We start from the raw sequence: 72,089 nt of genomic DNA, 5'->3' as shown, positions 1-72,089 counted from the left end.
ACCAGTTCCTTGAATGGCCAGTTTGCTGAGTGAGTTTGATAAAAGTCAGCACATGAATGTCAGTCCACTGAATGCCAAGTCACCAAATGATTAATTTCTGAGTTTCCCAGATCATGAAAAACTTGCACCAGTTTTAACTACTTGTTGGGTTTACATCAATTCATACTGGACCCATGAGCAGGGCCGTGGGGAGCCTGAACTTCTTAGTTAGGAACCTGCTCATCTTGGCCTGACCCCCAGGGCTCTTCTCACCGCCGGCTAATTCCCACGGTCTCAGCCATCAGTCTGCCCCTTCCCCCAGTCTCTTCGTCACTGCCCCTCAACACTCTGGGTTTCTCCACCCTTACCCTCTGCCCTCAGTTTACCCTGCCCCAGCTCTTGCCCCCGGTCTTGGTCCTCTGCTCCTTAGGAACTCCCCTGTGGGGTCCACAGCCCAGGCTGTGTTCTCAACTGACCCTTCTCTTGGCCTTCCTCCGGCCGAGGGGCTCCCCTCTGATCCTGCTACCTGAGCTCCAGCCATGGGGAGCTTGGGGCAGAGACAGGATGAATAGGTCTTAAAATTGGAAGGAAAGGGGCCAGCCCAGTGGTGTAGTGATTAAGTTCTTGTGCTCCCCTTTGGCAGCCCAGAATTTTCGGGTTAGGATCCTGGGCATGAACCTACACACCGCTCATCAAGCCATGCTGTGGCGGCATCCCACATACAAAATAGAGGAAGACTGGCATGGATGTCAGCTCAGGGCCAATCTTCCTCGCCAAAAAAAATATATGTATTGGAAGGCAAAATGAAAGCTGATCACCTAAAACTTCACCCAAATCTTCTAAACCTGTTTTTAAAAAAATTCATCCAACAGTTTAAAATACACACATTTTTAGTAAATTTAACAAATTTCTTGAATTTGTTATTTGGCAGATTGACCGTATAATAAATTGTCTGTCAGCAGATTGGTTTTTACAAAAAAAAACCCAGATTGCCAGTGCAAGCACTTTCTTCTAAATAATATTTCTCAATACTTGGTTGTAAACCCAATCAGTGTGTCTTTATCAGTATGGTTAAATTTGGTTTCTTTTCTCTACTTTCGGCAACTTTGCTTTTGCAAACACCTTTCCTGGATTTTTTTCAAACTTTCTTTCTTTTAAAAAATGCAGTGTATTTAAGATGTTAATGGCCTCAGTTTAATTTGCACATATTCTTGTAATGATGAAATCTACTTAATGTGAGTTAAAACTAAAAGCCTGTCAGGGTAATTCACAAACATTTAAAAACTCTGTAGCAATTCTAGGAGGATTCCCTGTTAATGTTCTTAAGGACTTTCAATGGATATACTAAGTAGGCCTTGGTATTAACAGGAATAGCAAACAAATTAAAATTGGGCTCTCGATAACAATTCGGAAAAATGAATACTCACACCCTTCAGCACGCAATTGAATTTAGTTGTACGGGTGCCTCCTACACGTGGGAGGAGAAAATATTTATTGAATAACCATCTTGCTAAGTATCACTTAAGATTGGTATCAAGTCACCTGACTTCACTATATTTCTTTAAGAAATGCACAAGAGCACAACATCAATCAAATTTAAAATAATACAATCCTTGTTTGGCATTGATGTTAGCAGCAATCTCTATTTGCAGCGGATAGCAGATTTTCATGTGAGCAATGTAATTTACAAGGAATGTACACTTTATTAAAATTCCAGCCTAGGAGACATCTTAAAATCTATTCTTAGGCCTTGGAGTATATCTCGATGATCCATGAGAAATGTCAAAATGATCCCCCATTTCCGCAGTGGATTACAACTTTCAGAACAGTGCCCATCACTGTAAGTATACATCTCTCTTCAGGTTTAATCTCTTTGAGAATTCAGTTTATATTAAAAGAAAAACACTTTGCTATGTATTTGTACATAAAAAATAAGATTTGTGTGTATGTATGAGGAAGATTGGCCCTGAGCTAACATCTGTGCCAGTCTTCCTCTATTTTATATGTGGGATGCCACCACAGCATGGCTGATGAGCGGTGTGTATGTAGGTGCCCGGGATCCGAACCTGCAAACCCCAGACCACCAAAGCGGAGCACACAAACTTAACCACTACCCCACCAGGCCAGGATTTAAAGTGGAGCTTTAATATGTAATCCTGTGTAATGTTCACAACAATCTTTAGTAGTGGGTATTATAATCAACACTCAGAAGATGAGGCACCTGAAGCTCAGAGAGGCTAAAAGACATTTCCAAACTCACACAGCTAATGAGAAGTAATAGACAGGCATTGAATGCAAGTCTCCAGCTCTGACTCAACAGTCAATAAGTTACAGCGACAAACACACATCATTTATTGTATGTGCAGACTCTTTTTTTCCAGCTTTATTGAGATAGAATTGACATATAGCATTGTGTAAGTTTAAGGTTTACAACACAGTGATTTTATATATGTATATATTGCAAAATGATTTCCACAATAACACACCCATCACCTCAAATAGTTACAATTGTGTGTGTGTGAGATGAGAACTTTTAAAACCTACTCTCTTAGCAACTTTCAAGTATGTAATACCGTATTATTAGCTATAATCACCACACTGTACATCACCTATCAGAACTTACTCATATCATAACCGGAAGGTTGCACCCTTTGACCACCTTCACTCGTTTCCTCCTCCCCCATGCTCACCCCTGGCAACCACCAATCTGGTTTCTCTGTTTCTGTGAGTTTGTTTTCTCTAGATTCCACATATAAGTGAGATCATACAGTATTTGTCTTTCTCTGTCTGACATCTCACTTAGCATAATGCCTTCAAGGTCCATCCATGTTGTTGCAAATGGCAGGATTTCCTTCTTTCTCATGGCTGAATAGTATTCCATTGTGTATACACCATATTTCCTTTATCCATTTATCTGTCAATGGACACTTTGTCTCCATATCTTCATTATTGTGAATAATAGTGTAATGAACATGGGAGTGCAGATATCTCTTCAAGATAGTGATTTCACTTCCTTCAGTTATATACCCAGAAGTAAGATTGCTGAATCATATGATAGATCTTTTTTCTTTTGAAGATTGGCCCTGAGCCAATATCTGTTGCCCATCTTCTTGGTTTTTTTCCCTTCTTCTCCTTCTCCCCAAAGGCCCCCAGTACATAGTCATATATTCCAGCTGTAAGTCCTTCTAGTTCTGCTCTGTGGGACGCCACCTTAGCATGGCTTGATGAGCAGTGCTAGGTCCATGCCCAGGGTCTGAACCAGCGAAACCCTGGGCCGCTGAAGCAGAGCATGAGAACTTAACCACTCGACCACAGGGCCGGCCCCTATTTTTATTTTTTGAAGAAACTCCATACTGTTTTCCAGAATGACTATACCAATTTACATGCCCACTGACAGTGCACAAGAGTTCCCTTTTCTTCATCCTCACCAACACTTGCTATCTCTTGTCTTTTTGATAATAACCATCCCAACAGGTATGAGGTGATATCTCACTGTGGTTTTGATTTACGTTTCTCTGATGATTAGTGACGTTGAGCATCTTTTCATGTGTCTGTCAGCCTTTTGAATATCTTCTTTGGAAAAATGTCCATTTAGTCACACAGACCCTTCTTGACTGGAATGTCTGTGGGGAAGTAGGAACTGTGCAGATTGTACCAACTTTGACCCATCAGCCCTCACCTGCGCGATTTCAACAACTCACTCCTGCTTATCCTTTTGTATATTGTCTATCACGGCTTTACACTACAAGGACAGAATCAGGGAGCTGCAACAGAGACTGTATAGCCCATAAAACTGAAAATATTTATGACCTAACCCTTCACAGAAAGTTTACTGATGCCTGCACTGCAATTAAACTCAACTTGTAGCCCTTTTGAGTGGGGGAAAAAAGACCCTATGGAATGTCACATTGAGTTCTAGTCTAAGTTCTGGGACAGGCTTACCCTTTTATGTTGGACAAATCTATTCCTCTGCCTGGATCTCAGTTTCCCTATCTTTAAGTTAGACCAGATTAGTGGTTTTTAAACCAAAACTCTTTCCCAAAAAGTAGTCTATATATGAAGTTTTGTGTGTAAAGCAGATAAGGACAGAGCTATTCTGATAAGGGCTGGGGCGGGAGGCCAGATTCCTGACCCATTGTCTCTCATCCTTGTCCTACCACACTGGGGCTCTTGAAGGGTCTCACAGAGTGTCACCCACAGCCCCAAGTATAAAGGCTACGGATTGAACCACTCTCTGAGCCCCTTCCACAGTCACCATCCGTCATTCGGAGTCAAGGTCACCATGCAGACCTCCCAGATTTAGAACCCTCCAAAATCAAATTCTATCTTTGAAGATTTTCTTCATAACCAAACCACAGCTGAGATAGATTGAAAAGGAAAAAAATGAATATATATGATCAGACATTTCCCCCACATAGCCATAGGACAGCCTAAGTATACCTTCTGCTGTCTGGAATGAGCTGGCACCTTCTGTGATCTGTCTTGGGCATTTTAAAACACAAAAGCAGAGTGTCAGCTTTGGGGAGATGTACAGCATGAGGGATTGTCACTCCAGTGACAGAGCACTCCTGGGAATGGTGCTGCTTCAAAAGGCATCAGGCGGGTAATGACATTGTGAGTTATTTGTTGCCTGAGCAGGGACTATTCTGAGCGGCTCACAAGCGCACAGGGACTGCATCAAAGAGTATTCTGGTCTCTACCAGGGGATTCCCAAGAAAGATAGCTGGTCAGAGGTCCTCAGAGTTCAGAGCTCTGGACCAGAAGTCAGGGCGTTCACACAGTCTTCCCTCTGACACCGTCTATGTCCCCGTGACAAGTCCTCTGCCCTCTCTGGGGCCTGGTTTCCTTATCCGCAAAATGAATGGGTTGTACCAGATAATAGCTCCGTGTCAGGCTCTGTGCTAAGGCTCTGCATACAATAACTCAATTAATGCTCACAAACCCTCTATGCACATAAGATCCCCATTTTATGAAATATGTAGGAAACCAAGTCTCAGAGAAGTTAAGTAACTTACCCAAACTTACACAGCTAGTCTGCAAGACAGCAAGACTTTCAACTAGCCATAGGAATAGTTTATCAACATGATTAAGGTATGGCTCTGAAGACAAACGGCTTCTGTTTGAATCCCGGTTTTGCCACTGATGGGATGTGAAACTAGTCAGTTTGTTTAAATACTTCAACTCCAATTTATCTATAAATGGGGATGATGGCAATACCTGTCTCATAGAGTTGTTTAGAGGATTAGACAAGATAATTTTTGTGAAACACCTGGTACAAACTGAGTCATAACTAATGGTAGCTATTATTGTCATCTGGCTAACTCAAAAACCCATGTTATTAACCTCTCTGTAAACATCAGGCTTTCCTCCCTCTCTCCTCTCTGACAGGATTCTTGTCAATGTTGCTGAGGCCCTACGCCAGGCCAAAGCCAATGAGCAGTCAAGTCTTTGTCCTCGCTCCCTCCCCAGTCTCTCGACAGCATTCGACATTGCTGAACTCTCCTCCTTGGAATATTTTCTCTGCTAGGCTCTGGGACACCACATTTTCCTGGTTTTCCTCTTGCCTCGGAGGTCCTCTTTCTCAGCCTCCTTTGCCAGGACCTCTTTCCCCAGACACCTGAAAGTAGGGGATCCCCAATGTCCTATTCTCATGGACTTCTCTTCTCCATCAACATTCTTTTCCTAGGTTAACATTTAGTCCCACAGGTTCAAAAGAGATGACAACTCTCAAATTTCTCTCCCCACCTGGATCTAGCCTCTGAGCTCCAGATGTCCTAATGTTTCTACTTGGATGTCTCAAAGGCATCTCAGACTTACGTGTCCTAAACAGAAATACCGGCTTTCTCTCCACTCAAACTGCTGTCGTCCCTCCAACCCATGTCAGTAAATGGCACCACCATTTATCCAGTTGCTCAGGCCACAAACATAGGTGTCATCTTAGTTCCTCTCTTTTTCTCACACCCTATATCAAGTTCATCAGTAAGTTCTTTCTGCTGTTTTTCTAAAATATATGTTGAATCTGGCATTTTTCACCATGCTTACTACTACAAGCCTCATCCAAACCACTATCACCTACTTCCTGGGCATCTCTTACAGCCTTTTCCCAACCCTGATACACTTCCTTTTGAGCATTGAATACAATTCAGTGTGTTTCCAAAAACTTTACTGGATTTTTTTTTCCTGAAGAAGATGAGCCCAGAGCTAACATCTGTCCCAATCTTCCTCCACTTTATATGTGGGTAGCCATCACCACATGGCTGATGCGTGGTGTAGGTCCACACCCAGGATCTGAACCTGAGAACACAGGCGCAGACCTACCCAGGCTGCCAAAGCAGAGCACATGAACTTAACCACTATGCCACAAGGTTGGCCCCAAACTTTACTGGATTTTGACCTTAGGTTTCTCTGCGTACCGTAGGCTCAAGAGCTCTCAACTCAATAGAGTCAAGCTGTGTCACTTTATTTTGATAACGGAACAAGTCATGAATGAAGTTTGGTCATTTTTGCAAACTGAGAAGAATTTGAGGCCAGCTGCTGTTCCATCCATCTCCTCCTCACTCTGCCTCCACGATCTGACCCTAATCAACCGAGTTACATGCCGAACATTCCTGGATTTGTCAGCATTTGTCTGTTCATAAATGATGTGATCATAATGATAGGCCATGCTGGAAGCTCTGGCCTGGGAAAAATGAGTAAGTTGGAATCAATCAAAGACTCTGCCAGGACAGAGAACTGGACCCCATGGAACAAGCTGGGCTAACAACACATTTCCGGGAAGTATGGCAAACTCACTTCTGGGCCAGGTAAAAGTGAAGGCTAAGGGGTCCAATCAGAAAGCCTTGGGAGAGGGGTGACCCTGGGCTTCGAGAGGACAGTGATTCTCAGTGTTAACTTTCATTCAACAGATATTTTTAGGATCCGCTACAGTTCATTTGAAATGGAACCATTTCAAATCTCTACGTCAAACAGCAGTTTGGATATAGAGAATCAAACCACATCAGGCCAGAAGACTAAGCCTCAGACCTTATCTAGGGATGTCATTTTGAGGCCCAAAACTTCTGGATGGTTCATGAAGGTAGTCCATGAATGATTTTTTAATTATTGTTTCAAAAAAAACTCATCCAAACTCATACAAGAGCTGCTGCAAAAGCTAATTGCTTTAGGGACTGGCCCAGTGGCACAGCGGTTAAGTTCACATGTTCTGCTTCAGTGGCCTGGGGTTTGCCGGTTCAGATCCCGGGTGCAGACATGACATCACTTGGCAAACCATGCTGTGGTGGGTGTCCTACATAAAAAGTGGAGGAAGATGGGCACGGATGTTAGCTCAGGGCCAGGCTTCCTCCACAAAAAGAGGAGGATTGGTGACAGATGTTAACTCAGGGCTAATCTTCTTCCAAAAGACAAAAAAAAAAGCTAATTGCTTTAAATTTCTTTCCTTTTTTTCTGAAATTACATCAACTCAGTTACACACCACTCACAGTGGGATCCCCTACTCTTTTTCTGACATTAGCAAAAATGAAAAAACAAATCTTTAAAGTATAATTTTCAGAATGTTTTATGTTATTACTCACACAAATATAAATGAACGCTTGTCAAAGATTTTATTCTGCTCATTAATAACTGAGGGAACCAGTGAGATGTTAAAACTGGTTCAAACAGCATTTAAGGAACCAGGTCTTTATAGGCAACTAAGTAAAGCACTATTAGGCTAAAATTTCTGGACTAGACACAAACCTTTTAATAGCCACTAGGGCAAGAAACTATAGACTATGGAGTTATCTACTTCATTGGACAGAAATCACTTGCATCTTTACTGGACAAAACTCTATAAAAGTTAAGATGTAACTTCACTAAATCTGCAAACTTTAATCAATACTAAATGATGAAGGGTTGCACCAGTGATGCAGCAGTTAAGTTCACACGTTCCGCTTTGGTGGCCTGGGGTTCGCTGGTTTGGATCCCGGGTACGGACATGGCACCGCCAGCAAGCCATGCTATGGCAGGTTTCCTACACATAAAGTAGAGGAAGATGGGCACGGATGTTAGCTCAGGGCCAGTCTTCCTCAGCAAAAAGAGGAGGATTGGCAGCAGATGTTAGCTCAGGGCTAATCTTCCTCAAAAAAAAAAAAAAAATACTAAATGATGAGTTGAATAAGACCTCTAAATTTTGGTGCACCTTTGCTCCTGTAGGACATTGAAAGGACATGTCACCCGCTTTTGTGCTCCAAAAAGGCTTGCATCAGTATATTTGGCCTGATTACTCACATATGTGCAAAACAGGGTGTTTATTAAGCGTGCATGCCTCCTCAAATTTGCTCTCCAAATCTAGAGCCCTTCACTATGGAGCAACCTCTGTATGGAAATTTTCATGAGGAATCTCAGATTGGACTTTTACAAACCTCTATTATTTGCCAGCGAAACAAGCACAAGACACTCCACCAGATTTGATCTGGTGGTGCATGTACTTATATTTGGGAGTGAATTCCTCTGTTCTTGAGGTCCCCCAAATTTGTCAAAGTCCCTGGCCTAGCAGGAAATGGGCTTCTTACCAACTGCGACACTGGGACTCTGTAAGCCAGATACCAAGCTGGCTTCCTTGGGAGTGATTTGTAGGTATTAGCTCCACATAGCAGGTCAGTAATTATATTAGTCAGGGTTCTCTAGAGACACAAAACCAAGCGGATATACACATTTTGGAAGAGATTTGCTATAGGAATTGGCTGACACAATTATAGAGACTGTGAAGTCCCATGATCTATCTGCAAGCTGGAGATCCAAGAAAGCCAGTGGTGTAATTCTCGTCTGAGTCTGAAGCCCTGAAAACCAGGGCAGTCGATGGCATAAATCCAGGTCCAAGGACAGGAGGAAACCAAGGTCCTAGCTCAGGCAGTCGGGCTGGAAGCCAAAGGGAGTGAATTCCTCCTTTCTTGGCCTCTTTGTTCTATTCAGGCCCCCAACAGATTAGGTGATGCCCACTTGTATTAGGAAGGGCCGTCAAATCTCATCCACACCTCTAGAAATAACATTTAATCTGGGCGCCCCATGAGGCAGCCATAAAATGACCATCACAGTGATTTTCCTTAAGAGTGGGCTTGTCATACGTAATTAAATGAGAATCCTCCTCAAATATGACATCCAGTCGTGGCCTTGGTTTGCACAATTGATTTTCCAATTATATCCTGGTAAAAAAAGAGGACAGATTCTTATGAACCCATGCAAAAACTAAATCACCATAAAAAATAAGGAGATTCAGTAAAAGTATTTCTTTCTGAGCTCTGGGGAATCGGGTAAGGATCCGACACCCTAGAAGTTTCACTTTGATTTAAAAGCAAAGTCTACTAAATTGAGGGTTAGTGATGAAGAAGAAAAATGGCTTTCTCCCATTTTCTTATATGTCCATAAAATATAGAACATTCAAACAACATCAACAATATTGCAAACAAACAGCCCAAATTAAACTTCCCTCATCAGTCTATTCATTCCCATACAATTAATTCTCATTCTGCTGGGTCTGGGTAAGCAGTCTTCTTTCATGCAGTAGACTAAAAAGAGTGCCTGAAATTCTGACTCTGTCTACTGATGCAATCTTAAAGTTGTTTCAGCTATGTCAGCTCAGAAGCTAGTACCCAAGACTCTATTCTTAGACATGTCAATAGTTTAGAGTATTTGGTCCAATCCTATTCCAGGAGGCTCTGAGGCTGACCTTTCTTGTTGAAGACAGAACTTGTTGTAGAACCTTCAGGCAAGCATCAGAAGAAAGCAGAAATCTCTTTGATTATGAAACAGAATGACCATGGTTAATTTGTTACCGTAATCAATAATATCAGAACGGAGAAGAAAATACTATATGGGGGTAGAGTGCATAACATTTCATCAGAGTTTGCTGTTTCCTCTGAGGGTAAGAACATGTTATGGATAGCGAGAGTATTGACCAGTCTCCAGGGCGTTATTGTAAAGTGTACAACCTCTAAAATATTTGAATTGATAATATTTTAACTCTGGAAACTTGACCTAGGCTGAACATCTCTTTTAACTTTTCCCGTGCAGCTCCCATGGTAATGTTGAATTGATTTAGAAGTATGCGGCAAACCAAAAGAAATACGTCATTATTTCTAGTATCTGTTTTTCTAAGGTGAAATAACAAATCTTTATGATTTCCAGGGGACTTCTTGAAAATCTAAAATGTTTTTTTAGATGCAAAAAATAGCATGGCAATGACATTTTACTTTTCTCAATTTAGGATCCAAACTTGGGCAAAATCAAGAGTTATCAAAGGAGATTTAGTAAATTGACTATGAAAGGATCATGGGTGCCCGAGGGAAACTATTTGACTACCTATTTAATCAAAGTGATGATAGAATATTTTTAAATGTATTAAAGTCAACATGATTATAAGGAACCTGAGCTTGTTTATAGTGAAGAAACTTTGCTCTTTGCTGTTGTTTTTAAACAATGGAGGATGTGATAAAGTCAATGCAAAGGCCAGAAAATTATTCTAGTGAGACACAGAATCTCTACTACTAGGTGGATAAGAGCTATAAAACCAGTTTATCATTTTAACAGAGAGAAAACCAAATTCACGTTATAAGTTAATATAATGGTAGCAGAAAAGAGTTCATGAGTTTTCGTCTTTTCTTTTGTTTTCTTTTTTTTTTTTTGCACATTCTCGTGAATAAGCCATCAAAATTGATCAAACTTCACCAAAATTTTGACACATTTTGTATCCTCTTTTCAGACTCTGATATCATAAACTCAGACAAATAAAATTCACTTCTTTCATCTCCTCTGTATCTTGCTGTACATATCCACTAAGTTCTTCTGTTCTAGAACAAACTGACACTTTAGGACAAATCAACTCTATTTTTCTTGAAAAACGAAACCTAATCCGATCACCTTACATACATAATTGTATTCCTCTCTCACTATTGCTCCTAGTACAGGTTTTAGCCCCAAAATTACTTTATTAAAGTATAATTTACTTAGTCAAATTCACCCTTTCTTTGTGTACGGTCCTGGAGTTATGACACTTGACAGGCACAGCAGTCAAGGCATAAAATAGTTCTTTACATGTACCCCGAAATCCCCTCATGCCCCTTTTCAATCACCCCACTCCCAGCCCTTGGCGACCACTAATCTGTTTTCTATCCCCATAGTTTTGCCTTTCCAGAATGTCCTATAAATGGATTCTTGCAGTGTGTAGCCTTTTGAGTTTGGCATAATGCATTTGAGGTTCTTCCATGTAGTTGGGAGTTGCAGTAATTTGCTCCTTTGTGTTGCCGAGTACTACTCCACTGTATTGAAGCACAACACAAGATGTAAATTCACATGTTGAAGGACACTTGGGTTGTTTCCATTTTTGAGCAGTTATGAATGAAGACTCTGTAAACATTTGTGTACAGGTTTTGATGTAAACTAAGTTTTCATTTCACACTGGCACATCCAGGAGCGAGGTTACTGAATCTTACAATAAGTGAATAGTTAACTGTCAAACTACTTCCAATGTGACTATACTATTTTGCATTCTCACAGCGGCATCTGAGAGTTCCAGTTGCTTCACATCTGCAAAAGCACTTGGCGTTGTCAGGTTTTTGATTTGGGGTTGGGTTTTTTGGGTGTTTCCGCTGTTCTAATAAGTATACAGTGGTATCTTCTATAGTTTTAATTTGTATATCCCTAAAGACTACTGATGGTGAGTGTCTCTTCAGATGCTTATTTGCCCTTCATATATCTTCTTTAGTAAAATATCAGTTCAAATCTTTTGGCTATTTTTTAGTTGGGCTGTTTGTTTTCATTTTGTTGAGTTGATAGAGTTCTTCATATTCAGTCATGAGCCGCATAATGATGTTTCGGTCAGGAATGGATGGCACAGACGACGGTGGTCCCGTAAGATAGTACCATATCTTCTAGGTGTGTAGTAGGCTGTACCATCTAGGTTTCTGTAAGTACACTCTATGATGTTCACACAATCAAATCGGCTAGCAACACAATTCTCAGACCATATCCCTGTCGTTAAGTGATGCATGACTGCATTCCAGACGCAAGCCCTTTATCAGATACATGTTTTACAAACATTTTCTGCTAATATGTGGCTTGTATGTTTATTCTTCTGAAGGCAAAAGTTTTTAATTCTGGTAAAGTACAACTTATAATTTTTCTTCTTTTAGGGATCATGGTTTTAGTATCATATCTAAGAAATTTTTGCTTCACCCAAGGCCACAAAGATTTTCTCCTGTGTTTTTCTTCTAGAAGTTTTATAGTCTGGGCTTTGCACAAATCACGAGAGTCATTCTTTCACATATGGATGTCCAATGTGGTAGCATTTTTTGAAAAGTCTATAATTTCTCTAGTAGTGCCTTTGCACCCTTGTCAAAATCAATGGACCATATATACAAGGGGCTATGTCTGGACTCTCTATTCTGTTCCCTTGATCAATGTGTCCCTCCTTCTGCCAACACCTCACTGTTTTGATCAGTGCAGTTCATAATAAGTGTTGAAATCAGGTAATGTGAGTCCTCCAACTTTGCTCTTTTTAAAAAATGTTTGACTCTTCTATATTCTTTGCCTTTTTATATTAATTCTAGAATCAATTTGACAATTTCTACAAAAGTTCTTCTGGGTTTGAGTGGAGTTGCTATTGAGTTTATAGATGAATTTGAGAAGAATTGACATCTTGACCATATTGAGTTATTTCATCCATGAACATGTCTCCATTAATTTGGACCTTCTTTATTTTATCGATCATTGTACTACAATTTTCAGCATATAGATGTTTAACATAAATTTTTTAGTTTTATACCTATATATTGCATGGCTTTTTGGTGCTTTTGTTAACGGCAACGTTTTTTTTTATTTCAATTTCAAATTTTTCATTGCTAATGCATATAACTGGGCCAGCCCCAGTGGCCTAGTGGTTAAGTTTGATGCGTTCCACTTTGGTGGCCTGGGTCAGTTCCTGGGCGCAGACCTACACCACTCGTCTCAGTGGCCATGCTGTGATGGCAGCCCACATATAAAATAGAGGAAGATTGGCAACAGGTGTTAGCTCAGGGCAAATCTTCCTCAGGAAAAAAAAAAGTTGGTTATTATATATTGACCTTCTATTCTGCATCCTTACTAAACTCATTTATTAGTTCTGGGAGCATCTGTGTAGATTCTTTGGGATTTCCTATGTAGACAACCATGCCATCTAAGAGGAGAGACCTTTATTTCTTCCTTTTAATCTCTGTGCCTTTTACTTCTTTTTCTTGCTTTTTTCTTGCCTTATTGTGTTGCCTAACACCTCCAGAATGCTGCTGAATGGGAATGGTTAGAGTAGGCCCCCCAACACAAATCACAAATTTTAACCAAAATAACTGACTTTAACCAAAACAATTTCACAGAGAAACTGAGAGGAAGGTAACTGAAAAGTCACTGTCATTCACAAACATTTTAGTAAGCTATCAAAGTTCGTGAACACATGTAACGGAACTATCTATACCTGCACAACTCTTTGCTCTTTCTTATTGTGGTGAAAATGAACAAGATTGCTTAATATGACCCAAAAATATAGCCACTCTTTAGCATATAAAATAATAAATTGTCTATAAATTTAAAATTATGTTTAGCAATCAATGTTTCATTATTCAATCTTACTCAAAAATTATCTAGATAAACAAAATTATCAATTAACTCAATTTAATATCATTCAAGGTTTCAGGTTACCTGAGGATGCTGGAAATTATGTCCAAGCTGACATATTACAAAGCATAAATATTGCTATGAAAACATTTTTCAGAATTATCATTCAATTTAGTTAAGTGAAATTTATATTTTTCATAATCTTAAATGACACTTAGGAGTAATGTTAGTTTATTTGATCAGTAAACCAATATGGAAAGGTTAGGAAAAGTTCACGAGAAAAAAAATACCAACATCTCCATCCTGATAAAATCAAGAGAAAATCATATAGTTATCACTTATTTTTCAAGCCAAAATTACTGAACCAGTCTAATTTTTCCAAACATTTATCTTAACTATGTAAACTTGGATCCTTCTATTAAAATGTTTATGAGCTAACATTTTCACTCAGAAGCATTTTTTTAATCTAGTACTTTAAAGTGTAGTTTCCTTATTTTCTGTAAATGTGGAGAATATAAGATTTGTCAATCTCTGAAAACTAGTCAGATCAGAGTTCCTTTATTTTAAGCTGTAATAATCTGACTTGGAGGTAAGAAAACATTTAATACTAGTGCAATGAGATATCGCGGCCTTTTCTGAATCACAGGCGCACAGACCTCCAGACGCACACAGAGCTCGTAGCTTCAGTTCTCTAGTTTCAGCCTCAACAAGTCACAAATAATCCCAGAAACACAAACATTCACTGGTTCAGATATCAAAGAAGTATCCTTTCTAGTGAGCGTGAAATTCTTAACTGATTTGTGCTCACAAATAGACAAACACACAAGCAATAAAAAAAACAAAGACTGTAAAACCAGAACGTCTGTCTCACCTGGCCAAGAATAGATCTCCGTCATCCATTGACAAGAGATCAGCAAACAGTCAGACCATAAAGTCAAATTCCCAACTATTGCTAACACCACAGAGAATTACAAACCAGAAACTAAACAACAATATAAAAATCTGTAGACATGAAAAAAAGAAGAAATCTAGAGAAATAGGGAGCAAAGTTAGAGTTCTATTGCCACTTGGAATTCACTCTGGAAGCAAGAAAAGACGTGCCTGGGCTCATGCGGCCCTGAGATGCAGTTTTCAAGCAACACGGTTTAATCGGCTCTGTCAGTTAGTCTACTTGGGCATCTCTGTAGAGCAACCTGCAGAAAGCATAATTTTCAAAAAGATAAAGTTTGACTCTCCTGTAAATACAGAATGAACACAAGCCAAAGATTTTATTCAATTCATTCATTAATGAAGGAACCAGTAATATGTTAAGACTTGCTCAAAGAACATTGAAGGACTATGTATTTAGAGATAATTTACTAAAGAAATGTCAGGATATCATTTCTGTGTTGGATACAAAACCATTAAAGCTCAACAGGGTAGTAAACTATAACATTTGGTCCTATCAATTCAATCAGACAGAAATTACTTGTATCTCTACTGGACAAAAATCTGCAAGTTAACGTGTAACTTCACATAGTCTGAACCTTTAACCAACAGTAAACTGAAAGTTAAACAAAATACATTCCCCACCCTGGGCGGGTCTGGGGCCATGCACGACATTCAAAGGACACAACATTCACTTATTTGCCTTCTTTCCTCGTTCTGAATAATTTTCCTTAGCACTAAATAAAAGCCGTACTACTTGGAAGATAAAAGCTTCATGCCATTGTGTCCTCGGAGATGAAATATAGTAAAATCGATTGCTCTTGATTGATGAAAGGACATCCACTTCCCTTTGCCCAAGACCACAAAGCTACAGCAGGTCAGGACCCAGGCTAGAGCTCAAGATTTCAACTCCCACCATTCTGTATACATTGTTTGAAATACTGCTCTGTAAAGAAGGTCGATTGGTTCTTTAAGACAGCTTTGAGAGAGTCAGATCAATAAAACAAGGGAAATAGATACTCAGTGTTAACTCACAGGCACCCGTTAGAGGAAGCTGATTGAGGTAGAGAAGATTAAAGAGAGTGTACCTCTTTCTACACCCTTGTATTCCCAGTCACTATGTGCAGGTGCGAAAGCTGGACAGTGAGGAAGGCGGACAGGAAAAAAAAAAATGGACTCATTTGCTATATGGTGTTGGAGAAGAGCTCTACAGGTACCCTGGGCTGCCAGAAAGACGAACAGTGGGTCTTAGAGCAAATTAAGCCGGAACTATTGCTGGAGGTGAAAATGATAAAACTGAGGCTGTCCTACTTTGGGCACATGACGAGAAGGTAGGAGTCTTTGGAAAAGGCAATAATGCTGGGAAAAGTAGAAGGCAGCAGGAAAAGAGGAAGACCAAATGTGTAATGGATTGGCTCTATAAAGGAGGCCATAGGTATGAGTCGACAGGAGCTGAGCAGGGCTGTTGAGGACAGACATTGTGGACAGCACTCGTTCAGAGGGTCCCAGGAGTCAGAGTTGACTTGACGGTACGTTACAACAACAACTACTTTCTGAAAGGGTGGAAAGACACTCAAAGTTTGAAGTTCATGACAGTAAAACACCTTGTGTAGTTCTCTCTCCGTCTCTGTGTGTGTGTGTGTGTGTGAACGCTTCCTTCCAAAGAAATTGTAGATGCCATCCTGAGGGAGTCCCATATATTCCTGGCTTGTCCAGTGACTCAGGAAAGCCACCAGTGGAGGAGAGACTTGGATCTGAAAGGAGACTTGGATTTGGTTCTCGAGTCCTGCCCCCCGCCCTCTGCAGCACGGTCAGAAGGCTGACTTTGCTGCTCTGCTCTGTTTCCTATCATCCCTTAAATCACCTTTGGATTTGTTAGTTTAACCTTCTCTCTCTGCTTTAAAAACAAAATAAAGATGGGCAGGAAGCTGAGACACAATTCATTCAGGTTTCCACACCCCTTGGACAACGTTTTTCAACCTATCGGAACATATATTATTAAACTTTATATAGCAAAATAAAGCCAGGTACAGTTAACCATGTGAAATGCTTGTACTATCTAGGGAATCATTACAAGGTAAACAGCCCTATAACCACTACCCAAGTCAAGAAACAGGCCTTAACCATGCACCCCAGAAACCCACTTCCTTCCTCCAAAGGTTACCATGATGGACAGTGCTATAAGTGGAGTGGGGTGGGAAATATCAGTGGGAATGAAAGGGAGCTGAACATTGTAATCTAAAACTTCCATTCCATATGACTTTGATGTTAATGTGTCTGTGTGTTTGTACTGGGCCACACTTTCTGACTACGGGTCACAGTCAGAAAAGTTTGATCACCACTGCCCTAGATAATGTCCTGCCTGCTGGATGACCGGGAGGAAAGAAAATTCAATGATCTTGTTAGCTCCCAAAAGCTGGGGCGGGCACGGGCTCGGCAGCCATGTGCTTCCCATCTTACAAGGACTGCACAGCTTCTTTTCTCACCTATCAGAGGACTTTAGAACACAGAAAATATTTTTAAAGAAGATAAAATATCTGTCCATACTATGCAAAAAATGAATATGGAATATTATAAAGTAAGCAATTAATCCACACTTAAAACTAATTGCCTAACCCAGTGGGTCTTTAAATTATTCATTAGTGCTATTTAAAAATAATTGCAGTTTATGAGGAAAACCCATTATGGATTTCTCTTATGAACTAAAAAGAAAAGGTTTCCTTTTTTATTTACCAACTGGTTACAGCTCTTGAAACCAACCCATTTTTAAACCAGTTTAATATTCTCATTATCCCTTCCTCAATTGAATCAACTTTAACATTTATCATATCAACCCTTCATGAGGTTCCCTCTAATAGATTCTGAACTCACAGAGAGTACAATGATATTGTTCTAAAAGAATACGAAAGGTGTATCCAAAAAGGAAAAAAGGAAAAGACTTTCAGAGAACAAAGCAGGAAACCACTACCAAGATGTGTTTGTGAAGGTAAAGTTCATGCTGGTGGCTCCATCTCCACCCACATGACCTGGGCTTTCCCACCATGTCCGCTCCCGTGAGCCAGGGCTTCTGAGTCTTCCCTCTTCTCTCCTCATTTACTTCATGCCTCAAGCTCCTTAACTTCTCTGTTTCTCTGCTTCCTTCAAAGAGCACTCAGAACCACAGCCATGAAATGGTACAACTGGAAAGGAATTTTGTCTCGTTTAGCGGCATTTAAACTGTGTTCACCAGCACGTCAGGAGGTCCTTGGGTGTCCCAGAGCTCCCTAGTGGGAAAGGTCTCTGTGATTCCCAACAACACCCTGACTCCCCACTCCGCACTCCCCCATCTCCTCAAAAGAGTCCACTTTCAGTGGTTTAAGATTTCACTTGATGGAAGTGCTCTTCTGCTAAAAATAAAATTTAAAAATGACTCTCGTGAGGCAGACAGGAACCAGAAAGGAGAAGCAAGTGACCTGCCCAAGGTGGGACAGCCAGTTACAGAATTGGGAGCAGATCTGGACTCCTGGCTCCAGATCTAGGATCAAACGCCTCTATGGGGGCAAGTACACCAAATAGAGCATAAGCCATGGGGCTAGAACGGTCTGGATATAAATCTGACCTCAGCCATTTTCTAGTTATTTGTCCTTAGCGTTATATTTTTCCACAAGATATCTGAGCCTCGGTCTTTTCATCTGTTAAAAGAGGAAGTAAAAATACCAGCCTTGCATAACTAGCTAAGCCATTGTACATGAAAACACCTTATATATAATACACACATACTGAGTGCTCAGATGTGAACAGCATCTTTATCATCAGAGATGTTCAATAAGTACCCCACTGAGAAGTGCTGGTGACAGTTACCACTGTGCCAAAGGTGACAGTGTTGCCCAGGCCAGACAGTTTGGACTGGTCAGTTGAGGAAAATCTTCACTTCCTGTCCCTAACACAACCACTGCCCGCCACCTTTCCTGGCATGTGTCGACTAGCGTGTAGCTGTGCACACGCACACACACACACACGCACACTCCTACTGTTATTATGACTGCACACAGACACAAAGACCCTGTGGGGCAATTTCGCTGACACTCCCCCAACTCTAACAGCGTAGATCCATGGGTACCCAAACCTCTTAGAGCCCTCCTATGCACATCAACACCTCTCCCTTCTTGCCCCCATTTAAAGCAAATAAACAAACTGGGGGTGGGGGGGCAACATGGGCAGAATATGGGATTTTAACAGTCGTGATAAATGTCAATCTGCAATAGCTGGCAAATAAACAGATTATTTTCGGGGACCCGGAGGAAAGATGGAATCTAGTTATTTAAATTAATGACTACAGTGAAACCTACCTTATTGACATGGCAGATGAATGCTCTCTCTCTAGAGCAACAGTACTCTGATTTTTACGGTCTTGCTTTCTGGAGCCAGTTTTCCCATTCACAGTCATTTGGTTGGAATGGGACCGATCCCATCCCCAGCTCCAGAAGTGGGCCCTTATTAGCTGAAGCCAATGGATGTTTCCCATTCCTCTGGCCACAGTAATTGCTTCCAAGATGGGACTTAACTCAGTCAGGGCCTGGAAAAGAAAAGAGATTTTCACCGGAACTACTGGGAGAAACCATCTCTCTTCAGTTGGTTCCTATTCTTCCTTTATTTAAATCTTCAATATTTTGTTCATCATGGGCTTTAGTATTAATGTTTTTTTACATATAGCATGAAAATATTACGTATCTTGATAACCAACTTTTTTAGTGCCCACTTAAGTTTTGCATCTGAGGCACATGCTTCAATCCCCTCAGCCTAGTCCTGGCCCTGGGGGGAGGTGGGGCTCACAACTGCCGCAGTCATTTTTTCCCTTGAGGAGAGACTTGGGAGCTGAGGTGGGGCCACCACAGGGAGCTTTAGGATGAAGCCATCATTACACGGGACCAAGAGAAACCGAGTCCTAGGCATTTGAGTTAGTGGATCAAGCTTTGCCTAAAGCTAGTCCTACTGCATGACATCTTACAAAAACCCAGTAGATTTTCTTTACACTTTAAGCCAACTTGAGTTGTTTTCTGTGACTTATGACCAGAATAATGCGAACTGACGCAATGGCTAATTTACAAGGAGTTAGCCTCCGAATGTCTCGTAGAGAGTGCTTTTAAATATCTGGGTAATGGTGGCCCATCAGACAGAGCCAAAGTGTCCTTGCTGGCTGTGGTCGACTTTCTGAACGGCAGTTTTCACTGCAGAGTAATATTTCATTCTGTAATTTATTAGGTCCCTTTTACATACCACGTGATGCTAAACACTCCATATACATTATTTCTTTTAATTCTTGCCCCCCAGAAATGATATCAGATTGTACTATTATTATCCATATTTTACAGGAAAGGAAGCCACAACTGAAAGAAGAGAAGCAGCATTTACGAGGTCACATGAGGAGGGGCAGAGGAGGGGCTCACAGGCACATCAGTCAGCACCAAAACCTGTGTTCTTAACGATTAACCGATACGGTCTCGAGATCTTAGCTGTGGATAGAAGGAAATACTTTCTACATAATAGATGCTCAATATGTATTTAAGAAATGAACGAATGAATTATTTAATTAGTTGAAAGGTGAAATGTTACCCATTTTGATAACCATTCATTTCCTTTTAACTTACCTCCCTCTATAAATAGGGTGCAAAATCCAGCCTCTTTAGGTTAAGTTTGGGTTAGAAGTTTTATTAAGAAACATGATTCCCAGGCACTGCATATCATCAACAAATTTGAATACAAATTGGAGAAAAAACACACAAATGGAATAATGGCTATATATCTAAAGACATTCCACGGCAAATTTGGTCTCCTTATTTCAAAGTTTTGGGAGGAAGTCAAAACAGGTCAAGGACTTCAAAATGTTTTGTAAGCCATAAGGCAAATTATTATTACAGTCATGTGTTGCTCATGGGGATATATTTTGAGAAATGTGCCATTAGGTGACTTCCTTGCTGTGTGAACATCATAGTGTACTTACACAAACCTATGTGGTACAGCCTAGTAAAAACCCAGGCTATGCGGTACTAATCTTATGGGACCATCGTCATATATGTGGTCTGTCATTGACTGAAACATTGTTACAAGGCACATGACTGTATGGTTTTATGTTATTTTCTGCATACAAAGACTTACCATCCAAAAAGCCTAAATTTAAGCGCTAAAGTTCTCTCAGTCTAAGACCTAGAGTGATCACTTGTTAAGTATGATTGTAAGACAAAATCAATACAATCTTAAGCAATAAATTTATCTGATGAAGGTAAATATCACAGAAGAGAGTTCCAGGTCTTTAGCATTCTTAACCAAAGCAATATATAACAGACTCCTCCCAAAGTAAAGATGGAAATATAATTATTCAGTCTCTCTATGTTAGATTTGCCCAGAAATTGAAATATTGTTAGCAAACATGGATTTAAATTTTGTGCTCCAATGAATTGGTAGATCTCTTAGTTTATTGTTTTGATTTCTCTGCATTCTACCACAGGGAAATTATGCAGACTCTTACAGTACATGAAAAGAATACTGATAATTATGGAATTTGCTGCTTAGCTTGAAGATAATTTCATGAATCTCTTCTGATCTATTGGCATGGTAGCCTGTGTATGTTTGTGTTGCTGCCATTAAGACCTTCGATCTGATGCATGTGCTAAGTGTATATGAAAATGCACAACACCAAGCCAACTAACCAATTTAGCAAATAAAAATCAGCTCAGGTAGTTTCTCTGAAGGCTATTTGCTTAACAGGCTTAAGTCATCCTAGATTCCAACGTTGGAAGTCCAAAGTCTGGTTCCAACTCCATCAGCAGGTCAGAAGCCCTTGGAAAGCTTTGTAAAATGGAACCCCAACTCCAAACTTGTTGGATGAGCATCAGAGCCCAGAGAACCTGTCTTTAAATACACCCTTCAGGTGATTCCCCTGCACTGCCAGATGGAGAACACTTCTACGTCCATGATCCACAGAGGCCAGAAGAGACAAACATAATTCAATCCTTTTTTTGTCTGCATGACATTTAACTGCTTTCATTTTGCTGTATTTACTTATTTTTTACAGAACCTGTTGGCCCCCCTGGCTGCTATAATGTCATGGAGATACAAGCTCACAGGTTTTGCTTCCTTCTGAAAAGTCTACACTGCCTAGAAGCTGAGAGAATTGTATTTATCACGGAATCTTAGAAGGTGTCTGTTTCAATGTCCCATCTGCATTCTCCACGGTCATTCTCCCCATTGAGGTTCAAAGTTCTCTCTGTTAGAAATAATAATCCTTCAACTCTCTGAAAGCAGAAAGTCTCTCACTTATAGGCTAAACATCTCTTTCACCTGACCATCCAAAACATGAAAAGGTAATAGAGTGTAGCGGAAAGTATACAGGCTTTTAATCCTGCACTTACTACCTGGAAAGCTATTGAGTCCCATTGAGCCTCAGTTTCCTCATCTGCAAAATGGAATTTAATCGTATTATTATGTTATACCGACCTCATGGGATTATGAGAATTAAACAAGATAACTCGCATAAAATGCACTAAATAAATAGCAGCTATTCCAATCATCATTATGACTAAATGATGTTTTCCAGACCTCTGAACACTGGAGTTTTGTATTAGATATAGTCTAATGTATCGTTTTCTTACTGAAAGTGTAAATATAATTCCAGCTATGGTTTGCCCCAAGCAATGTTAAATAAACAGACTATTTTATTTAGGATTGGGGAGGTCATACTCCCACAATGCTTTTCTCTAGTCAGACAACACCTGAAATAGAGCAATGATTTCTGGACACGCCACTTTAAGAAGGATGCTGGCAAACCAAAGTGTTGGGGAAAAGTGTCCAGGGACGTGTTGGAAACCAAGACTGTGTCATACGGGAAATCATTTTAGAAACTGGCATTCTCAGCTAGGAAAAGAAAAGTCATAGGGGAAAGTATGACCGTTGTCTTCAAGTATCTGAATGGCTGTTCCAAAGAGGGAGCATGAGGCTTACTGAGTTGGCCACAAACAGTAAGATTAGGATGAGGGCACTGGAGATGAGCCAGAAGGTCTCCCCAGCCCTGAGAATCTAAGGTGACTTGGATCCAGGATTTTCCTTGACCTGAGCACTCCGCTTCTATTTCGGCTAACCAGAAACGTGCGTTAATTTTCAAACAGTCATATTACAGTGCTGCCTTTTCTGAATATTCAAATGTGGCAGGGGTTCTTGCTGAGAACAGGAGCCTGCAAATTAGAAAGGAACCACTGTAATTCACATGAGCAAAACAACCCCAAAGACACAGCGATCTGAGAAGCCAAGGCCAGCTGCCCTGGTGAAGGGTTTCAGAGTCCCAAAGCCCCATTCCAGGTGGCGGGCTCTCCACAGTCTGTTGACAGCTCTCACCCTGAAGAGCAGGATTCCTGGCACAGTGGGAGCAGGTTCACGTACTGACAGCCTGGCTGCTCCGCCAACCCCTGGCCACAGACTGACAACCAGTCCAGGGCCAAGCGGGGACTTCCTTTAATCTGGAAAATAGACCATTGTTTAACAGGACCCAAAGACCCTAAATTCAGAAGAGAATAGGAAAGCTACGTTTTATTAAACTTTATTCTCGTGATACAAAGCATGGTAGTGTCGATTGGGAACCCTGAAATCTTTAAGTTTATTCCATAAAAATAATACTACTTTTGTTTTATTTGATAACGCTACTGCATTGAAACACATCTTTCCTGGGAAAATCAAAGTCTACTGAAATTTTTTTATGCATAGACTACAAAAGTAAAGAAGTTAGCCAATCTAGATGATATACAAGGACGCTTCTTGCAAGTGAAAGTCATGGCTCTGTAACTCTCTATCATTTTATTCCCCAAACATCAACTAGTTCTGGGTGCTATGGTCTGAATGTGTCCCCCCAAGATTCATATGTTGAAACCTAACCCAAGGTGATGACATTAGGAGGTGGGGCCTCTGGGAGATGATTAGAACAGAGCCCTCATGAATGAGATTGGTGCCCTTGTGAAAGAGGCTCCAGAGAGCCCCCTAACCCCTTCTCCAGGGGATGATAAGAAGTCTGCTGCCAGGAAGAGAGCACTCACTTGACCATGCTGGCACCCTGATCTCCAACCTCCCTGCCTCCAGAATTGTGAGAAATAGATTTCTGCTGTTTATAAACTACCTGTCTATGGTATTTTGTTATAGCAGCCTGGACAGACTAAGCCAATGGGAGTGCCATCTAAGGAGAAAGACAGCAGGGGCACAAGGGCTTGTTGCCCTTGCTCTGGATCATGCTGTGGAAGTGACAGAGTTGGCACCAAAACTCAAACCCACTTCTCTTCCTGGTGTGTTATAGACTGAAGCAGCCAAAAGTGTAAGGAGGGTAGTGCACAGTGGTGGCTGAAATGCCAACCGGAACTGTGCTAACCCTGGCAACAGAATAAACTGGAGAGGGTGCTGTGTTAAAAGCCAAAGCTAGAAAGGGTGGAGCCAATGCCGGAAATGCCAAAATTAAAGTGCACACTGGAAAAGAGGCTTTTGGGAAAATCACTGATGTCCCAATACTTTGAGAGTCCTATCCAGCAGAGCCTTGGCTTTGGCAAAATTAACCCAACTTTCCAAATCTTAGCTATGAAATCTTGCAGGCAACCTGGAAGGTCTACAAGACGGTCACAAGTGAGACCTCCACGCAGAGAGACAGAACCAGTATTTTGCATAACTCCCAGAGACGTGATTTACAATATGGAAGGCACCTTCTAGAGCTGTGCACTGTGGCAGTCCTGCAGGGGGGTGGTACATTAGCAGATTTGAGCTGGCAAATGAACCCAGCTCACTGCCGAGCATCTATACTTTGATGTGGGCTTGTTGCTTTCTCTATTCAATATCAAATATGCCATAGCACTTGTGATATGTAAAATATTTGTGTCTTTACGGGAAATAAAAAGACCCCTTTTACAAGCCAGTAGCAAATATGAATAATGGAAATAAAGAGAAAGTGAAAAGAAGTGTTGGATAAATTCAAGGGTAAAATATCAAATTTGGTAGTTGCTTGGAGCCATCAAATGCTCCAAAAAGAACGAAGAGAAAGCAATTTCTGAAACTGTTCAGTGAGTGTTCCAGCAAGAATTTATTTTAATTGCTTTATAAATTGCTCTAATCCTACATTTAGGGAATCATTAGGGGACTGAAAGGGTCACTTAAAATTTTCACTTATGCTTAACTAAATTTTATGGAGAAAATTACATGTTTTAATAGTATTCATAGAATTGGGGACTTGCAAAGGCCTCTAGATGTGTCCTTCTAAAATATCAAAGGTCCGTGACTCAGTATCGCTTAATTCTCACAATGGCCCTGTGAGACAAGGATAATTATTCTCTTTTTACAGATGAGACATCTGACCCTCAGAGAGTTTGAATTATTTGCCAAGTCAGCAATTTGTAGGAAGGATCCTGCCTGTTCATCTTCCCATCTCAAGGGCTGGCACACGGCAGACACTCAGCATATTCTTTCAATGGTTCTCAGAGTGTGGTCCCCAGACTAGCAGCAGCAGAATCACCTGAGAACATATCAGAAATGCAAGTTCCCAGGCCCCTCCCCAGACCTCCCGACTCTGACACAGCGAGCACAGGGCTCAGCAACCTATGCTTAACAAGGCCCCCAGGACATTCTGATGCACACGGAAGTGTGTGAGAAGCCTTGTGTCAAACGAATGGTGAATGGAGCTCACGCAGCTGAGCAGTGGATCCAGGCTGCTCAGAGCCCCGAGCCCAAGTCAAAGGGAAGAGCTGTGGTGAGAGACACACCAGTACCAGCTTCCAAAGAGCTAAGAAAGGAACAGCAGGGCTGTGCTTGACCTTTGACGGAGTCTCTCCTTGTCCTAATTCTTAAAGGAGCTGTGTGCCCTCAAACCACATCTGCCAGGACTTGTTCACAGCTGCAGTGCCCACAACTCACATCTCCACCAGGAATGTGCACAGAACCCACATCCCTTCTCTGCAATGCATACAGTTAGCCAAGTTTCCATTTTTCTTTCTTCCTCCAAAATCCCCCACAGTGAGGGCCACCTGAGGAAAGGAAATTTCATCTTGCACAAAACCAGATTTATCTTCGTTCTTTGCACTATAATACAATGAAAGCCCAAATGCTTTTCCCACATTTGGTAGCATTTAGAAGCTTTTCATCAGCGCAAGAATAAAGAAAAGAACTATTTTCCTCATTTGTGTTTAGGGCAGCAATGCAGCTGAAAGAAAATTTAAATCTATAAACTACCGAGATGTTTTTGACTTCAGACAAGCACCAAAGTTTTAGTCATTTATCTAGAATCACAATTTGTCTGAGATGAAATGGGCCTAAGAGATCATCTAGTAAGTGTAAGATAATTTGCAGTGGTACCCAGATACACTTTCTTTTAAAGAGCTGCATATCTATTTTAATACGTACCAGGAAAAAAATACATAAATTTTCATATCAAACCCACGATTTCATGGATATTATTTCTTAGGGTAAAGCTAAAGTAATAATCAAGTAAGAAACAAAAGTGAGGTGATTTAAAAAAGAGTTAGTAAACAGGCAATAGCCCGGGAGTCATACTGATACGGCAAAATCATGAAAGTGATACATGAAGTTTGGTGATCAGCTCGTCACCCCTAAGAGGGTCCTGGCAGGAAAGACAATTCATCCCATCCCTGATGGTTCAAATGGAGAGACTTCAATGAAGGAAATTCTTAGGGACTTGTGGGCAGGGTTAAGAGAACCAAAGGTGCTGGTGAGGCCCCCAGAGACTAGCTGGAAGAGGAAGTTGTCGCAGACGCAAGGCTAAAGGGGCCAGGAAGGAAATCGCATGACTGGAGCTGTGGAGGAGAAATAGCCCGGTGAGAGCCGAGACAGCGCTCTAAAGAGAAGGAGCCGGGGAAAAAACAGCTCAACCTTTCCTCCTGCCCTCTGATCTCCTGCCTCTACTTTCCATTGGCCAAACCCAACCAGGTGCCAGAGGGCAAAGGAGGGAGGTGATCCCAATGGTTAAGGCCAGCCCCCAGGATACAGAGGCACAAACGATGAGTATGGTGATGGGAAGGGCAAAGGCAAGTGACAGGGAAACACGGGTCTGTTCCTCTTGCTCCTTTTATAAGAGCAGAGCCATCCAACCAGGAGGGAAATCAGGTCGGGGGGCTCCAGGGAGATTCAGTGGGCTGATCAGAAATATCACTAGAGAGATTTGTAGATCTCAGAAAAGTTATCTAAACTCTCTGCACCTCGGTTTCTTTATCTGAAAAGTGGGAAGATTATTTCTACTTTGTAGGTTTTTGTGAAAGATTATAAATTACACGTAACATCGCTGGTACACAGATGCTCAATAAAAAGTAGCAATTATCACTCCAAGTGAAAGAAGCCAGACACAAAAGGTCACATATTGTCTGATTCCATTTATACAAAATATCCAGAACAGATAAATCCATAGAGACAGAAAGCAGAAGGGAGGTTGCCACAGGCTAGAAGGAGGGGAGAATGGGGAGTGGCTGCTCAACGGGCTGGATTTTGGGGGGGAAGTAGTGGGGAGGATAATGAAAATGTTTCGGAACCAGATAGATGTGGTGGTTGCATACGTTGTGAATATACTAAATGCCATTGAACTGTTCACTTTAAAATGTTGTATTAGTTTACTAGGGCTGCTAAGTACCACAAACTGAGTGACTTAAACAACGAAATTTATTGTCTCACAGTTCTAGGGGATAGAAGTCCGAGATCAAGGTGTCTCGTGGCTAATTCCAGGCCTCCCTCCTTGCCTTTTAGATGGCCATCTTCTCTGTGTCTCTGTGTAGTTCTAAGTAACCCCCCCCATTGTAGCTCTGTGTGTACCATCATATCACCAAACTCATCCCTGAGAGCAATGCTCCTAGAGATTCGTGTTCACCACCATGTGCTCAACATAGCACATGGCAATGTGAACCCCAACAGTGTGATTTTACTAGGAGGACAGCAGACCACTCCAAAAACCAGGCAGAAGGGGGAACTCAAGACCGAGGGAGGAGGCGAGAGTAGGGACAAGGCGGGACAAGAATGACAGGAAGTCAGCAATGGTCCAAGGAACTCACTAGGAGGCTCTTATTCAGGGCTAGCCACCAGCACATGGCAGACAAAGTTCCAGTCTCAGAAAAAGGTAGCAGCCAGAGGCATGGTCTTACCAATCCTGGCTCGCCCAGCCAGGATCAAATTCACAGTGGGGCTAGGGTAGACCTTAGTTATCAGGCATGGTTAGGGCTGAGGTAAGACAGGAGGGGCAGGGTAGCATTATACAGCTTCCCCCATGGCGTACACAGTAGCCCCACCTCTCAGAAGATGACACAGAGCCCCTGAACACCTTTCCTCCCAGCCTCTCTTCCCCATCCACTTTGCTCTTAACTCATCTTTTTTATTCCACTTTCTACCTTTCCATCTTTGTTAGTCACCTGTTGCTGTTCAACAAGCCACCAAAATTAGTGGCTGAAAACCACAATCATTTTTGTTCACAGCTCTGCAATTTGGGCTGAGCTCAGCTGGGAAGTTGTTCTGCTGGCCTCACTGAGGGTCACTCATGCAGCTGCAGTCGTACAGGAGCTCAACGAAAGCTGGATGCCCCAAGATGAACTCACTAACACGCCTGGTGGCTCCTGGGGCTGTTGGCTGGGGAGATTCAGCTCATTTCCATGCAGCTTCTCCAGCAGGATAGCTCAAGCTTCTTACAGGATAGCACGCCTCATGTTTGCTCAAGTCCCATCAGCCGAAGAAGTCACGTGGCCAAACCCACAATCACTGTGGGAGGGCAAGACACAAGGCATGGACACCAGGAGCCATTGATGTTACAATTTACTTCACCATTTCTAAGGACCCAATAAGGTCAGAGGAAAATCTTAGAGGAGAGAAAATGAAAATTGAAGTTATCAGATGTTTTTAAGCCCCTACTATGTGCCAGAGATTGTGCTAATTGCTAGAGAAACCAAACTAAATGAGATAGGAACATTTCCCTTAAGAAATTCAGTCCAGTGGAACGGTAATCAAAAACCTCCCCAAAAACAAGAGTCCAGGACCAGATGGCTTCTCTGGAGAATTCTACCAAACATTCAAAGAAGACTTAATACCTATTCTCCTCAAACTGTTCCAGAAAATTGAGAAAGATGGAGAACTCCCTAACACATTCTATGAAGCCAACATCACTCTGATCCCCAAACCTGACAAGGACAACACAAAGAAGGAGAACTACAGGCCAATATCACTGATGAACATAGATGCAAAAATCCTCAACAAAATTTTGGCAAACCGATTACAGCAATACATCAAAAAGATTATACACCATGATCAAGTGGGATTTATACCAGGGACACAGGGATGGTTCAACATCCGCAAGTCAATCAACGTGATACACTACATCAACAAAATGAAAAACAAAAACCACATGATCATCTCAATAGACGCAGAGAAAGCATTCGACAAGATCCAACACCCATTTATGATAAAAACCCTCAGTAAAATGGGTATAGAAGGAAAGTACCTCAACATGATAAAGGCCATATATGATAGACCCACAGCCAACATCATACTCAATGGACAAAAGCTGAAAGCCATCCCTCTGAGGACAGGAACAAGACAAGGGTGCCCACTTTCACCACTCCTATTCAACATAGTACTGGAGGTGCTGGCCAGAGCAATTCGGCAGGAAAAAAAAATAAAAGGAATCCAAATAGGTAACGAAGAAGTAAAACTCGTGCTGTTTGCAGACGACATGATCTTATACATAGAAAACCCCAAAGAATCCACAGAAAAACTATTAGAAATAATCAACAACTACAGCAAAGTAGCAGGGTATAAAATTAACGTGCATAAATCAGTAGCATTTCTATACACTAACAATAAACTAACAGAAAAAGAACTCAAGAACTCTATCCCATTCACCATCGCAACGAAAAGAATAAAATACCTTGGGATAAACTTAACCAAGGAAGTGAAGGATCTATACAATGAAAACTACAAGACTTTCTTGAAAGAAATTGACGATGACATAAAGAGATGGAAAGACATTCCTTGCACATGGATTGGAAGAATAAACATAGTTAAAATGTCCATACTACCTAAAGCAATATACAGATTCAATGCTATCCCAATCAGAATCCCCAGAACATTCTTCACAGAAATTGAACAAACAATCCTAAAATTCATATGGGGGAACAAAAGACCACGAATTGCTAAAGCAATCTTGAGCAAGAAAAACAAAGCCGGCGGAATCACAATCCCCGATTTCAAAACATACTACAAAGCTACAGTGATCAAAACAGCATGGTACTGGTACAAAAACAGGTCCACAGATCAATGGAACAGAATTGAAAGCCCAGAGATAAAACCACACATCTATGGACAGCTAATCTTCGACAAAGGAGCAGAGGGCCTACAATGGAGAAAAGAAAGTCTCTTCAACAAATGGTGCTGGGAAAACTGGACAGCCACATGCAAAAGATTGAAAATCGACCATTCTTTTTCACCACACACCAAAATAAACTCAAAATGGATCAAAGACCTAAAGATTAGGCCTGAGACAATAAGTCTTTTGGAAGAGAATATAGGCAGTACACTCTTTGACATCAGTTTCAAAAGAATCTTTTCGGACACTGTAACTCCTCAGTTGAGGGAAACAATAGAAAGAATAAACAAATGGGACTTCATCAGACTAAAGAGCTTCTTCAAGGCAAGGGAAAACAGAATTGAAACAAAAAAACAGCTCACTAATTGGGAAAAAATATTTACAAGCCACTTATCCGACAAAGGGTTAATCTCCATAATATACAAAGAACTCACACTGCTTAACAACAAAAAAACAAACAACCCGATCAAAAAATGGGCAGAGGACATGAACAGACATTTCTCAAAAGAAGAAATGAATATGGCCAATAGACACATGAAAAGATGTTCATCATCGCTAATCATCAGGGAAATGCAAATCAAAACTACACTAAGATATCACCTTACCCCCGTTAGATTGGCAAAAACATCCAAAACCAAGAACGACAAATGTTGGAGAGGTTGTGGAGAAAGAGGAACCCTCATACACTGTTGGTGGGAATGCAAACTGGTACAGCCACTATGGAAAACAGTATGGAGATTTCTCAAAAAGTTAAAAATAGAAATACCCTATGACCCAGCCATCCCATTACTGGGTATCTATCCTAAGAACCTGATATCAGATATCTCAAGAGTCCGTTGCACCCCTATGTTCATCGCAGCATTATTTACAATAGCCAAGACGTGGAACCAGCCTACATGCCCAGAAACTGATGATTGGATAAAGAAGATGTGGTATATATACACAATGGAATACTACTCAGCCATAAAAAAAGACGAAATTGGCCCATTCACAACAATGTGGATGGACCTCGAGGGAATTATGTTAAGCGAAATAAGTCAGTCAGAGAAAGACGAACTCTATATGACTCCACTCATAGGTGGAAATTAGTATATTGAGAAGGAGATCCGATCGGGGGTTACCAGGGAAAAGGGGGGGGTGGGGGGAGGGTACGGAGGGGGAAGAGGTGTACCCACAACATGACTAACAAAAATGTACAACTGAAATTTCACAAGCTTGTAATCCATCATAACATTAATAAAAAAAAAAAAAAAAATACTTGAATGTTGGGGCCAGCCCAGTGGTGCAGCAGTTAAATTCACATGTTCTGCTTCTGCGGCCTGGAGTTCACCAGTTCAGATCCCGGGTGCAGACTTACGCACTGCTTGTCATGCCATGCTGTGGCAGCATGCCACATATAAAGCAGAGGAAGACGGGCATGGATGTTAATTTAGGGCCAGTCTTCCTAAGCAAAAAGAGGAGGATTGGCAGCAGATGTTAGCTCAGGGACAATCTTCCTCGGGGAAAAAAAACTTGAATGTTGCTAAGAGAGTAGACCTTAAATGTTCTCACTACAAAAAATGGTAATTATATGACAGAATGGAGGTGTTAGCTCATGTTATAGTGGCAATCATTTAGCAATATATAAATGTATCAAATCAACACGTTGTACATCCTAAATTTTCACAATGTTATATGTCAATTATATCTTAATAAAGCTGTAATAAAAAATAAAGAATACAGAAATTCAGTCCAGTGGGACATAGAAGAAAATAAATCATAACATGGTGTGATAACAACTAGCAACAAGGTGTAGCTGGCAATAAAGAGGAAGTGATTGACGCTATCAGGATCACACTTACACTTAAAGCCCATCAAGGATTCCCCATTGTACTTAGAATAAAACCCAAAGTCTTTATATCAGCATAGGAGACCCAGCATGAGCTGCCCCTGCTTAATTCCCCCACCTCTTCTGCTGCCTCTCCCACCAGGATCACCACAATCCAACCTCACAAGCCTTCTCAAAGGTCTTCAGACACCCAAAGTTCTTCCTCAAATGCGACGGCCTGCCCTCAAACACCCAACTCCGGTGTGTCAATCAGGGTCCATTCATGGAAAACAGAACACATGCCCAGTGCTTCAATAGAGGGACTTCAATCACGGGAAATTAGTTACAAAGGTGTTAGACGAGCTAGAAGGGCAAATGGGGAAAGTGAGGCAATCCAGAGGTTAGCAAACTGCAGAAAAGTGTGACGATACCCAGGCATGGAGAGACCAAGGGAGAAGCTGGTATTAATGGAGCCCAGGAGCTGGTGCCCCCAAGCGGGAGCTGGGACTATGGAGAAAGAAGCTGCACAGCAGATGCTTGAACCATAGAGAGACACAGCCACGGCAGAAATGTCCCCTTAAGCTAAGAGAGAAGGGGGGATACTCTTTTCTCACCCTCCAAACTCCTGCCAGTGCCTCCGATTTGCCAACTCTAGCCAGAAGCCAGTTTGAAAGGGATCATGGGAATTGTAGTTTACAAGGGCCAGCCCCTTCCTATACAGAACAGTGCTGGGGAAGGGCAGGAAAGAAACGTGAGAGCAAATAAGCAAGTAACCTCCATGTTGCTGGCTGCTGCTCATCCTTTGGGCTCCAGCTTTAAGTCACTTCCACAGGGAGGCCTTCCTTTGAAACTCCAGGTGGGCCTCCCCTGTCCTCTACCACAAGATCTGCTTGTTCATTTCCTGCATAGCATTTAACAGTTATTTAAACAGTTATTAAAAACAGAATTTTTTGCTGAAACAACAATGAGATGTCGCTACACACCTATTAGAATGGCCAAAATTCAGAACACTGACAACACCAAACGCTGGTGAGGCTGTGCAGCAACGAGAACGCTCATTCTCAGCTGGGGGGAATGCAAAATGGTACGGCCACTTTGGAAGACAGCTTGGTGGTTTCTTACAAAGGTAAACATACTCGTACTATATGATCCAGAAATCATGCTCTAAAACAGCCAAATTCTAATTCTTCTTGGTTTATTCCAGGGAAGCCTGGGCACAATCCAAACCAGCTTAGAGCTCATGTTCCCACACATATGAGAACAGTGGAGGAGTCACCATCCTGCCTCCACCTCCATTCCCCACCTAGATTTTAAAAAGTATATATGTACTTTAGCTCTAGCCATTTGTCATTTAGTGTTTGAAGTCTATCTCCTGGCTGGCTGTAGTACACGAATGTTAGGTGCTACATTACAGAAGTGTCATCAGGACCTCGCGCTCCAAGGTCAGTCAGCATTATGTCTTGATTATGACTTGAATAGTTGACAAGAGTGAGAGCTTTTTTTCTAATATTTGAGAAATTTGTGCATGAGCTGAAAAAAATAACCAAGTGCTAACTTTAGAAGAAAAACAAAATGTATTTCTTAAAAAGTTAAGCATGGAGTTACCATATAGCTCAGCAATTCCACTCCTAGATATATGCCCAAGAGAACTGAAAATTTACATCTGCACAAAACTTGTACATGAATGTTTACAGTAGCATTATTCACAATAGAGGTGGAAACGACCCAAATATCCATCAAATGATTAATGGATAAACAAAATGTGGTTTATCTGTACAATGGAATATTATTTGGCTATAAAAGGAGTAAATTACTGATACATGCTACAGCATGAATGAACCTTGAAAACATTCTGCTAATTAAAAAAAGCCAAACACGAAAGGTCATATATTATATGATTCCTTTTATATGAAATGTCCAGAATAAGCGAATTCATAGAGACAGAAAGTAGATGTGTGGTTATAGGGGCTAGGGAATGGGGGATAGAGAATGACTGCTAATGAGTACAGGGGTTTTTTTGGGGGGGGGTGACAAAAATGTTCTAGAATTAGATAGTGGTGATGATTGTACAACTTTGTGAGTATATTAAAAAAAAACCTCTGTACTGTATACTTTGGGTGAATGGTGAATTTTTTGGTACATGAATTATGTTTCACTAAAAAAATCTTTGAGAAACAAGTAACATGCATATCACGTGTCTGAATTAATACACTGAGCCTACTTTCAGAATCATAATATGTTTTTAAATAGCCTCAAAGAAAATGGTGGATGGTAACAGCGGCTCACTAATACGGCCAGCGTTGTGAGGCAGAGAACTCTGAGAGTTTAGGATGATTTCTTTGTAGCACTTCTCATAAACATCATTAACATGCATTGAGGACTGACTGTGTCTCCAGGGCTGTTCCGAGAATCTCACGTATTTAAACTCATGGAAGTCTCACAACAACCCTGTGAGGTCGGTACTAGTGTTGTTATCTACGTTTTAGAGATGAGGAAACTAAGGTCCTCATCTTAAGGACCTTAAGGAGGGTTGTGTGTCCCAAATCACAGAACCAGGACGTCACAGAGGGGAACTGAACCAAGGAAGTCTGGCTCCAGAACCTCTCTTCTTCTCCACCACGCTGGACTGTCTTCGAATGCCACAAACACTGTTAACGTTGCTATTTTACTAACACTTTATGTTTAGTAGTGCTTCTCAGTTCACAGAATATGTTCATATAACTAGAGGAATATTGCATTGAATTCAGTGTCGAAATAGGATCCTGGGCTAAATTCAGATTCAGCAAGCATTTACACACTCCCTAATTGATTTTAATGTTTTTTCTCCATAAGTATTGCCTAAGAGAGGAGTGTATTCATTGTTTGAATAAAAGCATGAGCACATCTTATTTCTCCCCATGCTTTACAGTTTTCAAAACATCTCCACATGTTATCATATTTGATCTTTACAAAACTCCTTAAAGTAGAAAAAATAGAACAAATGTCCCTGTATTTCACACTATAAAATTGAGCCTCCAAAAAGTTGAGACAGAACTGGAACTAAGGTCTGCTGGCTCATAACCTTCTATACAACATGCTGTCTCTTAGTTGAATCATTTAGGGATGATATATTCACAATAATTTGGCCAATTTGGCAAATGCTGTTTTGTCATCACTTTTGTAAAAGGTAGCATGCCACTTTCCCTCCATCCAGCTAGAACCAATTCCAACAATAGCATGCTCCAGTAGGAGTGTTTCTATGCTAACAATCATTATTTCCATTGTTGAATTGAAACATTCAAATGACCGGTTTTATGTACAACACACATATGCAATGAAGGTGGGAAAATGACCCCTGATTCTCATTGGCATCAACATTCTTCATCTAATTAGGGGTTGGAATAGCCGTGGGGTGAATGTCTGGGCTGTGTCCCTGTATCCAGAATCAGCACATTTAAGGCAGGGGAGCCACTCTCTTCCTCATTCAGAATTACAGGAAAGAAGGAGATTTCAGATCTCTTATAGGCATCCCATCTCAAAGATCATATTTCCCTTTGCGTTTTCACAGCCAGGAAATCCCTCATCAAATCCAAGTAAATCCCTCTCTCTGCTCCCTAAGCCCTCATCTTGCTCTGTTTTCTAGGAGGAGGGAGAACAGCTGGTCGTTCCTGGAAGAAGCAGCAGCCCCTGAAACCTGCCCACCCCAGTGTGCTGTGGGATTCCAAACATTTCAGTGTCAGACATCTGAGTGTGAATTACCTTACTGTAGCCCCCACATCGATGCTCATGGATGCAAAGCCAAGCTGGCCATACTAAGCATTACAGGAAAGCAGAAAACAAAAAGCAGGTTATGGTATCCTGAGAGGGTCCTAACATCACAGCGCAGATTCTCACACGTTGCTCATTACTATGCCTCACCCAAGCCAGTGCTCCATCCCTCGGCACCCCTGACGCAAACATCCACCTATGCAAAGACACACTCACATACACAAACAGAAACTTGTTGCATTTGCCCTTTCTCCCACTTTCTCAGCTTTCCTCCCACCCTACCCTGATCCATTTATTTCCTCTTGAGTGTTGGAATGTTCCCTCCTCCCTTAGCCCAAAACTAAAGCCTCTCCTCTATAGCTGTATGTCTTTTCTATTCCCTCATCCATCACCAGGGTTTCTCAGGCCTGCTTTGCACAATAAATACTTTCTCATATAGCCCATGGCATTTTTCCATGGTATAGAAAGACTGGGAAAAGCAAAGTCTGCATCACTCATTATTGACAAGAAGACACAAGAAGATCAAGGGAGAAATAAATGCAGAACTAACCCTCCACAGATGTTTGATCTACCCTGACCAAGGATACAAGAGATAACCATCAGAGTTCATCCCTGGCCCTCTCTTCACAAAATCTGCCATGGGTGGTAAAGCACTTAGCTAGAGCTAGATCATAAATATGATCGTAATAATATAAATATATTATAACAAACATATGATCTAGTTATATAATAAATATAGGTCATAAATATTAAAAACTAGATCATAAAAAAATAGTCCAGTTAACCAGAGATAGTTCTAGATCCAAGCCGCTATCACTAGTGGGGAGCCAGCGTTTCCTGAGGACTTGAATCCACATAATCCCGATCCCCATGCTCCTCTTGGGTCCTTTGTGGACCTTACAGAATCTCCACTCCACTCCTTCTTCTGCAAATGGAACATTATCAGGAGCACTCCTATCCCAGGCTCCAGGCCCTCCTCACCTGGTCTCTCACACACTCCCAAGGAGGGGTCTAGATCCGGAGCCAGGCAAACGAGACTTCTAGCAAGGTTTTGACCATTACAATCACATACACTATAGCCCTTAATGGAGGGACAACGCCCCAGGGAGCCACCAAAACCTTTATATATCTCCAACCTGGGCAATTCCTTACTATTTTGCAATTAAACTCACTCAGGAAAATGGAATCATGACTGTGAGGACTAGCTAATCATGAGAGAAAGTGTGCTTTCAGCCACATGGCAGGCAATGCCCAATGACGTCAACAGAAAATTGCACAGGAACAACTGCGAGGCAAGCCTCAGCCTGGGAGAGGCTCAGAAATTTTACTGTCATAAAGGGAAATGATAAAATGTATGAACTAAGTGTGGCTGCATAAGGCCATCATTTTCATGTAAACATAGACAGACCTTCTGGGTCAAGTTGACTGATACCAGACAGTTCACTATAGCTTATTCTTCCATTCTGTCCAATTTTTAGGGGGACAGAAGACAAAGTGTCTTTTGCAAAAGCCTCATTTTTTATTTTCTTTTTGCACATTGAGATTCTGCTCATAGCAAAGAGACATTCAAGAACAGTATCTGTTTTTAGTTAGTGAATAAAGATCCTCCACATGCTGAGAATCACGCAGAAGGAATGCACAAGGCCTAAAATGCAAAACCCGCCATTATAGGGTCTGTGTTAGAGGCTATTGATAAGGTGAAGTAACATGTTGCAAACAATAAACACAGAGCACGCGTAATTTTAAGTGTGGTCGCTTCCTCAACAAGGAGGCAAAAGGATGCTTCAGGACCAGCCTTGTCATCTGCCTCTTTGCACACAGCCCATCAGGTACGAGCGTGTCGACTGGCAGTGGGTCACTGGGTAGTGCCGAACAGTCCTGGTCCTCTGTTAGCCTGGGTCGGATCCCAGGCAGCATGTAGTTGAGACCTTGCTGTATCCGAAAGAAGTAAAAGTGATCATTCCTATGTCAAAGTAATCCCGACTTTCACTCATTTGTATGAAATAAAGCTGCTGCCCTAAGGGCTTGTTTTATAAAGGCTGGATGTGAATTATAAATTTAGAGAGGAAAGACATTGCATCTTGCTTTCATTTTACTCCTGTAGGCTCTTAGTATGTGACTGCTCCATCAATTCCATAAGAAAGAGGGATGCCAATGAGAAAACAAGTGGAAGAGAACATAGAGTTAACTGGAAAAAGGCAGGAGAACCATTCACTGGGTTCACCACAGCATTGTTTGCTGGAAGGATAGTGAGCCAAGCTGGGGTCACAACCATAGAAATAAGACTCAGCCAATAAGAACAGTAATAGCTAGCACATACTGAGTGCTCCCTGTGGGGCAGGCTCTGAGCTTAGCACTCTCCATGTGTTCTCATGTGGCATCCTTTCAAGTACCTCATGTGGACTTCAACCTCCCAACCTCTCTGTGTGGTAGGTACTGCTGTTCCCATTTTACAGATGAGGAAAATAAGGTTAAATAATGGAGGAACGGAGGTATAAAGTGAGAGGATCAGTCGGGAAGGGATGGGATTGGGCAGGAAGAGTAAGGAATAGTCATTGAGTAAGTAGGGGAATCTGGCCAAAACTTGCAGTCAAGGCACAGGTGGGACTAAGTCCACATGGTCAACAAAGGGAGATGAGAGCGGGCAGGTACCATGGATCCCAGTGGGAAGGCAGGGGCCAGACTCTGGACTATTAGCAGATGAATCAACCAGCCTCGTGGTCCCCCTTAGCAAGCTCTAATCATAGGCACAGAGAAAACATGGAGCAACGACTCATTCATAGTTGCTATTACATGTGATTCTTATAACAATCCTGCTATACAAACAGCAGGACAGAGGCTCAGAAAGCGCCCTAAGCTCCCACCATGGGGAGCTGCAGAGCTGTTCACTCAAGGCGCCATTCAAGGCCAGGTTGTCTCTATTAAACTCAGCTGCTTCCCAGAGCACAGGGCTACTTAACCACTGCCTGGTTCACACTGAACCTGAAACATTCATGCATCAACCACTTGAAGCATCAACCACAGTACCTGCGTGCATGCCTCTGGATAACGAGGGAAGACCACATCTACAACAGGACGGACTGCTAGTTCCATTAAGTGACCTCTGGTGACAGGGGCAAGGATATCAGGCTTAAAGGACAAGACAAGGGTCAAACCATCAAACTGAAGGAGTGAGACAGGTATGTCAGGTGGTGTCCAACTCACAGAAGAAGTCAAGAGGTAAATCAGTGGATTGGAATGCAGCAAGTGGCCTGGCCATCAGTTGGCCCATGGCCTCCATGAAGGGCCACAGCTGAGCTTTGGCTGAAACAATGCAGTGAACAACTTGCCAGCAAGAAACATCACTGTGGATGGGAAGAAAGGAGCTCTGTGTCATGAAGCAGTTCTCCCCCTGGGGGCTTCAGATGCTGGGATTGTAGATGACAAATTTGAGCCTTTCTTGAATTCTTACCCTTTTGGATGGCCAAGATCCAACTCAGTATCTTTTTTTCTCCAGTGCTATCATTATCACCCGATGTGGTGTCATCCCCAAGGCCTTACTCAAATGCTCCTTTTTAATTCACTCCCAGACCCTTTCCTGGGAGTCAGACACTTTGAGGCATGTCCAAAATCCGGAGCATCATGTTATTAAAAGCTTCCTCCCAGCGATGTGTCCCCAAACACTCAGGGGCTTCCAGCCTCTGTCTCACCTGAGATATAAGTAGATGCCCCTTGTTCAACCGCCAGAGTTAATTAACAGTTCACTACTCTCTAACCTCTTTGCGAATTCAGAAAGAATCTTCATACCAGTTTCTTTTTACTTCTCTGCTTCCATTCTTTTTTCGGCAAAAAGAGAGATTAAGGTCTGACAATGTTTTAGTGCCACTAAGAATGAGAAAACCCTTTGGTTAATGTTTCTAAAGATAAGGATGTAACAGGACTCGCAAACAAGGGAACAGAAAGGTTTTCCAGAGGCAGCCCCTGGAAAGGTGATAAGTAAATGGGAGAACAGTGTGTCAACACCAAGTACCCCCCCACCCCGAACTGGCATCTTCCTTCCTGGGGCCTTTGAAGTGGACTGTCTAGAAGCGTTTGTTTCTTTACAAGAATGGAATGTTTGAAAACCAAAATTGAACGAGGATTTTGACCGTATGGTTAAACAAAGTTTGTGATAACAGAGGACAGGATTGGGTTTACGACAAGAGGAGAGAGACTGCTGCTGCCACAGACATTATTGGGGAGCTAGAAATTCCCACTAATGAGATGGTTTCAGTTTTCAACAGTGGACACGTGCAGTAAATTGACGATCAATTTTCAAATAATTTGCCTCTTTTTTAAATGCACTTACCACTCAAACCATACTTCCCTCATTTAATCACGTGTTGGCGTTTCAAAAGGCACTTCAGAATCTAGCGTGGCTCAAGGCTTCACTCTGAATTAGAATCCTGATTGCACTGTAGACGTGTCTCGTGCCCCCGGCCTTGCCTCCCTGGAGTCATGTTCAACCTGGCAGCCAGAGTGATCCTCTCACAGCGGGACAGCTCATGTCACTGTCCTCAAATCCTCCACAACTTTCCTCATATCAGGCAAAGCAAAATCCCAAGCGACTCCCAGGGCCGCCCAGTCTGCCAGCACCTCCTTCCCTCCCCTAACCTCTCTGCAACTCTCCCTCCCTCTCTCCACACCTGCACCTTGCAGCTCCTGAAACCAGCTCACCACCGCTCTGCCTCCGTTCACTAGTCCCTCTGCAAAGAATGCTCTTCCCCCAGGATTTGTTATTCCTTCCCCCTTAGATCCAGATGCAAACACCCCCCATCAGTGAGGCCTTGTCTACCTTGTCTGACCACTCTACTTAAATCAGCAAACTCCCCCAACACACAGACACACACACACACAAGCACGCACGCACATTCCTTCTCTCCTTTATCCTGCCTTCTCTCCTCCATGTCACTTACCTAAGGTTGCATTCTTCTCTTGCCTATTTATTCCCTGAATCCCTCACCCCGGAAGGCAGAGCTGTGTCTCTTTTGTTCATTACTGACTCCCCAGCACCCAAGACAATGCCTGGAATATGGTTGGTGCTACTGAATGTTTGCTGAATCATTAATGCATATACCTGATGCATAAAACTTGCTTGAAAAATTCAAGTTCTACCTTGCTTGTCCAAACTGATTGATCCAAGGCCTGGAAATTGTCTGACTGGCTCAGAAGACAGGATATACGATTTGAGTCACCCATCAGCCACTAGCTAGCTGCATAAACTTCAGAGCTCATTCTTCCTTCTGCTATAAGCACTGGCCACTTTATATTTTAATTGTCTACTTACCCGTAGACCCTCCTTAGAAAATGGGTTCTCTGGTGGCAGGAGTCACACTTTTCCATATTCAGCATACATTGGGTAAATGGGGACCAGGTGTCAAGCACTAGACCAGACATTCAGGGTATAGAAATAAAATGCGGTGTTGATCTAAGGCTGCTGTACATCACGGGCAGGCTGGGCCGCTCACATAAAGTTGTGCAGTGTACAACCTGCACAATGGTGCATTGGTGATAAATCAATGACCAATTCCAATTGATCATACCTTCCAAAGTCTCTCATATCCTTTTGCTGCACTGCTGGTGACCTAGTTTATGCCTAACTAGTCTAATTAAATAATCTTCCTGGATTATTGTTTTATACTTCTGTGATAGCCATGAGAATGTGCCTTGCAGGGACTGTAACTGACCAAGGGCTTTAACTGCTTGAATGCTCTAAAATCCATTCCCCAATCTGTGTTCCCCACCAATGCCTAAGCGTGGCAGTCCCACTAGGAAGCTCGGTGCCTAAGGAGGGGTGACGGGTAAACATACAGGCCTGTTCCTGGAAGGCATGTGTTTTTCTGAGGGCAGACTGTGGCTTGTGAGGACACTCTGACAACATTTCCAACCCTTTCTAAGACTGCTTAGCAGTCTAGGATGCTGTCACCCAGCTTCCTTCCCTCTCTCCTTCACTCGTGTCAGGCTTACATCCTGGTCTGATGGCTCTCCCAGCCTTCTCCAGCTCCCTTTCCAGAAACTCACAGGCTTTTCCCCTAACAAAATCCTTGCACATTTAATCCTGTCTCTACTTCTGCTTCTTGGAGGACCTTGACCAATACACATTCTTTCTCAACTCCCCAACTCTCGTTTCAACTCCCTACAACATGGCCCCCAAATAGTGAGCTTCCCAACAAGAAAAAGATGGTGTTTCTCCCCTGCTGCAAATTCTTTGCTGGCTGTCCATCACTCTCAGGATAACATCTAACCTGCTGAGTGTGACATAGGACGCCCTCCAGTTTTTGCCGACTTTCCCAGCCCCTCCCGGCCTTTGCTGCCTTGCGTCTTATGCTTCAGCAGCTCCAAAATACTATAGTTCCCAAAAGGGCCATGCTTCCCCAGGCACTTTGTTTTCAACATGTGTTTTCCACCTACCTGAAAAGCCAGCCTACCCCAACCTTCCACAGCCCTACACACGCACGCACATACTGTTTGTGTTCAAGCCTCAGCTCCTGCCGTGTGTGCTCTTTGGAGCCCTCTGCACTTCTGTCACAGGACTCGGATCCTGAGCTCTAACATCTGGGAAAGCCTCCTTTCCAGAGCTCTTCACAGCACAGCATTCGGAGGCTTCCTCCACACTTGTGTCCACTTTCAGGCCAGCTCCTGGCAGGCAGCAACCATGGAGGGGCCCCCAGCGGGCTATCTGCTCAGCCCTCCTTTCACAGGAGCTGCTCCACCATCCTAACCCACAGACGACTCCCCTGGGCCCTGACAGCCATGTTATTCAATGACCTGCCTCCTCCGCACAGTGGATGGAGTGAACCAGTTGTCCTATGCAGCATCTGAGACAGTGAATTTCTTCCCCAGGAATCTGGATTTTGAACCAAGAGAAAGTCAGGCTCTCTTTGGGTGGCTGGGTCTGCAATGTCACCTCCCACCATTTTGTGACTAGAGGAGAACAACAAAGTCAGCACACAGGAAGGGGCAGAGATAAAAGGCAGTTCTAATACCTTGCTGCCTCCAACTTCCCCCTTGCTGTGGTGAGACACCCCCACATCCTTACAAGAAACTTCTCTGTTCTATTAAGCTCATTTGAAAAAGACAGGTCATCTTTTTCACCTCTGCATCCAAAGTACCTGGCATGTGGTAGATACCCAGTAAATGTTTGGAATATAATGAATGAATAAATGAGTGAATGAATGAATGAACGAGTGGGTGGGTGAGCAGAAAGTTCACGGTGGAGGGCAATGATGCCTGTCACTGGTAGACTAGGACACTTTGGCTGAGAGACAGTTGCAGACAGCTGTCTGTGACAAGGCACTGGTATTAAGAGACCCAGAGGAAGATTCATGATAAATATCATAATCGTGGCAATCTACGCACATGCAAGAGGACCTGATGGGCAAATAATAACTTCTGACCCCGCCTGAATATCTTGAAGTCAACCACACTGGCCTTGCAAAGAGGTCTGTCCTGAACTTCTAGTGATGGTTCACACTTGTTCCAGTGCCCGTGAGTTCATGGTGCTTTTGGGAACAGGTGCCTTAGTAGCAGAGAGCAGACTGTGCAGGAAGCTGGAGGTCTTATTCTAGTCTTAGGTGTGCCTCATGATAGACAGCCTCTGTTGCATGGCGTGCTGGACGCAGTACGGGAGGTGCTGCCTGCAGAGTGCTCCGCGCAGAGCCGCCTCCTAGTAAGTGCTCAGGAAAGGCAACCTGGCCAGTCTTGGCCTCAGTTTCCTGTCAGTAGACTGAATTAAATTGGACTGGATGCTTTCTAAGGCTTTTCCCATTCTAAATGTCGTATGATTTTTATCAGTCCTGGCACAGTATTGGGGCATAGCTTTGGGGCATTCTCAGTGTCACCCAATCAAGCCTGTGCCCAAATCAAAACCTGCCAAGGAAGCAAGCTTCCCACAAGGACTAAAGGAGCAACATCAGGGATGGTGACAGTGATGGCAACATTCCTTTTTGGAGTTAATGGTCGTTAGCTGGTCTCCAAGGGTCCCCGAGTGTCTCTGCTGCTAATTAGGAAAGATGCAGCAAGAGGCGTCCTGGTCCCCAGGGCTCCCTCGTCATAATTTCTCCTGACTCCTACTTCTTTGTGGTTGCTGCTCCATCCCATTAGTGCAGGCTGCTCTCCTTATCTCTGATTGATGGGAATAAAGTAGGACAGAGGCAGCAAGAGGCAGCCAGCCAGCCTGGGTCCCCAGGCAACGCCTCAAGTGCCATCCCCGAAATGTGAGCCCGTATCCCTGAAAATCTCCCAGCAGAATCTAGATGTTCAGAGCCCTGAACTTGACCCAACTTCACTCCCTCAGTATTCGTGAAGGGCCTCCATATGCACCAGGCATGGGTAACTACGCACCAAACTTATAAACAAGCAATTAGTGCACCATAGTCAGTGCTCTCATAGATGTATGAAAGCATGTGGAAAGTGCCTCACTTTGCTACAGAAGGCCACAGAGGAGGAAATTTCTGCAGGGTCAAACAGCCTATCTGAGCACTTGATGAAGGCCAGCCCACGTATAACTTGGTTACCCCAGTTCACACCCCAGCTTTCTCTTTTTCCTCTGTAGCCCTTGTAAACTGAGGTCCCAGCACCTAGGATCTGAATGCAAATGGGGAATGACAGAGTAATGGTTATTCTCTTTATCCCCCCCAGATCCACTCTCCCCACCTTTCTCCCCACCTCGACCCCCAGGTCCAGGAGATGGGTCACTATGGACTCCATCAGTGGGCCCCTCTGGCTCCCTTGAGTTGAACCAATAGGAAGCACCAGAAGGAGACTGCAGGGCAGGAGGAGAGAGGTGAGAGCATTTAATCCTCAGGCTCCCTCCCCGCTGGGCAGTGGCTGGGCAACGCAGGTTCCTCCACCCAGGGCCACACTCCTATGGGGTGGCTCCTCCTATCGCATCAGCTCTTGCAGAGTTCTGAGACCGCTCCTTTCCCTTGAACCTTTAGGCACAAGGTGCTGAGGGCTTCCTGCGATCACCAGCTCAGGGTGCTTGACTGCCTCTCATCGGTTCCCTCAACCCGGCCACATCTGCGTAAATAGCCCTGTCGCTGCAGTCTCTCCAGCTTCTCCTTAGGAGTGTGCCATCTGTTTCCTGCCGGGACCCTGACTGAGACAGATGTTTACATAAATACTTTGAGACGAACGGATTTAGATCAATCCCAGAGTTATTTCCCTAGTGGATACGATGTTCTACAGAGGGTCTCATTTGTAAAGTTAAGCCGAATTTTACAAATGACTATCTAAGAAAGCCTCCCTCCAGATGTTTCCCCCTAGGAGGCTTTCCGGAAGCCTAAAATCCCGTGGAATTCGACCCTCCTGGACTTCTCGTATGGAATCTATGCTCAAAGCTATGTAGTAACTGCAAATAGCCCCAAAGAACTAGGTAGGAATGTCTCACTCGGCCATTCAGAGCCCGTTATAATCAGGCACTGACCCGCCTCACCGGCCTAATTCTCTCGTCCCCATCTGCACCTCTACAATTGCAGCCCCTACAGTACTGACTCTCTCCTCCGCTCATCTGGCTCCTTCAGCCAGCGAGTCCTGTCCCCTCCAAACACCATCCTCCTCCCATTTCTCCTGTTATTGGGGTCCTAGCCGTTCTTCGAAGCCCAGTTCAAATCACCCTCCCAGTCTTGCTTGATAGTCTACTTGTCTTCAATCCATCTCCTGTTCTTCTCCTATTTGGGGCACGCAAAGCATTTTTATTTTTTAAATTAACACTCAGTAAAATTGGCTTTCTGGGGGATGTACATTTCTCTGAATTCTAACACATGTATAGACTCATGTAACCACCACAAACGGGATACAAACTGTTCCGTCACCCACAAAACCCCTCGCACTATCCCTTTAGAGTCATGTATATATGTATATGTGTTTGTGTATATATGTAGATACATCTGTAAAGAAAGAGATTTATTAGAAGGAATTGGCTTCTGTGATTATGGAGGCTGGCAAGTTCCAAAATCTGTAGGGTGAGAGAGTTGGTGGCTCAGTTCCTGTCCAGAGGCCAACAGGCTCGAGACCCAGAGAGAGCCAATGTTTCAGTTGAGTCTAAAGGCAGGAAAAAGCCACGTCCTGGTTTGAAAGGGGTCAGGCAGGGGGAAGTCTCCCCGACCTCAGGAGGGCCAGCAGTTCGGTTCTATTCAGGCTCCCCTTGATTGGATGAGGCCCACCCAGCTAGGACACATTAGGAGGGCAATCTGCTTTACTCAGTCTACCAATTTAAATGTTAATCTCATGCAAAAACACTCTCACAAAAACGTCCAGAATAATCTTTGACCAAATACCTGGGCACCCTATGGCCTAGTCAAGTTAACACATAAAATTAACTATCACAATCGTATAAATGGAATCACATAGTATATAAACTTTCGGGACCGACTTCTTTCACTCAACATAATACATTTAGACCCATTTAAGTGTAACACATGTCAATAGTTCATTTCTTTTTATTGCATAGTAGGATTTATTGTGTGGACATACCACAGTTTGTTTCTCCACTTACTCCTTGAAGGATATTTGTGTTGTTTCCAGTTTGGGGCAATTACGCATAGAGCTACTATAAACATGCGTGTACAGGTTTTGTATGAACGTAAGTTTTAATTTCTCTAGGATAACCTGGGGGTGGGATTGTTGGGTCATATGATAAGTGTATATTTAACTTTATAAAGAATTGCCAAAGTATTTTCCAGAGCACCTGTGCCATTTTACATTCCTACCAGCAATGCATAAGAGTTCCAATTGTTTCCCATCTGAGGTGTTGTCATTGTCAGTAATTTCCTTAGTCACTCTAATAGATATAGAATGATATCTCATCATGGTTTGAATTTGCATTTCCCTAATGGCTAATCATGTTGCACATCTCTTCACATGCTTGTTTGACTTTCATATATCCTCTGTGGTGTAGTGTCTGTTCAAGTCGTTTACCCATTTTTTAACTGGATTTGTTTCTTTTACCATTGAGTTTTGAGAGTTCTTTATACATTCTGGATGTAAATCATTTGTCAGATAGGTGATTTGCAAGTATTTTCTGCCAGTCTGTAGCTTGTTTTTCCAAATTGTACTTTTCACAGAGCAAGAGTTTTAATTTTAATAAAAAAGTATTTACCAACTTTTTCTTTTATGGATCATGCTTTGGTTTCATGGCTATGAACTCTTGCCCAACCCATGTCACAAAGATATTCTCCTATGTTTTCTTCTAAAAGTTTTATAGTTTTATATTTTACTCTAAATAGATTATCCTCTTCTCTATTACTAGTTAACTTTTGTGTAAGGTGCAAATCTAGTTCAAGGTTCATTTATTTGCATAGATGTCCAGTTGTCCTAAAATCATTTAAGACTATCCCTTCTCATTGGATTCCTTTGAATAGTTATCAAAAATCAATTGGCCATATTTGTGTGAGTTTATATCTGGACTCTCTATTGTCTTCCATTCATCTATGCATCTAGCCTTTCACCAATACCACACTGTTTTGATTACCACAGCTTTTTGATAAGTCTTTAATTGGGTTATATGATTCCTTCCATGTTATTTTTCTTTTTCAAAATTGTTTCAGTTATTCCAAATCCTTTGTCTTTCCATATATTTAAAATAAGCTTGTCTATATCTACAAAAAAAAATCTTGCTTGGATTTTTATTGGAATTTCACTAATTCTACAGATCAGTCCTTGCATCTTGTGACTGTGTCAAACTCATTTATTAGTTTCAGAAGGTTTTTTGTAGATGCCTTGGGACTTTCTGTGTAGAAAATCATGTCTTCTGTGAATAGAGACAGTTTTGTTTATTTATCTCCGATCTGTATGTCTTCAATTTCATTTCCTTGCCTTATTGCATTGGCTGGAACTTCCAGTATGATGATGAATAAGATTGATGAAAGTGACATCCTTGCCTTGTTGTCAGTCTTGTGGGGAAAGCAATTAGTCTTTCACCATTAAGTATGATGTCAGCCGTAGTTTTTTTGTAGATGCCCTTTATCAGATTGAGGAAGTTCCCGTCTATTCCTAGTTTGCTGAGAATTGTTATTATGAAGAGGTTTTACTTTGTCAAACATTTTTTCTGCATTAATCAATATGATCATGTAGTTTTTCTTCTCTAAACTATCAAGACTGTGGGTTACAGTGATGGATTTTGAATACTGAGCCAGCTTTGCCTTCCTAGGGAAAATTCCACTTGATTATGGTATTCTTTTCTTTTTTATATATAACTGAAATTGATTTACTAACGTTTTAGGAGAATTTTTACCTCTATATTCATCAAGGATATCAGTTTCCAATTTCCTTTTTATACCCACTTTGTCTGGTTTGTATCAAAGTAATCCTGGACTCATAAAATGAGTTGGTCAATGCTCCCTCCTCTCTGTTTTCTAGAAGACGTTACATAGAATGGGTGTTATTTCTTTACATTTTTGGTAGTATTGGCCAGTGAAACCATCTGATCCTGGAGATTTCTTTTTCAGGATATTTTTAACTATGAATTCAATTTATTGAATGATTAAGCGTTCAAGTCATCTTATATCTTGTGTGACTTTTGGTGGTTTGGGAGTTTTGAGGAATTGGTCCATTTTGTCTAAGTTCTAGCATTTAGAGGTGTAGAGTTGTTCATAGTTTGCCTTTATTATCATTTTAATAGCGATACCGCCTCTTTCATTTCTGATTTCGGTCATTTACATCTTCTCTATTTTTTTCTTTGCCGGTCTCACTAGACCCATAGCATTTGATATCTCCTTTCACTTTTTGATGTTTCTTTCTCACTTTTTTGCATTGTAGCAGTGTTGCCCTCATCTATATTTTATGCACTCTCCCCACCCCAAGATTCTTCTCAGGATCTAGGATAGAGCCCCACATACTGTTGAACAAGTGATAAATTTTTCTTTTAAGTAAGAGAAGCACCCATAGGTCCTCTCAGAATGCAGTTCTGACTCCCTGAGCTAGATTTTGATGACAACTTTTTCTGCTGCTTCCACATTTACCTTGTTAGAAGGAGCAACATCTGCTACTGTTCCTCAGGCAAGTCCATCACCTGTCTCTACCTGTCCCACACGCCCTCTCCTCTAAGCATAAGGAATTCTCTAGTGCATTGGTCAAGTAGAGGGACATTCACTGGGTAATTAGGCTAGGGGTATAGGTTTTCCTTCTCTTTTTCTCTTGGTATTGCATTTTTTTCTCATTTACTTCCATAAATCTGGGGAGGAAAGGGGGTTAGAGGCAGCTCCTGTTTAGGAATCATTCAACAGGAGAAGATTTCTGAGTTTCTATCCCCCCCTCCCTCTCTGTCTCTCTGTCTCTCTCTCTCTGGAAGAAGGATCAAAGACATTTCCCTCGAGTAAGGATGAGTGCTCTGCTCTGCTGTCAGTGTGAGGACAAACACTGAGTGGTCTGCTCTGCTGTCAATGTGAAGACAAACACTCCATTCTTTCCTCCAATGGTTTGCTAGTGTTTCCTTAAATTGGTCTGTCTTCAGTTGTTAGAGAGAGAGGATATAGAGGGCCAAAATGTGAGCAGGGTAAACATAGAAGAGACAGGGTGAAAGAGGCTGTCCAGCTGCCTTGGCTCTATGTCGTGAGTCTGCTCCTAGGCCAAAAGGAAGGGCTCCATGTGACCCAGTCTAGTTTACCAGGAGACCGTGCTATGGTTTGGAGCAAAACCTTCTTGATATCACAGAGTGTGCTTTTGGTTGGCCCTTCACTCTGGGTATATATTTCATCCAGGCATCTCATAGGGAAGATTGGGGGAGGCTGCAGAAGGAAAAGTTTTGGGAATTCTGGTGCTGAGCCCCCGTCATCATTCTAGACCTACACAGGGCAGTGTTGTAGCTGATGATCAAGAGGCCACCACAGAGACTCCATGGCCTCCCAAGAGGGGCCGTGATCTGGTCACTCTGCAGATGGAAGCACCCCAGGCAACAGGCCCTTGACTTGTGCAGCTAGGGAACAACTCAGCGGCCCCAGCAGTTTACCACATCTGCTAAGCAGACTTTCTCATCACTGAGCCTATACACGTTGATATCTGGATAATGTCAGTCTTCTGAAATCACTAGCATGGCCTGGATCAAGGCCCTGGGTCTCCAACTCGGCCCCCCTCATCCTCCTTCTCACCAGCTTGAGCCAAACCCTAAATCAGTTCCTACAAGCAACAGTGAATTCCCAATCATATTTATCATAAGAGCTGTCATAAATGATCAACAAAATTCCAAAGCATAATTTTAAATAACTTATCTTAAATTTCATTCAGCTTTTTTGAAGTACAGGAAGAAATCAGGTTAAGTAAAGAAGCATTCTCAAAAGTGTCCCTACAGTGTCCTTTTCAAAAACTTGATCAAGATTTATTAAGTTTTAATTACCTGTGAAGCACATAACTAGATACTCTGATGAATATAAAACAAGTAGCAAATGTGGTCAACCTGGAGAGTGTTCGCTTTGGTGTGAAGAAGATTAGACTTGGGAACAGGGCTTAAAATCCAGATTTCTCACTGACTTGCTGTGTGATTCAGACTCTAGATTTATAGACAAATTATTAAGAAATCTAAGGCTCAAAGAAAAATCTGTGACACTGGGGTGATAACTCCCTAGGGGGTTTTGTGAAGAATAAAATAAAACAATGTGTGTGAAAGCAATTAGCGCAGTGTTGACACATGAAGGGTCCTTGGTCGATATCGGCTGGTCTGATAGTTAAATGGATGAAGCCTTGCATTGATAAGTTTACTATCTAGCTGGAAAATCAAGAAAAATATAAATAAAACATTGAGAAAATAATCATAGATTATGTACTGGCCATAATACAAACCGCATCCCTGTGTTATGAATGCAATAAAGTAAAAAAACATCACTCGTAGGGCAAATTTGATCAAGAAACACTTTTGGGAGAGAGGAAGACATTAACTGTGTCTGAAAAATGGGCACGGCTTGGAGTGGCAGAGAGAGAGCAGCAAGCAGTGGAACTGCTGAGGATGAAACACAAGCAAAACAGGCAGAGGAGGCGCAGCTGCCAACATCCGTCTGCAAGCCTCCGGATGCCATCGCAAGAGGAACCACACAAGAGGAAACAGCGTGCGAAGCCCAAGTACTCTTGGCCTCTACCTATTCCCCTAACTAAGCTCCATGCCTCATCACACCAGAAATGACACATCCTCACGATTCCCAGCTTCGGCCTCTCTGCCAGAACGTCTCCAGAATTTCTGGCAGAGGAGCAAGCCTCAAGATACAGCCAGCAGGCTCCCACATGCATCTTCCTTGACTGCAAGCCTTCTCACACCTAGATCTCTCCTGGTCTCCAAAGGAAAGATTGCTTTCTCCTCTTCGAAATGGTTAAGATCAGTACATACAACTCTCCAACTTGGGCAATGGGGCATGTGCAGGCAAGCTGCCCTGGGCTGTTGCAGCACCCGGAAGACATCCCCATTAGCGCATTTGATGGAATGGCTTGTTTACCTGGCCAAGGGCCCAGCTGCAAACTCCTTACAGGGAAGGGGTCTGGAGGCGTCAACCAAATTTTTGATAAATTCTAGTCTTCAAGCTAAAGAATCTATTTCCTGTGGAAGAGACAAATGCCCTGTGTTAGAGAGTGAAGAAGAAAAGATTTCATATTTTCAAGAGCACATTCTCGGCAGTCTGTCCCAGACAGCATGCTAGGTATGCCGTGCGTGCTACCTCTCCTGATTATTACAACGGCTTTAGGAGGTTGGTAATGCATCCATAATTTACAAGGAGTAAAACAGAGTCCATTTAGAGAGACGACATCATAAAGCCAGAAAATGGTAAAATCGGAATTTGAACGTAAGCTTGTCTGACTCAAAGCCTGCTCTAAATGTACTAAATGCTGAGACACATTATGTGGCCTGAGAAGGAGTGAGTTACACTGTAGAGCCCCTCTTCCATTCATGTCCAGGAAACTTGGGGCAGTGATCTGCAAGATATGAAGGGCAAATAAATAAATGAAAATTAGGTGCAAAGGCAACTGCAGACAGGTGTGGAAGACCAGAATTTGATACACACAAGAGGTTTGCTGAAAGGGTTGTGAGATATCATTACTTAACGTCATTATGATTCATTATTGATGCTTCACAGTCCTAAATTTTATATTTATTTGTGGCTTTTTTTCAACACAGTCTTTTTTTGATATGAAAGTCATGCTGACAAAACAAGAGTGATTAAAGTTTCTAATTATCTGTCATCACAGCATGACCAGTGGCAATGGAATGCATTTTCTTGTTTCTTCCAGCAAAAAATGTGAGAGCCCCCTAATGCAAGAGATGAGACTCTTCTGGTTCACTCAAGTGCTCAATAAAAACCTGCATGGCAGGCCAATAAAATGGGTGGATGACATCACACAGCCTCCCAGCAAAGCTGAAGACAGTCAGCCAGGGCCAAAAGTAAGGGCTCCAGGATGAGTCTCCAATGCAGGCATCTTATAGAATAATTATTCTCTTCCTCTCTTTAATTTCAGTACCAGATATAACTGAGTTATATCTGCCCTTCATATGGTAGCCACTTAAGCAATTCCTATTGAAATTCTATGTGAGTGCATTCCTTACAGCAAAACTAGCTGCTGTAACAAATAAAATCTTAAATTATCTGTGGCTTAACACAAAAGAAATGTATTTCTTATTCAAGCCACAGTCCAATGCAAGCATTCCTGGTTGGTCGGCAGCCTTCCACAGGGTGATTCATGAGTGCAGGCCCCTTCTATCTTGTGGTGCCCCATCCTCTTCGGCCTCACAGTCCCCTCAGTTGAGCCAGTGGATGGGAAAAAGGCACAAGCACTTTTTAACCTCTTCAGCCTGTAAACGTCACTTTAGGCAAAGTTCATGGCAAGAACCGGTCATGATGCCAGTGGGGGCTGGGCAGTCACTTCCCAGTCAATCTCCCATCCCTGGAAGAGCAGACTTTTGGTGGGCAGTGAGTCATCTCGCCACTGTTGCTTCTTTTGGCCACCAATATCCATGTGCCCCCTTCTCTCCACACATGGGTACACTCACCCCCTCCTTGGTCTCACCCAGTTCTGCAGCCAGTGCAAAGCACAGAAATGAAGAACAGCCATTTCCACTCAGTTTCTATGAAGCTCTTCATGGTATGGTAAGTCACACATTAAAAAAAAAAAAATTATCTGCCCTCCATACACTCAGTACACCCAGTGGTGATAAAGCAGGGACCAGAGAACCACAAAAAATGGGAAAAAACCTCCCATTCCCTCTCTGCTGAAGGGAAATCCAGCACACACCGGGAACCTTCTGTTTTCTAATTTTTTCCCCCAGAGCTACAGCCTTAGAGGCACTCAGCCTGCCTTCCAAGTCATCGCAGACAGCACTTTTTGTTTGTTCATTGCTTAACATGGGTCCGCATCTGCTCAGCCTCTGATATCGGCATCCTCAAAGCCCACTAGCCACATGCCAAGCCAGTAGCACTATTTTAGGCTTTTCCTAATGGCAGCACCCCTCCTCCTGGGGCCCGAAAGAGAGGGTGCTGCTGCGAAAGACAGCCTGCGTCCCTTCACTCCACGGAATTCTGAAAATGCCCCAAACTGATATTAGAAGGCAGTCATTCTAGAGATGTTATGTGTATTTGGCAGGCTGAGTTTAAAGAGTTTTGTAGAGTGGTTTTTATTTACTTCTTAGAAACAAAGAAATTATGAAAGCATATTCTTTCTTCCAATCTATGATTTGATAATTTCATATGCATTCAAGGACTGATTAAAAACAAATGCAATCAACTTGGTAACAAATCTCCTAGACTACGTGCGTCCATATTGTCCCTTCAAAGAGTCTATATTTGCATCTCAACTATGTTCCTCTTTACAGTTTTTAGAGCCTGTAGTGTCTTCTTTCGACTTTCTTTATTGTGGCAAATCTTTGTCATTAGGCCATTCCCAAAAACCTAATCTACTTTCAAATGTATCCATTACCAAGTCTGGTGAGTAAAATGGATGAGCAGAGTGCTGCCATGTGGGGTTAAAAATATGGGGTGTATTTCTGGGGGGCATGCGAATAATCTGTGTCTAAGAATCACAGGTAAAGCTTTGTAAAAACAAGCACCCCCAGGTGGGAATGTGGGTATACATACATTTATTTTTTTTTCATATTGTGAAAGAGGTTTGAAGAATGCTACAACATATACTTGTGAACCCCTTCTCAGATTAAAAAACAAAGCCTAGCGTAAAGACAGACACGTAGATCGATGGAACAGAGTAGACAGCCTAGAAATAAACCTATACGTATACGGTCAAGTAATTTATGACAAAGGAGCCAAGAATATACAATGGGGAAAGGACAGTCTCTTCAATACATGGTGTTAGAAAAACTGGACAGTCACACCCAAAAGAATGAAACTGGGCCACTATCTTATACCACACAAAATTTAACTCAAAATGAATTCAAGACTTGAATGTAAGACCTGAACCATAAAGCTGCTAGAAGAAAACATAAGTGAGAAGCAATTTGACATCAGTCTTGGCAATGATTTTTTTGTATTTGACACCAAAAGCAAAGGCAACAAAAGAAAAAATAAACAAGTGAGACTACGTCAAACTAAAAAGCTTCTGAACAGCAAAGGAAACCACCAACAAAATGAAAAGGCAACCTTCTGAATGGGAGAAAATATTTGTAAATCATATATCTGATAAGGGGTTAATATCCAAAATATATAAAGAACTCATACAAATCAATAGCAAAAACAAACAAACAAACAAAACAAGCTGATTAATAAAATGGGCAGAGGATCTGAATAGACATTTTTCCAAATAAGACATACAGATGACCAACAGGTACGTGAAAAGATGCTCAACATCACTAATCATCAGGGAAATGCAAGTCAAAACACAATGAGATATCACCTCACTCCTGTTAGAATGGCTATGATCAAAAAGACAAGAAATAACAAGTGTTGGTAAGGATGTGGAGAAAAGGAAACCTCTGTGCGCTGTTGGTGGGAATGTAAATTGATGCAGCCATTATGGAAAACAGTATGGGGGTTTCTCAAAAGATTAAAAATAGAACTACCATATGTTCCAGCAATTCCACTTCTGGATATTTATGCAAAGAAAACAAAAACACTGACTCAAAAGATACATATTGGAGCTGAGACATGAAACACCCTAAGTGTCCATTGATGGAGATGGATAAAATATATAACTATATGGAATGGAATATTGGAATATTATTCAGCCATAAAAAAGATGAAATCTTGCCATTTGGGACAACATGGATGGACCTTGAGGGCATTATGCTAACTGAAATAAGTCAGAGAAGACATATACCATATGATCTCACTTATAGGTAGAATCTAAAAAAATTTAACTCGTAGAAACAGAAAACAGATTGGTAGTTGCCATATGTGGGGGACGGGGAGTGGGCCAAATGGGTGAAGGGAGTCAAAAGGGGAAACTTCCAGTTATAAAATAAATGAGTCTTGGGGATGTAATCTACAGCTTGGCAACTGTAGCTAGTATACATTGTATATTTGAAAGTTGCTAAGAGAGTAAACCTTAAAAGTTCTCATCACAAGAGAAAAAACTTCTGTAACTATGTATGGTGATGGACATTAACTAGATGTATTGTGGTGATCATTTCACAATATATGCAAATACTGAATCATTATGTTGTACACTTGAAACTAATATAATGTTTTATCTCAATTATACTTCAATTTAAAAAGCTAATTTTAAAAACTTTCCGATTTTAAGTGGGAAACAAAAAAGAAACAAAGGCTTACACATAAACTGGATGCCCCTCCCCCCGTACCACTCGCAGAGGCAGGATCACCCACCCCTTCCCTTTGCCAGAAGCACGATGCTCGTCACCTGGGAGTATGTTTCCCATAGGTATCTTTATACTTCTTTATACTTTTACTGCATTTTAAATGATATATAGCATTATTTGTATATTCTTGAGCCTCAAACAAGTGATAAACTATACTTATCCCTTCACAACTTCTTTTTTCATTCGATCATGTATTTGTAAGATTTATTCATGTTGATACACATAGCTCTAGTTCACTCATTTTTCACTTTCATTTGGTGATCCACTATATGAATATAACAAAATTTATTTATCTAGTCTCCTGCTAGTGGACATTTAGTTTGTTTCTAATTTGTCACAATTATATATAGATCTTCTCTGATCGTTTTTGTAAGTGCTTCCTTATCCCATCTATAAATTTTAAGGGTTTCATAGGTATTCTGCTTATCCACCCAGATCAAGAACTGATGCTCCAGTGCAGGGGTTCTCAAAACGTGGTCCCTGGGCCAGCAGCATTCATATCACCTGGGAATTTGTCAGAAATGCAAATTACCACGCCCCACCCCAGATCTACTGAATCAGAAACTGGAGGGGCAGGGGCTAGAGTTCTGTATTTTAACAAGCTTTCCACTTTTTAACCAGATTCTGATGCTTGCTAACTTTTAAATACTGCTGTTCCAGTCTAGTGTAATAATGCCCCTTGTTTTTCATATCTTGTAACTCAAATAAAAATTTCCAAAATGTCTATGCAATGGCTGCAACATTGAAACAAATATAGAAACTCTTATTGACTACTTCAAAGCACTATATGCATTTTAATGAAATATGCTAAGATCTAAGGAAGAGCCTTGAAAAGCATAAAGCATAATACAAATTAATAGTAATCAATGTGGTAAATTTGTTTTAAAATACTGCTATTTTACTTTACAAGTCACGACTCACAAATCTAAAGACAACAGCCAGAGAACAGAGAAATACAAGGGCATAAAGTCATTTCAGTCAAGCGTAAGTGTTTAAAAAAAGACCCAAGAGCATCTGAGGCATTAAATATATTTCTGAATGAGTTTTAGTATCATCACCCATATGGCATGAAATTGTTTTCCTCTGTATTTCAATGTGTGCTCTTGCTTGTGTTTTGGCTGTCTGGACTACTTAAAATTCCATTCTCTTGAAACAACAAACAAACAAAAAGTCACATCTCAGGATTTTCTGGTAAGGCATGGCAGCCTTCTGGAGTAAGATGGAGCAGTGAGGAGAACAGGGTGAGAAACGCTCACCACCAGGCACTGGGGGAAGGGTATCAGCCAGGTCAATAGTGGAAGGTCAGCAAACCGGGCATGGTCCGGTGACCAACAGGCTTGGCATTATCTCATTACAATTCAGGAAAACAGTTGATACCACGGGTCTTTGATGTAATTGGAGGTTCCCAGTAGGCGAATAAGCTTGGCTTTAGATCGTACAAATAGAACACAGATAGACAAATCCAAGAATTGCCAATAGTTCTCATCTAGGGTAGGACCTGGTCAAAGGGCAGAGAGGGAATTGTCAAGAGTAAAGAATGTCCCCATTCTTGCTGAGGGACTGAGTTTACTCAAAGGACTGAGGATGAGAAGCCAGTGGAGCTCAAGTCCTAGGAAAGGGCATAGGAGATCTCAAGCACAGGGACTCCATTAGCAAATTGGAGGTGGTTTGGTTCAGATGGAAAACAGGGGGGCATCCCTGAGACATCCTTCTAAGGATCGGGGCTGCCCAAAGAATAACTCAAAGGCAAGTCCTGGGATGGAGAGATGGAGCATGTAAGTACATCTGTTCTCAATCAGGTTAGGCTCAAGAACATGGGCAGTTCAGGAGTGGGCTAAGTCTGCGTGGGAACACCAGTGAGCCCAGATGTGAGGAGCCAGGGAAGGCAGACCATGGGAAAATGAGGAAGGAGTCAACAGAAAGAAGGGAGAAGAAAAAATAAGTCAAATGCTTAATCTACAGGCCTATGCCTCTTTTCCCAAGGGATTTATGAACAGAACGGTCCAATCCCCTCTCTTGAAGGAATAAGGTGAGGGGAAGAGGAGCCTCCTGAACTCAGGTGGGCACTGTGGGGAGCCACCTGGGGCCACAGAAAGTTAGGGCACGTTCCATCATGCTAGAGGTGTCAAGGTCAGAGTTAGAAGTGTAGCTTAGTCTGTATTAAATCATCAATCAAGGTGGCTTGGGGAAAAGGTGGAGCCAAAATAAGATGGGGGAGGGGAGGAAGAAATAGATTAAGGATCCAAGAGAGCCAAGAGTGAGAAGAAGTCAAAAAGAGAAGCTGAAACTGGAGATGTTCCAGATAAACTCTGGCCACCAAGGCCAGCATCCGCAATGCGAGAGTGCTGAGTTCACTGAGTGGAGCCAGACAGGATGAACAGTATCCTCCTGAGTCACACTCAATCAATGGGAAGGAATGGGCTTGGTGATAAAAATCCTGGGCTCAGAGAAATGAAGAGAATAGAGTCCTTATGAGGAGCATTCTGCCTCCATCTCTAGGCAGGCTGCGGCTCTCAAGTAATCCACACAGATATTGAACCTGGAAAATTGGATACTGTTGGAGTTTGACAAGACTGGAAAGGCCAGGGCTTCTTTCACCAAATCCTAAATAAACAAAGGCCTAACTCACAAAGCCGACTCTCACTTATTTGAAAATCTAATTTATGCAAAACCACCAATGACCAGAGGTGGATTTTATTACCGCCCCTACACCACTTTCTACTGTGACAACACCAGAATCTTTGGGCTGCTCTGTTTATTGAACTGAACTGAACCCACACTTGGGGCCAAATGTTTGTTGAGAATGTTCTGAGCGCCAGGCCATGTGCCCTGGGAGACAAGGGTGAGTTAGACCTAGCTCCCTTGTCTGGAGGAGGCAAGCGCTGAATAGATCACTCCAGAATCATGTAGCTACCCAGGTAAAATTTGTATCAACTTTGGGGTCTTCCTTGCCTCCCATAGGAGCTTCTGATCCTATAGTGATTTCGCCAAAGTGTCAGGCAGACATTTGAAATCAGGACAATTGCAAAATGAATGTTTATGGCTATATTGGAGCCTTGGTATAATACTATTTGCTTACGAACCAAACCAGTCGTTGAGTTGGTACATTGTGGATTGGATTTACTTAACGACATTCTAAATGGACACTTGAACAACTGCATTTTATCCTGAGCCCTGGGCTAGCTACTTAATATTATTTTTCTCTAATCTTTTCCATCACACACAAGGGTTATCAGCATGGGTCCAGAAACGGGAGCACTTTCTTAGTTAATTTTTCTTTAAGAAATGATTCAGTTCTGGTGATTCACAACATTCTCTTTAGTATAATTCTCTAAAAGAACACTTAAATTAAACACTAGTTCTGTTTTTTATTAAGCCAAATGGTTGTGCAATAAGTGGAATCAATATATTCCCTACTTACATTGCCTGGGTCTCCTGTGGGTGAGACAAGAAACAGTGACAAGAACCAGACCCACTATGTGTCTAAGGCCATTGGATGGGAAGTAATTCCATAGCTTCTGCTATAGTTTTACTTATTAGTAAAAAAAAAAAATACATTTAAAACCAGAGAGAGGTCTCTATGTAGAAATGACACTCACACCTGCATCATATTTCTGTGCTTCCAAAGATAGAATTCCAGTTCGGCTTCTTCCCTGACTCTGAAGAGCAATGTGTCATTTACGCATAAGGCCTGCCCCAGGCAAGTCTGGCCAAACTCCAAGCAAGGGAAGTAGAGCGAAGCGTGGACACTGGATCCATTTTGTCTGGCTGCATGGATGCTGGATCCATTTCGAGAGGCTGCTGCAACAAAGTACCACAAACTGGGTGACTCAGAACAGCGGAAATTTATTCTCTCACAGTTCTGGAGGCCACAAGTCCAAAATCAATATCAATGAGCCAAAATCAAGGTGATTTGCTGCCTGTAGGAGCTCGAGAGGAACATCCATTCCTTGCCTCCTCCACCTTCCAGTGGCTGCTGACATTCCTTGGCTTGTGGCTGCATCGCTCCGATCTCTGCCTCTATGTTTTCCTCTGTGTTTGTTGAATCGCACCACCCCACCCCCCAGAATAATATCAAAATCCTAAATGTAATCACATCTACAAAGAACTTTTTCCCAAAAGAGTTAACATTTACAGGTTCCTGAGATTATGACCTGATACCTGTGGGAGCCATTATTCTACCCACCTCAACAAACTCCCCAAAATGTTAGGATGACATTGGACTTCACCAGAAATTAACTCATGCTTGGCTTCTTCCCTTTCGCCACCCAGTTCCATCCCTTCCTAGTCAGTTTCCCCTGGGAGCAATCCTCCATCAATCACGTCCTTGTCTCAGAGTCTATTCTCAGGCAACCTGACCTGAGAGAGTAACATAGCAGAAGAAGAGGAGGATTATACATTTAGGTTGTGTTGTTTGAAGCCACCAACTACACGGTCATTTGTTACAGCAGCAATAGGGAACTAATACACCTGGACTATAATTTACTGCACAGAGTTTGTTCCTCCTTAAGACGTTGACTGGGGGCAGCTGTGCAAGAATGTAAACTCCCAGACACTCTCTGGTCTGGTGCATCTGAGGATAATTGGCTGATGAAGTTTGCAGGTGTGAACAGTTAGGAGGGAAGCATGCAGAACCTAGAGAAAGCCATATGGAGCCAGGAAAGGAAATCTGGGCAGAGCACCAACCTTGGCTACACGTGTAACTAATTCCTTCCCAAAGACTCAGCTCTCCTCAGTCTGACGGAGGGGGCTCAGCTCTCCAGGACTCAGCATGCGTATTCCTCAGCATACAAACCCTCATTTCTGGTGTCTACGTTCTTTGTGACATAGTTATCTCTCTAGAGCCAGTCTCTTACCATCTCTCTAGACTGTCCTGTGTTGGGGGCAGGAATTTGTTGGGCTGCTGCCTGTACTGGTTTGCTGGCACTACCATAACAAAGTGCCGTAAATGGGGCCGGGGTGTGGGAGATGCTTAAACTACAGAAATATATCGTGTCACATTTCTGGAGGCTAGAAGTCTAAGATCAAGATGTCGGCAGGGTCGGTTCCTCCTGAGGGCTGTGAGGAAGAATCTGTTCCATGCCTCTCCCCTCATTTCTGGTGGGTGCTGGCAATATCTGCCTTCCTTGTCTTGTAGGTCTCTGCCTTCATCTTCACTTGGCGGTGTCCTTGTGTGTGTGTCTGTGGCCAAATTTTCCCTTTTTTCTAAGGACACCAGTCATGTTGGATTGGGGGCCACCCTACTCTAGTATGACCTCACCTGAAGTACATTTGCAACAACACTATTTTGAAATAAGGTCCCATTCTGAGGTATTGGGGGTGAGGACTTCAATATGTGAATTTGGGGGGGGGGGGGGCATAAGTCAACCCAGAACAATGCCCAAGGGCCTACGACCTTCTTACAGATTTCTCTGATGCTAACTCTCTGCCTTGATTTCTGTCTGTCTCCAGCTCCTGGACACGCTCTGCCTATCTTCCTGACTGGGGCAGCCCTGACATGTGGCATTGGACATACAGATACAGACTACTTCCCTGGCCCACCACCGACTGACCACCATCTTACCCTCACTTCTTCCTACTGTTGAGCTGGAATGCTTCCCAGCACTTGCAGCTATCACTCTGCTACAGTGTCAGCATTCAAGAAATATTCACTGAATTAGCTAATTGATTCGTTACCATCCAACAGGTGGTTTTGCTTCCAGATTCTGGCCTACTCAGGCTGCTGCGGGAATAGGCATTTGAGCCACACTCAGTCACAGCTTCAGACGTGACATTATGCAGCAGTGAGATAGCAGATAAATGACTAAGAATCCATAATTCTGTAACTTCGGTGTTGCAGGCCAGGTTATACGTGGCAGCAAAGCAAGAGAAACACATAGCTTTCTGATAAGTCCATAAAGAAGATAAGATCACTCGCAGTCCCCAACTGCGAGTTCACTCTATAATTGCCTAGATCTGCATGTCCATCTGCTCCCCTCCTCTCCCTGTTCTTCTCTCCTTTCTTAGATGTCCATGCTCCTCACCTTCCACCTCCATCTCTATTTCAACATCATCACAAGTGTTCCAGAAATCCTAACTTCATCACAGATACATTTGGGGTGAAGACACGAGATTACTATCCATTTTTGAGATGTCAATATACACGAAAGGCCATGAGCCAATCAAAGATAGGAAAGTAGGAAGTAATTTCATTTCCTGCTCCTCTAAGAGTTCATTATTTCTTTTCCTATATTGTTTTTATTAAATAGCAAATATATAGATAAGAATGTTTTCATTTATGTCAAGATTATAAAGAAAGTCTAACAAACGTGAAGGCCCAAAAACCCAGATTGAAACAATTGCAATGAGTCAAAAGCAGCATTTCATTGAATTCCACCATTTATTTTTTTTCCATGACTCACTTAACTCAGGGGAAAATACCCAAAAGAGAAAATACCTCACACCTCCACACTTGACCTAGTAGCTTTACGTCAGCCCAAGTTCACACTCTGCGAGTCATGGCTGGTGGGGTAAACTCTTTGTTCCCACCAGTTGTCTTAGATCCTCCTTACTTTATTTGTATTTTGTACCCATTTCTACTCAGCCTCAACCCTTTGAACTCTGTCTTCTCTGTTCAGCTCCAAGTCCACCCTTTGTATTTATTGACTGTTCATCGTGGGAGTTTTAGCCACAGCAACATTTTGACGTGAACCTACTTATCTAGAATTTTCCCAGAATTCCATCTTTTTATCAATTCTGAATATCTGAAATCTTCACAGGTCCCATTCTTCTGTCTGTTGTGTCTGTAGGAGCTGACTCTCCAGCCTGGCTCACTTAGCTTGTGTGACAGCCTCAAGACTGAACATAGAAACCCTGCCCAAGTTTCAAACCTGCTGCCCTGTGGAATTCAGACTCAAGACTGCAAACTCAACTCTTACCCAAGTCTCTAGATGATATATAGATAGATAATAGATAGGTATGTAGGAAGATAGATAGATAGATAGATGATACATAGGTAGGTAGATGATAGGTAGGTGGATAGATGATAGGTAGGTAAGTAGGTAGATAGATCTCCTCTTGGTTCTGATTCTCTGGAGAACCCTGACTAATATACCTTCTAATTCACAAATCTCTAGGGTGAGTGGGTTTTGACAGAGCTAATTCAAGATTGGCAGCAGAACGACGCCAGGAGGCAGGGGCAGGGGCAAGTGAAGAACCCCAATGTCAGGCCTTCTGTGGGGTGGCTGCACAACTACCAAGGGGATTACTTCTCAGGCAACTTAAATAGGCCTCCCCTGAAAGAACAAGAAATCCCCTGAGGCAGGTTCCTGGGGGACCCAGAGAAGTGCTGCTAAGTGCCACCACCCCTGGGAAGGCACTCAGAGGCGGATCCCCTGAGATCTTCCCTTGTTCAATGGACTGAGTGAGCCCTGGGGACTTGGAGTCCAGTTAGTGAGAGCACCCAGGAACCAGGGAAAGGGGGTGGGAGAGGGAAGAGAAGGCACACAGTCTGCATGTTGGGCAAGAGAAAACCCCACTGTATGGAGTTGGGTCTCTGATTTTCATATATTCCCTCTGCTACCCTCTGCCTCAAGATGGAATCTGAAATGTACAGTTCTGGAAGCTTCTAGGTGGGTCCCCTATGATTCTCTTGCCATGCTCTCATCTTCTCACCAAAACTGTGCTTGTTTGATTAGGGCCTGCCTGTGCCATTGGATGCTCCTAGTTTCAGGAGCTTGATTCTCAAAGAGAGGCTGCAACAAATGGCTCCAGAACCTCAGCTGGGTCTCCAAAGACAGTTGGGGGTTGACTCAAACTTCCAAGAAATGCTGTACAAAGTCAAGAGCTATTCACGAGAGGAGCTCACAAGATGGCGAAATCAGGGCTGGCTGAGAAGTCCAGAAATCTTCCTAAGTCATGCTTTGGAGACAGGCTTCAATTTGAGTAGTTGAGGAATAGGATAAAGGACACATCTTAAGGGAACAAATGGCAGTATCTTGGGGGAAGGATGGAGGCAGAGAGGAGACAAGACCCCCCTGCTAGATCACGGAACACAAGTCAGGAAGTTGTCGGAAATAAACGTGGGGACCACCAGAAAGGGCTATATGTTAGCTTTTCTCTTCTCGATGGCCCCTCAGGCATTTGGAACTGTTCTCCCTGACTCTCGCCTCACACCTGATCCTAGTCATTCTCTGAGTGACATTGCTGACCATTCCCAGGCTGAAGCTTTACCGTGATGCTTGGTAATGTTGGCCCAGCTCCAACCTCAGCTGCTCTTAAGAAAACTCCTGATTCTTCACACTGTTACTTGGCTTCACTCTGCCTTCAAAATTGACTTGGCCCCTTGAGCAAGCCCCCCTTGGTCTACGCATGAGTGAGGAGCAGACCTCTGGGACGTGACCACCCCAACCACTGTGCCTAACTTCTCCACTGGACATCTTCTCCTGAGTCTCCACCATCAACAGTTGTCATTACAGCTCACATTCTAAATGCTCATTATTTGCAGTTTTAATAGAGATGCAAATCCAGATTATAAAAAGCACTTTCAAAAATAGAACGTCTTTGCATATAGAATAAAGCAACACACACACACACACACACACACACAGAGTTTATAAAATGCCTGTTTGTAAAATGAAGCTGCATCCTCCAAGCTATGAATCATACTGTCCCCAGAAAGTGGTGCCACTTTGCTGTGACGGCGTGACAGGGTCAGTGAATCAGACTGCTACGAGCCTGTTGAGAAAGTGCAGCCTTGCGGGATGAATTAACTGGTCATTTCCGCCTGTCACTAATTTCCCTTGCTGGGTGAGCAACAGCTCTATTAATCAGCAAAGACCTTGATTGGTACAGCTCCTCTATCTTCAGATTCAGGTGTGCCCGTGGTGGCTTGCAGAGCACGACAGGGGTGCTGGGCCGGCCAGCCTGCTGGCGGCTGCAGGAGCGGGTCAGTGAATTTGATTATACTGCTGTTCGGTCTGAGTGTCTAGCTTTGGGTTTTTTTCCTCTCCCTAAAGAGTGGTGTGATTACTTTATGCCAAACCACTCAAGGATAATTCATACTGTCAGGCAACCCTTGTGTTTGCCCATTATCCGACAGTTTTGGGCTCACTTCATATTCCAGAGTGGCGTGATATAATGTAATGCGATTTGAAATACTGTAAAGCAATAACCAAAGTAACACAGTTTGACATCTTGAATCTCAGAGGAGGCATACACACTCTGGCTACACTGTATTTCCACCTGCCCAGTACCTGCTACTTGATACTCTTCGACTTTCTGAAGCATTAGCTGTTTTTAAATGCAGTTAGAAGAATGAGGCCTTGGCAAAGGAACTTCCTTACGCTTGGAAAGAACAGTCAGTGGCTTATCAACCCCACATTAAGGCTCAGCTGTGGAGACACCCTGTGCCCACATGTATGGCACACTGTAGACCGAATAGTCAGTGCGCATGCCATGTCTCACGATGAGACAGTGCTGGCTCATTTATGGGAGCCGAAAAGTTCTTTGTCCATCACACCTACCCAATCAAACCACAACAATTTACTGGTTACCTACTATGCATAAGACTTTCAGAGGAAATAGCAGGTATGTGAACTGGAAGTCAGATGGGTTATGGTGGGACCTACCAGCTGGCTTAGAGCAAATGTGGTTTAAAGCTTTGAGAATATGCTGGATCAAAGCACCAGGCTTGCTTGCCGAACTGATTTATTTGTTCTTTGCAGGAGCCAAAAGCACGGGTGGGGGGCCAAACAGGGAGTAGTAGTCTCAGCCTCCCTTAGCAGCTCGAAGTTCTGGAAAGCCAAGAAAACTTGCTGCTTCAGCATTCAGGCCCAGATTTGGCACAGAGCCCATTCTAAGGAAAGGAATAAATTCTTGAAAACAAAGAAACTCTCCACAATCTTTTCTCCTTCTCAAACTATTACCCAATCCATCTTTTCTTTCACTGTGAACATTTTAAAACAATAGTCCCTGCTTGCTGAATCCATTTTCTCACCTCCTCTGTTCACACCAGCCCCTGCAACCCCACTTCCCATCGGGTCACTCCAGTGGGTTTCTAACTGCTCCCTCTTCCCCCTCCCCTGCACTTGACCTCTGAGCTGCTCCTGAGAAGTGGACCACCTTGTCCTTCATAACACAGTCCCATTCCACAGCCTACCTCTCTGTTTCTCTCTCACCTCTCAGACTGCTTATTGTAGGTCTCCTCTGGGGCTTGTTCGTTCTCTCCCAAAGTGCTGTGCTTGGCTCTCTTCTTTTTCTGCTCTACACTCTACAAGGGTAAATGTGCCTGTTTCCCCATTGACTTCAGCGCCACATTTGCATTTATGACTCCCAAATCCCTACCTCTAGCACAAACCTGATTCCCAGCTTCTAGGCTTGGAGTTCTAGCTGGGCATCAGCTAGACAGCTCATCTCTGCCTCTCCTTCTAACTGACGCCAGTATTGGAGGCGGCCAATGTTCAGTGTGGGGCTGTTCGCTCTCCCTCAGCTCTCCTGACCCAGCGGCAGAGGACTTCCTTGAGTTCCTTGATCATGCCAACCCCTTCCTCAGCTTCTGGCTTTTCAACTTTGAGTCCTCTCCACTTGAAATGTTCCTCCCCCAAATCTTCACATCCTGTCCTCAGATATCACGTCCTTGAAAAGGCCTTCCCTGATCCCATGCTTATTCTAGCTCACCACCTATCAAATTTAGTAGTTATTTTACTTACTTATTTATTGTCTATCTCCACTGCTGGAATGTAAATTGCATGAGGGTAGGTGCTTTGTCTACCTTACAGACTGATTTATTCCCAGCACCCATTAGGGATAGTCAGTGCTACATGAATATTGTTAAATAACTGATTCCTGATAACTCCCAAAATTTTATATTCAGCACAGACCTCTTCTTTGAGCTACAAATTGATGTACCCAATGACCCATTTGGCATTACCTCTTGAGTCTCACAGATAACTCAAACATATCATGTCTAAACCCATATTCTTGATTTTTCTCTTGTTCCCTCTCTGCTGTCATTAGAGTAAATGAATGGTGCCAGTTACTAGTTGCTCAAGCTGGAAATCTGAGAGCCTTCCTTGATCCCTCCCTTTTCCTCACTCTTGCCCATATCCACTTCATGATGAAGTCACAAGTACCACCTCCAAAATATGTCTCAAATCTTCTCTCCAGCTCCCTTCTATGCCACCACGCTTATTAGCCAAAGTTATCTCTAGAAAGAGCCTTCTAACCGGTGTCCCAGATTGCACATTTCCTCTACAGAGCACACAGAATTTTCTTTTAGAATTTAAATCTGGTGATGTCGTGTCCATACTTAAATACTTTTATTTGCATCCCACCCTCATGACATCCTACAAATTCCGGCATGTTATGTCCCTAGTCTTTCCTAGCCTCATCCCATGTTCTTCACCAACTATTCACACCGCTCTCCTTCCACTTCCTAGAATACTCAGAGCCTTTGCGTGTGCTAGTCCCTCTGAGAAAGACTCTGGTCCCTTCTCTCCAAGTGGCTAGCTCCCTCTGCCGTTGAGGCCCTGGCTTAAATGCTACCTTCTCAGTTTTCCAAACTGGGTCTTCCTGCACCACCATTCTTCTGTTTCTCTGTTACCTGTTTGTTTCCTTGTGGTGCCACGTGGCTCTCTTCTCCACTAAAAGGTAAGCTTGCCAGTCATAGTTGGCAGGTCTGTTTTATTCTACAACCTATACCCAACTCCCAGCATAGTTTACATGACGTGTTAAGTATTTATTGAACCACAGGAAAAAAGAAAGAAAGTCTAGAAGGAAGAAAGGAAAGAGAGAAAGAAGGAAAGAAGAAAGGAGGGAAAGGAGTTTCACAAATGCTTTTAGGCCAAATAAAAAATTTTCTCTTTCCGCATCATCATACAATCCACCAGGTTGTATCCTGAATGCATCCTGAATCCCCTGTCTTAGTTGATGGCATCACCATTCACCACGTTACTCAAGTTAAACATCTCAAAATCATTTTCATTGCTTCTTTCATCTCCTTTATCTAATGGGCCACCAAAAGTTATCATCTCTAAAACTCTAAAACTTCTCAAACTTCCCCCTCTTTCCCCATCTCCACTACCTAGTAACTCAGTTACAGCTTTTGTGATGTCTCATCTGGAAAACTACATGAGCTTCCTGGCTGGTCCCTGCTTCAGACCTGCTCTCCTGCCAAGATTCAAATTCTAAAATAGAGGTGTGATGTCACTTCTCTCAAAAACCTTCAATGGCTCCCCATTGACTGAAGGATTCTTTATCATGGCATTCAGAGCTCTTGGGATTCGGGCTATGCCTTCTATTTCTGCTCTTATCTCCAAGGGATACTAGAGATTCTCTCACTCTCCATCCTCACGGGCACCTTATCCTCCCCAAGCTTATGCATGCGGCCAACCTTTGTCTTACCATCTTCCCATAAATTAAGTAAAACGTAAGCGTTTTTACATAAACTTTTAATCAGTAGTTGGACTTCTCATATGTTTTATAACACAGGAGCAACTAAACTGTCTCTATGTTGAGCACTTACTTTGTGCTAGCCTTTATATACTGAGTGCTTACACACACTCTGTAAAATAGATACTACTATCATCCCTACTTTGACAGAATAAGAAGCCAAGCTTAAATAAATGGAATTCTTTACCCAGGTCACCCAGTTTGCAAATAAGAGAGCTAAGAATGTAACCCAGGTAAGTCTGACTCCACAGCTTACATTTATTTAAAGCACTGTTTGGTATACCCTCAAAAGATGGAGGTGCTATTTGATTTATCTTTAATGCTCAATATCTAGGCTACAGTAGACAATCCATAAATGTTTGTTGATTGAAGGAGAGAGAATGGAAAATCATCAGGCTTCCCAAGGTTCACAAGGGAAACCAGGAGCCTCCTTTGTAATTTGACTGAAGCAACTATTCAGTCAACATTGAATCAAATGTGAATTGAATTGAGTTACCCCAAGTAATAGAGCTAGATATGTCTCCTGAATTGAAGACAGAAAACTCCCTTCTATATGACTTTGCAACTTATCACTGTCAGAAAGGCTGAGCAGGGAGAGCTGGGGCTGAGCCGGCATACACAGCAGAGTCTGGAAAATAATCAATTGAATTCAAACCACCATACATCATGGATGTTTCAAGCCAGAAAGGACCTGGGAGATCATCTGCTTCTCTTCCTTCATTTGACAGAAGGAGAAAATAAGGCCCTGCAGGGGGTGTAGCCTCCTCTAAGTCACCTAGGTTAGTGGAACCTTAGGATGAGGGACACACTGGACCATTCCCTGTCTCTTCCAGACTAGCCCATTGCTTGCCATAAAGTAGCCCTCAGTTGGCAAAATGCCTCATATATTATTCTCTTTCTTCCTAAATATTTTTTAGATAAATATCCAACTTTTTTATTACCTTGTATGCCTATTTAGAACTTTTACTTATTCTTTAAGTAAGGGTTATACTGTTTTTCTTTAAAGGATTATCTGTTTAAATGTTGTGCTTAAATTTGGGGCAGAGAGGGGCAGTGAAATAAGGTGATTTATAGCATCAGCCAGCAAATAAAAGCTATTTGCTTATAGAACTTACACTTCAGATATGGAACATGACCTTTCTAGCTTTCACCCCAGCAAACCATAATAACACTAAAACTCTCCCTGTTAAGATAAGGGAGACCAAGTGGAAACCAAGATAGAAGAGGTGGGATTTAGATGGCAGGAGAATGGCACTGAAATACCACATCAACTGGGATGGTTTCAACTGCAAGTCATCCAAACATGGCTTAGACAATAAAGAGAATATATACCAGCTCATGCAACTGAAAAGTCCACAGGGAGCACTGGCATCAGGTGAGGTTTGCTCTAGAAGTATAAATGGTACATCCAAGACTCAGTTTCACTTGCCTCGCAACTGAGTTTACAAAGATGAAAAAAACATAGGTAGCTATCCTCAAGGAGCTCACTGCCTACAGAGGGAGACAGATACATTATGGCCATCTTCTAGAAACAGCCATCTGTGCACACTGAATCCACTTCCTCACCACCTATTCACCCCTCAGCCCATTATGAGTCCATAACGAGAGATATGCACAGAGCACTTGAGAGCTGAGAACGGGGGACTTTCTGAGACTGAGCATGGCACCGAGGTTTCCTCCTCAGAGAGGTCAGGAGGTATGTCTGAATTTTTAAAGAACTAGTTAAAATTAGTCTGAGACGTAAAGTGTAAGAGGAACTAGTAAGCACAAGGGCAAAGAGATAATATTAGTGGGTCATGGTAGGGAATTACTGACTATTCAGTGCTGATAGAGAACAATCCAGAAAGGAGAAGGGAAGAAATAGACAGCCCTAGATAGCAGAAGGCCTTTCATACAGGATGGAGAGACACAAAGCAGATGACAGGCCACCTTCTAATGAATTAAAACAAACGTAGATTTGGGATTTTCAGCATATGGGACCTGAGAATGAAGGGATTCACACAGGTAGAGTTTATAGAATGAGAAAAGAAGGTGGAAATGATCTGATCCCTGAAGAAAGCCGTATTTAAGAGATAGGCGTGGGACAGGGCCCATGAGATAAAGGACAAGTAAAGGCAGGACTTAGTTGTCACATGAGAGCAAAAGATTCTTAACCATGTACACTTCCTCTGAAATAATACTCAAATTTTTGTTTCTCAGTAAGTATTTTTTTATGGAGAAAGGATCCACAGATTTCTTCAGAAACTCAAAGATATCTGTGACCCAAAATTGACAAAGAATCACAGGCAAAAAAAATCAAAAAGGAAGACATGACAAACAGTTTTAAACGCCCCCCCAGAGGACCAGTCATATGAAAGGTGGAACTGGGAAATATCAAGGTCACTGTGGCCTTAAAAATTACTGCGTCGATGGTGGGCAAAGGGCGGAGATTAAGGCCCTATCACAGGGGGCTGATAAGTGAACAGGAGGTGAGAAAGTGGAGGCAGCATGTCTAAACTACTGTTTCTAGAAGTTTGACCTTAAGAAAGAGGTGAGAGATTGGGACAGTAACTAGAAGTGAACAGTGGAGCCTAGAGGGTGGTTTTTAGAACGTGGACGAGTCAATCATGTTTATGGCTTAAGGGAAGGGATCAGTGAAGTAAGTCTGGAGGTTTTTGTAGGCCCAGAACTCTGACCAAATCTTTCTCAGCCCAAAAAGTATAGGTTTCTGGGTCCAGCAATTTCTTGGAAAGTATTCCATAGCCACACTTAACATCGTTTTTACGGTCAGTTAAAAAGAGGACAATGGGGCATCCTTCCCACAAATTAACTTTTTTCCTTTGTCCCACAAATCTCTTGCTGAAGGCCCATCTGAGAAGGCTGTTTGCAACCCCCTAACATTCCCCTGCTCTTATACCAAAGAAGTATGTTATCAAATGTCAAAGATAGAGCATTATGCTGTGATATGAGAGAGGCACAAGTTTTCTTTCTCCTTAAGATATACAGACAAAATGTTAGTCTACATTGAAAAATCCAAAATGTTTCTTCTTGATACCCCAAAATAAAGCATTTGGCAAACACCAAATGTAGTACAATATTTGTATTAGTCAGCTATTGCTGCAATAAAGCTACATAACAAACCACCACCAAAACAGTAGCTTATATCAACAAACATTGATTCTCACACTTAGGGTTCTGTGGGTTGAGTATGAATTCACTGATTTGGGCTGGGCTCAACCAGGTGGTTCTGTCCCAGAACAGTTTGGGTTGACATCTACTCGATGTGCATTCTTTCTGAGATCCAGATGAAGGGCCAGCAGCTACCTGTGGAAGATCTTTCAGTGTACAACACCAGAGCACAGGGGATGAGCAGAAACATGCAAGGCCTCTTAAGGCCTTGGCCTGGAACTGGTCTCTTGTAAACTTTGCCTACATTCCATTAGCTAAAGCAAGTCACATGGTCAAACTCAACATTAACGGTACAGGGAAAGATAGTCCACCCTGTCTATAGTGGAAGCTGCTGAAAGGCAAATGGCAAAGGCCATGGATGTATAATTCTAATACAAGGAGGGGTGAATAATTGTGAACAGTGATTCAATCTATCACAGTATAAACGAGTATTTGGGAGAAAAGAAGAGTCAGGATTTTCATGCACGTTAATGATTATCTTTTGCCTTTTTCAACATCCAACACTCAATGGAATCGACCACCATGATTACACACATATACACACACCTTTCATGTTGTTCATGTTCACAGTCCTACTCCCTGGTGTGAGTGTACCATTGTGGAAGGCATCTTCTGAGGAGGTGATGTGGTATAGTGGAAAGAGCCCTCTACTAGAAGTCAAAAAAGCTGGGTTCTGGTCCCAATTCTGCCACCTATTGATGCATCATTTAGGCCTAAAATAGAAAGACCTTGAATCAGTCAAGAGACTGAGCTTGAAATGGTCAGAGCCAAGATGAGAGAAGATGGGTTGAATAGGAAACCCTTCCCTACCCAAGTTAGATTGACAGTCAAGAGTCTACCACACCAAGCACTTGGGTTTAATAAAATAACAATCCTCCAAACAACAGAAGAGAGCCTTGGACATGTGATATTGTTCCCAATGCATGTGCATGGAGAAAATAATGACAGTAGATTTTATACTCAGGACCACACCATCTAGGGAAAGTAACACTAATCCTCAGAGGCACCAAGGAGCAGACAGGTCTTCTAGTGTGTGCTGTTGGGTGTAGCAGAACCGGGCCCAAGTAGACAACATTCACCTGGGTGTTTGTGGGACATTTCACCTGCTGGCAGAAGCAAACCATGTCCCAAAACAGAGTCATATAAAGAGATCACAGCATACCACATGGTTCAAGTGTAACCTTCCTGACCATTCCATCCATGTTTTGCAGGAAAATCTAGGTTTTCTCTGTTGGAGTGTCCTGCACCCACTTTCAGTGTATAATGGAGCTTCCTGGCCTTATGTGCCTAAGCACCTGGCATCCTGAGTA

This window comes from Equus quagga, chromosome 7 (genome assembly GCF_021613505.1).
Source record: "Equus quagga isolate Etosha38 chromosome 7, UCLA_HA_Equagga_1.0, whole genome shotgun sequence".
Classification (NCBI taxonomy): domain Eukaryota; kingdom Metazoa; phylum Chordata; class Mammalia; order Perissodactyla; family Equidae; genus Equus; species Equus quagga.
This window is presented reverse-complemented; position numbering follows the sequence as displayed.